The 71,494-nt window shown below is 47.1% G+C and overlaps 3 protein-coding genes across 3 annotated transcripts in view; 1 reads left to right on the forward strand and 2 right to left on the reverse strand.

The window, feature by feature from the left end:
* IL22RA1 (interleukin 22 receptor subunit alpha 1) overlaps positions 1–3,245 on the reverse strand; it is an 18,961-nt gene extending 15,716 nt beyond the window's left edge. The window contains exon 1 of the mRNA XM_056122938.1: positions 3,203–3,245. Coding sequence (XP_055978913.1) covers positions 3,203–3,245 — 43 coding nt within the window. The remainder of the gene's footprint in view (positions 1–3,202) is intronic.
* A 20,848-nt stretch (positions 3,246–24,093) lies between these two features.
* Positions 24,094–45,903, reverse strand: IFNLR1 (interferon lambda receptor 1). Its single transcript, XM_056123162.1, has 7 exons — positions 45,818–45,903; positions 42,233–42,356; positions 33,331–33,512; positions 29,578–29,717; positions 27,769–27,916; positions 26,709–26,833; positions 24,094–24,927 (listed from the first exon to the last, which is right to left on the reverse strand). The coding sequence occupies exons 1-7, from the start codon at positions 45,873–45,875 to the stop codon at positions 24,193–24,195; spliced, it is 1,512 nt and encodes a 503-aa protein (XP_055979137.1). The 5' UTR covers positions 45,876–45,903; the 3' UTR covers positions 24,094–24,192.
* LOC130031708 (iduronate 2-sulfatase-like) lies at positions 38,372–39,946 on the forward strand. Its single transcript, XM_056123163.1, is given in 2 exon segments — positions 38,372–39,270; positions 39,272–39,946. Coding segments are annotated over 2 exon segments (1,005 nt in total). The 3' UTR covers positions 39,378–39,946.
* Positions 45,904–71,494: the final 25,591 nt, after the last annotated feature.

Below are 71,494 nucleotides of genomic sequence, written 5' to 3' on the forward strand. Positions count from 1 at the left end.
TAACATAAAGGCCCGTTTCTGTATTAAAAAAAAACTCACAAAATGATCTATACTTACAGTTGTATACTAAGGTCCTCCCCTGCTGGGAAGTTTCTTTCTACTTTCCAATAAACTATTTTTATTTTCTAACTCTGAGTCTGAGCATCTTTATTACTCAATGTTTTCTTTTGAGTAATAAACACTGGGAGCCACACCCAGAAGTACTCAGGTCTGACTCCTGGTTCTGAGCTCAGGGATCACTCTTGGTGGGCTTGGGGAACCATGTGGGGTGCTGGGGATCGAATCTGGGTTGAATGCATGCAAGCAAATGCCCTACCTGCTGACCATCACTCCAACCCCAATTTTACTCAATATTTTCAGTTTTGGAAACATTTTGAGAACTGGGAACTGTGGACAAACACAGAGACTCAGCCACGGCTCCTTCTCCACGCAAAGCCTGAAGAGTTCTTCACAGGTCCCGATGGACTGTGGGGCAGAACCAAGGGGACAATGTTTGGGACAGCGTTTGGTGCCATGCCAGTTTCTGTATAGGTGTGTACTGTTGGAGGGATACAAACCCCTGGGGAAGCAAGAGACTCACTGTATAGATGAGGTGTGTGTGTGTGTGTGTGTGTGTGTGTGTGTGTGTGTGTGTGTTGGAAGAGGAGCTGTCCAATTTAACCTTTCTTTTCCTGAGGACTCCCAAGTAGTGCTTGGGGGATCCAGAGGCCACTCCCAGTATACACAGCCCCAGGGCAATGTCCCAAGAAGGCCGGGCTGGTTGACTTTGTGGTGCCAGGGGTCAATAGGGCTAACCTGGCAATGCAAAGTGACCTCCAGGGCTGCCCCTGGTGATGCTCAGGGGTCCATCAATATGGGGGGTGGTCAAACAGGGACTGGACACATGATAACCCTGTGCCCTTTCCTGGGACTTCTGTTGGCAGATGGAGACACTTTGCCCAGTCCTGGCCTTTGCTTGGGCTACTGTTGAGAAATCCAAGGAAAGGCAACAAGAAGGGCTGCTGCCCTTGAAGGGGCTCCCCACGAGAGCCTGTACTTTATGGAACCCTTCTCATGGTCCCCCAAGCTTGGTTTGTGAAAGGAAATGGGGGCAGGGAGGTAGAGACCAAAGTTTCTCAGAAGGGCCTGCTGGGAAGGCAGCAGGTGCGGCTCTGGCAGAGGGAGGCCTTGAAGCCTGGAGTGACTGAACATGACCGTGACCGCCAGAAAGGCCAAGGATCATGGAGTGGAGGGTTCTTCCACTCTGGATCTACACTGTACTTCTGCAGTCTGGAGGTGTGGACACAATCCACGGACTTGGGGGCGGAAAGCAGGGATCTGGGGGGATGGAGACTCTTGGGGCAGTTTGGTCTTGCTTGCATCAGGTTCTTTGAACCTGGGCTGGTCAGTCGCAAAGCTGAAGCAATCTTTGTCTTCCAGGCTTCCTGACGGCCTCAGAATAGACCTGAGGGTCCCAGGTTCTTTGTCCCTGCCAGCTAGTGTGTCAGGTGAGCTGTGGACCCCACGGTGGGGCTGACACCTTGTCTGGATCTGAGTCTGGGCTGGATTGGGGTCTGTCCTGGAGGAAGGAGGAAGGGGAATGCTGGGCTTGAGGCTGAGGCTGAGTGGAAGGAGGGAGTTCACTGCACTCAGAACAGAAGCGGGACCGCTGGTGGGGTAGTGAGGTCCAGGGAAGAAAAAAAAGAGGGAGCATTTGAGAGGTAATCTGGGGTGGGCTCAGTTTCTTCTGGAGAGGGGGTTGGTGGAACTCATATCAGGTTGGTGGAAACCTGTGGCCGAGGCAGAGATCACAGGGTGGGGGTGGAAAGTAGATGAAGGGCCAGGCTGGGTGGAGGTTGACTGTCACTGGGGTTAGCTTCCCAAAGGGAAGCTTGGCCTCTTATTTGAGGGGGTATGAAAGGCTCACAAGTCTCCCCTCTTCCCTTCCCTTCTCAAACCCACTGTCTGTTCCTCAGTCTTTGTCACTCCCACACTTCCTGTATAGCAATACTTCCTGTGTTGATCTGGAATGCTTCAGACTGTTCTATAGGGAGAGATTCTCCACACTGGGAAGACCCATTCCACACCCACCATTTGGGACGTGAAGGAAAACAATTACCTCTGCTCTTGAATCAGCCTGAGAATGCCGGGTGAGAGGCTGGGGTCTCCTTAGTGAAATTCCTGCTTTTTAACAATCGCTTCAGCCCCCTTCCAATCTGAAAAGGCTAGGAGCCTCCAACATTCCCCCCGGCATGGATGGGAATCCAAATGGGCATTTCTTGGAGTCTCTTGGGGCTTCATTAAGTCCTAACTCATCACAGATCCTATCTGTTGGCAAAGCCAACCTTGGGACCTGGAAGAGGTTATACTGCAAGAAATGGGGGACAGCTGGAAGCCTGGCCAGGGACAGCACAGCGGGCTGGGCAGTCCCAGTTTGTCATAACCCTCGCTTGCACTAGGGCTGGGAAGGGCTTACAGAAACCACCCCACCCTTGTCCCCCCACTTCTGTCAGATCAAGGCTTTCACTCCCTAGAAAGTTCCCTGACAGTGATCAACATTTCAGGGAACAGAGCCACAACCTGGGCTCATACACGGGGACTCAAAGTTCTCCATAATGCTGAGCCACAGACCCAACTCACCACAGCGGGAAACTAGGCCCTTCAGTTCTGTTTCACAAGTGCAGGTGTTTTCAGACCCAATAAGGCAAAAAAAAAAAAAAAAAAAAAAAAAAGCAGCAGCAGAGGTCACCGGAGAGAAAAGGCTCTTGCACTTTCGGCCTTGGCCAGTCCACTGGGGTGCCCTGGGTGCAGGGAGCGAGGCTGCAACTGGACTCAAGCTGCTCCCTCCCTCCATCATCTGTCCTTGTCAAGCCAGAGGCAGAAGCATAGAGGGGACAGCACCTTCCAGGAGGATTCGAGGGGTCAGAGGATGTCTGTCTGCCTCCTGCGATTCCTCAGCTGATGGTGGGGGTGGAGGAGGACCTCTGGCCCCTCCAGTTCAGAGAATTTGTTGAACTGCATTTTTAAGACACCTTCTCAACCTCCAGTGATCCGAGTGTCCATCACACCCCCTGCCCCCCACCCTGGTAACTCTCGGCAGCCAGTTCAGTCCTAGCACAGATGAAACTGAAAGCGGCCTTTCCGAGGTAGGGAAGATGTGAAGGTGCCCACCTTGCCCCTGGCTGCTGGCGGGGGTTGGGGGCTGCCCACCAGGGGTACTCACCGACCAGGGACCCTGCAGTGAGAATGGCCAGGAGCGTCCTCATCAGCCCTGCACGGAGCTCTCTTCTGTCCTTCACTCTGTACCGTACTTGCGTTCTCCGAAGCTTTGGCGCCTGGGCAGGTGGCTCCACAGGCTGCTGGGCGGGGAGTGGGGAGGTGGGACCTGAGCCGTGAGGAGCGGGGTGCAAAGGTGCCTGGCCAGCGGCTTGCTTTGGTATTCCAGGATCTGGGAGGGATCCAAGGGAGTTTCCCTTTCTAGTTGCAGAGAACAGCAACAGGACTGGCTGGCTTGTTTATCTGGTCTGGTGACTGATTTATCCCCAGACACTTCAATGCAGTTATCAGGGAGCAGAGAGGCAGCGAAGGCAGGGAGAATCTTGCACACGCTCTCTTTTCGAGATCGGTGGGCACTGAGTAATGAAAACCTAGCAACCCCGGCTTACCTTTTGCCTTAGTAATTCCATTTGGTATTACTGAGGAATGGCACAGCCAACAGGGAGCAGCATAGAGGTTTGCGAATATTTCTTGTGGTGGAGGGAAAGCAGGCAGCCCTGGCTTGGTCCTGACAGGAGGAGACTTAGTGCCTGTAGCCTCCCCGGCTTCCCCTGCTGCAGTTGGACCCCCAGGCCAGACCATGAGCTTGGGGTCACTGAGAGACCATCAGGGTGAGAAGCTCTGGTATTTTGACCTGGAGATTTGGGGCTCTGAGGTCTGTAAATTGCCAGTGACTGTTATGCTAAAGAGAAACAGAAATATTCATCAGCAGGGGGCCGGGGTCCCTGAATCTTGGTGACCCTCAGCACCATGTCCTTAGGCTTGAGCGTGGAGCCATACGAAGCTGCATAGCTCAGTTGGCCTCCACAGCCACAGCCCCTGCCCTGTTAAAACCCTAAAGCTAAACCAATCAATAACTGAGAAGTGATCTTTGCAAACCCAAGGCCAATAAAGATTTAAATTTCTTAAAAAATTTTTTTTTATTGAGGTTGGAGCGATAGTACAGAGGGCAGGGCTTTTGCCTTGCACACGGCCGACCTGGGTTCAATTCCTAGTATCCCATATGGTCCCTGGTGAAGTAATTTCTGAGTGCAAGCCAGGAGTAACCCCTGTGCACCACCAGGTGTGATCCAAAAAGCAAAAAATCATTTTTTTAAATTAAATCACCGTGAGATACAGTTACAAAGTTGTCCATGATTGAGTTTCAGTCATATAATGTTCTGACAGCAGTCCCTTCACAGTGTACATTTCCCACCATCAATTTCCCTTTCTTTATCCCTCACCCCCAGTCTGCCTCTATGGACACTTCTCTCTCTCTCTCTCTCTCTCTCTCTCTCTCTCTCTCTCTCTTTCTCATTATAGTTTGCAATACAGGTACTATAAGGTCATCATGTGTATCCCTTTACTTACTTTCAGCACTCAGTTCTTGTCCAGAGAGATAATTTCCAAATATCATGGACAATGAAGATTTAAGCTATAATTTAGTCAGGCAATATTGAATGCCAAAGAGATTAATGTCAAGTTCACTGCACGGGGTGAGAAGACCAAGGTTTTCTCCTTGTTATGCCTCCTGAGGGGGCCTGGACTTTGTCTGGGAAGATGATCAAAGTCCCTGTCCCTGGAGAGAGATTGGTGGCCCTGCCACGTGCCACCAGCCCCAGAAAACAGATGAAGAGCAGGCTCCTGAAGAAGTAGAGTGGCTTTTGGACTTGGTTGTAGGAAGTTTGGGCCCAGAAGCAATTTTTGCAAAGGTGTTTTTTTGTTAAGAGAAAATAAACTCATTTCCCCCTTTTAAATGCCCCAAAGCAGGCCCCCACTTCAGTCATCTGCATGCCAGTCCCTGACTGGAGCACCTTGACTGAGTCCCCTTCTCACTGAGACCCAGTCCTGCGTCCAGCTAAAGAAACGCTCTCCCTATCTCTTAACTTGTATCTCCTCACACTGAGAATGTCCTCTACTTTAGGAAATGATGTCAAAAGTCAAATGCATTACTTTTTCTTGTTCAAGAAGGCTTAGGGGACCTGCCATAGACAAATGTGTCCTGCCATAGACAAATGTGTGTGGGGACCAGTGAGGCAATAGAGGGGTTAAGATACACGCAGCACCAGATCCTCAGTCCTTGCACTGAACGCCTGGTCAGGCTGAGAATCACAGGGAAGGCCCCCAGGCCCCTGAGAACCATTTGTTTAAACCCCTCATCCCCCCGCCCCCACCCCCCACCCCCCGCCGCACTCTCCATCTCCAAGAAAAAGACAAATGCGTGGTCTCCTTCTAGCTCACTACAAAACAAATGGCCTGCCCATGAACATAGTATATAATCTGGGTTTGTATGAGAGGGAGAAAGAAGCAGTTCAACAAATTCATTTTTGTTGCTGTTTTTTTTTCTTTCTTTCTGGGTCACACCGGGTGATGCACAGGGGTTGCTCTTGGCTCTGCACTCAGGAGTTACTCCTCGCCCTGCTTGGGGGACCATATAGGATGCTGGGAATCGAACCTGGGTTGGCCGCGTGCAAGGCAAATGCCCTACCTGCTGTGCTGTAGCTCCAGCCCCATGTTGCTGTTATTTTTATAGTCACACCAGCAAATACTGGGGACTCGACAGGAAGAGCACCCTGGCTCAGTGGTTCAGAGGAGCCATGAGGTGCTGGGGATGAATCTCAGGGTCTCACTCATGCTAGACATGTGCTCTCTTCCCCACGTTTTTTTTTATGGGGTTGGTGGTAGTGACTGATTTTGGTTTGTTTTGGTATGGGGCCCACACCTGGAGGTGCTCAGGACTTACTTCTTACTCTGTGCTCAGTGATCACTCCTTGCAGGCTTGCAGGACCATGTGCGGTGCCCGGGATAGAACCCAGGTCTGCCATGTACTAGGTAGCACCTTACCCACTGTCCAAACTTTCTGGCAGGGGCTGGTTGTTTTTTCTTTGGATAAAGTTTTACCAGTGCTTTATATATCATGGATAATAATTCCTTTTCAGGTGAGTGGTGGGAAAATATTATCTTCCAATCTGTGGTGTCTTTACTCTGGTCTTCATTTCTTTTGCTGTGCAGAAGCTACTAAGTTTGATGTAGTCCTATTCGTCTGTCTTTGCTTTTGTTTGCTTGGTGTTGGATAGCTAAAGATGCTTCAATGTCAATGTTGTGGAGTGTTCTACCAATGTTCTCCTCAATATAATTTATGGACTCAGGTCTGATATCGAAGTCTTTATTCCATTTTGATTTGACTTTTGTGCCTAATAGTAGAAAGAGGTTTGATTCATTTTTTTAATGCACGTTATTTACTAGTTACCTCAACACCAATTGTTGAAGACAATTGTTTCTGACAGTCTGTCCTTATTCCAGTATTACGCTATTTTGATTGCTACCACTTCACAGTGCAGTTTAAAGTTGGAGAAACAGAAACCTCCCATCTTATTTTTTCCTAAGGTTGCTTTAGTTTTTCATAGTGCGAGGAGTTATTACTCCGTCTGAATTTCAAGAATATTTAATCTATATCTTTAAATATGTCATAGGGTTTTTTAATTGGGACTGTATTGAATATATATAATGCTTTAATTATATAGATTATGATTATGTCTTGTCATTTTGACAATGTTGTCGTTGTCTTGCCTAATTTTGTTGTTTTGGTATGTTAATCCTTTCAATCCATGAACAAAGGATATATTTCCATTTCCTTGTGTCCTCTTTTATTTCTTTCAGTTGTGATTTATAATTTTCTTTGTATAAGTCTTTCATCTCTTTTATTAAGCTGATTCCTAGGTACTTGATTTTTTGAAACACAATTGTGAATGAGATTGTTCTAAGATTTTTGTTCTCTCTTTCATTTAATTATTTGCACATAGAAAAGCCATGGATTTTGGTATGTTGAATTTTGTAACCTGCCACTTTACTGTACAAGTGAAGTCTATGAAACTTCTTTGCAGAGTTCTTAGAATTTTCTAAGTATAGCAACATGTCATCTAAGAATAGTGAGAGGGACTGGAATGATAGCATAGTGGGTAGGGCGTTTGCCTTGCATGAGGCTGATCCAGGTTCAATTCCCAGCATCCCATATGGTCCCCTGAGCACCACCAGGAGTAATTCCTGAGTGCATGAGCCAGGAGTAATCCTTGTGCATCACCGGGTGTGACCCAAAAAGCAAAATAAATAAATAAATAATAAATAAATAAAAATGTGTGCGTTTGACTTGTTTTCTGTTCTAGATGCCCACAAAATCTCTTTCTTACCTAATTGCTATGGGAAGAACTTCCAATACTATATTGAATAGTAGAGGCGAGAGTGGACAACCTTGTCTTATAGCTGATCTTAGAAAGAAGGTTTTCAATTTTTCACCACTGAGTACAATGTATGCTGTTTGTGTATATTAAATGGCTTAACTATGTTGAGGAAGGTTCTTTGATTGAGAGTTTTATCATAAATGGACATTGACTCTTGTCAAATTCCTTCCCAGAATTTATTGATATGTCATATAATGTTTATTTTTTTCTTATCTTGATATGATATATTTTATTAATTGACTCATTTATATTAAACCATATTTGTGTTCCTGGATGGATTCTACTAGGTCATGATGTATGACATTTTTGATATATTGTTGCTTTTGATTTGCGAATACTTTGTTGAGGATCTTTGCATCTATTTATTTCACTAGGGATATAGGCATATACGTTTCCTTTTCTGAGGTGCCTTTGTCTGCATTTGGTATCAGGGTAATGTCTGTCTCATAAAAACTATTTGGGAGTATTCTTGTTTTCTCAGCTTTCTGAAGGAGTCTGAAGAGGATTGGGAGTAGGTCTTTTTAAAAGGTTTGGAGGAGGGGTTTGAGCAATAGTACAACAGGTAGGGCGTTTGCTTTCCTTGTGTGCAGCTGACCTGGGCTTGATCTCTGGCATCCCAAATGGTCCCCTGAGTGATTCCTGAGTGCAGGGCCAGGAGTAATCCCTGAACATTTCTGGGTGTGGCCCCAAGAGCAAAAATAAATGAATAAATAAAATCTTAAAAAAAATTAGTTTGAAAGAACTCACTAGTAAACCTATAAGGGCCTTTGTTTTGGGGGAAGATTTTTTTATTGCTATCTTGATTTCCTTGATAGTAATTGGCTTGTTTAGGTTCTCTGCTTCTTCTTGGTTCAACCTGGCGAGATTACTGTCATCCCGTTGTTCTTCGATTTACTTGAGCAGGCATCAATAATGTCTCCATTCGTCCCAGCCCTGAGGGTTTTTTTTTGTTTTTTTTTTCTTTTTGGGTCACACCCAGCAATGATCAGGGGTTACTCCTGGCTCTGCACTCAGGAATCATTCCTGGCGGTGCTCAGGGGACCATATGGGATGCTGGGAATTGAACCCAGGTCGGCTGTGTGCAAGGCAAACACCCTACCCATTGTGCTATCGCTCTAGCCCCAGCCCTGAGATTTTAGCAGCCTCTCCTTACTCATCTTTCTCAATGTATTGGAGGCTCTTTCAGGGTCAGGGAAAGAGACCCATTATTATTACTGGTTTTGGCATATTGAATATGCCACGGGGAGCTTGCCAGGCTCTGCTGTGCAGATGGGATACTCTCTGTGGCTTGCTGGGCTCTCCAAACAGTGTATCAGTATATATATATATATATATATATATATATATATATATATATCAGGCGCGTTCAGGGGCTGGAGCGATAGCACAGCGGTAGGGCGTTTGCCTTGCACACAGCCAACATGGCCAACCCAAGTTCGATTCCTCCGGCCCTCTCGGAGAGCCCGGCAAGCTACCGAGAGTATCTCGCTCGCTCGGCAGAGCCTGGCAAGCTCCCCGTGACGTATTCGATATGCCAAACACAGTAACAACAAAGTCTCCAATGGAGACGTTACTGGGCCTGCTTGAGCAAATCGATGATCAACGGGAGGGCCTGTTATATATATATATATATATATATATATATATATATATATATATACTTCCCTATCAAATATGGTGTGGTAATTATGGAAGATGGGTAAGGAGTGTCTCATGATGTGTCCAGGAACATGTTCACTCATATGTGAGGCTCGGCCCAAGCGAACTGGAGCGTGACGGTGGTTGGGTAGTGGAGGTCAGCTGCCGGGGATGGGTCCACTGGGGAGGGGAGGGATCTCACCAGCCCCCCTCTGGGGTGCCCCAAGTGAAAACAGCCTGGCGCAGAGTTCGGTGGCATGGTTATGGGGGCCTCATTTTATACTCCCGTTTGGGAGGAGCAGCTGTGAGTTGTGGACGGTGGCCCATCAGAAGATTATCTGGTGCCGGCAGGGTGTGGCTTATGGGTGTGACCCCTGGGTCACGGGAGACTGGGGGAAGCAGGCAGAGGATCTCTGATTCCAGGTCCTATTGAGTCCAGAGTCCAAGGTCACAAAGTTCCTCTTTACCTGGATTCTGTGGGACTTCACTCATGCGTGAGGCTCGGTCCAAGCGTGTGGAAAGCGGCCTAGAGCATGACTTTGGTTGGGTAGTGGAGGTTGGCTGCCGGGGTTGGGTCCCTTGGCGGGGGGAAAGTTCTCACCTGCCCCCCTCTGGGTCGTCCCGAGTGAAAACAGCCTGGCGTGGAGAGATTATAGGAGTCCAAAAATGTATCCATGTTTTTTGACATGCTGCCATTTAATGGCAAAGATTTTCCAAGTAATCTCTGATGACCTTTGAATTTCTGTGGTATCTGTGGTGATGTCTTCCCTATTCATTTGTAATTTGGTTTACTAGGCATTTCTTGGGAGTCTTGTTGATGGTTTGCTAATCCTGTTTATTTTTCTCAAGAACCATCTCTTGGTTTCATTGATCCTTTGTATTGCTTTTTCAGTTTCTATTTTATATCTGTCCTAAGTTTTATTACTTCCTTTCTGCTGCTTGCTTTAGGTACCCCTTTCCCACCTTTTGGGGGCACACACTTGGCAGTGATCAGGACTTACTGCTGTCTCTGAGCTCAGGGATCAGTCCTGGTGGGCTTGGGGGACTATGTGGGGTGCTGAACTTCGAACATGGGTTGACCTCACGCAAAGCAAATGCTCTACCTGCTATATTATCTCACCAGCCTCTGTTTTGAATCCCCTGTCTTTTCTAGCTACTTAAGTTGCATAGTTATTCTGTGGGTCCTTTCTTCCTTCCTAACTAATGCTTGCATTGCTGTGAACTTTCCTCTTGACACTCTTTCAGTATCTCACATGCTCTGATATCTTATATCTACATTCTCATTTGTTTCCAGAATTTCCTCTTTTTTTCCCTCTGCTTTCCTCTTTGTCCACTAGTTGTTCAGTAACGAGTTGTTTAATTTTCAAATGTTTGAGTTTCTCCATATATTTGTGTGTGATTAACTTTCATTTTCAACACATCATGGTTTTAGAGGATAGTTGATACAATTTTTATTCTCTTGATTTTATGTAGGTATGTTTGAGACCCAGCATATGGTCTATCTTGGAGAATGTCCCATGTCCACTGGAGAAGAATGTAGCACTGTCCTCACATTGTTCATCGATTTGCTTGAGGGGAACCAGTAATGTCTCCATTGTGAGACTTGTTGTTACTGTTTTTGGCATATTGATTACACCACGGGGAGCTTTCCAGGCTCTGCCAAGTGGGCAGGATACTCTCAGTAGCTTGCCTGGCTCTCCGAGAGGCACAGTGGAATCAAACCTGGTTCGTCCATGTGCAAGGCAAACACCCTACCCACTGTGCTATCGGCTCTGGAGAAGAATATACATATATATGTATATATATACACATATATATGTACACATATGCACATATACGTGTATATATATTAAGTTCATATCTTCTTTTAAAGTTAGTGTTTCCTTATTGAGTTTTAGTCTAGCTTCTATCTGATCTATCTAGAGGAGATAAAGCAGTGTTGGAATCTCCAAATACTATTGTGTTGCTGTGAAAACAACTTTCTGATGACAGGGACATCGTTAAGTACAGAATGGTATGTCCATCCAATGAAAAAGTAATGCACATAGCACCTGAATAATGATGAAGAAAAATGTTTGTTAGCCTCATCATCTCCCACCAAGTTAAAAGAAACTTTTTACGGAACACACCTGATTAAAACACATAATATGCAGGGTCAGAGAGATAGTACAGAGTTAAGGCTCTGTACTCTATGTAGTTGACCCGAGTTTGATTCCCAGCACCTAATGGTCCCTGAGCATCACCAGGAGGGATCCCTGAGAAAAAAGCCAAGAGTAAGTCCTGAGTACTGCCAGATGTAGTCCCCCAAAAAATAAGCAAAAAAACCTCAAGCCACCAAAAAACCCCAAAGCAACAACAACAATAAAAGACCAATAACTAAACAAATAAGAGAAACTAAAACATAAAATAAAAAATACATAATTTGCATGTAGAAGAAAAAAATCTTGAGAAATATATTTTAAATATTAGTGGATTTATCTCTGGGTGGTCATAGAATTGAAGGTTGTGTTTCTTCCCTTTGCTCAAAAGCACAATCTGAGATGTTTATTGGAAGCATCATTTTACAGTAAGGAAGTAAGAGGCAAAGCCAATGGGCATTGATTTGGGCTGTCGCCCCTCACTGAATGTTATTTCCTCTGTCAGCTGATTGACCAAACACTCTCTTCATCAATATGGATTCAGATACTTCTCAAACAGAAGACTCATGCCTGCTACATTGTCACTTTGAAAATCTTTCTGGAACTTTGGTTTACTGTATATTTGGCATTGTCCATTATTCTTCAGTTGTATACATGTTTAAGAGTAGTTTGAGAGACTTGGGTGAGAGTGGGTCGAGATATCAGCTTTTCTTCAAATACTGTGTTGTTGTTGAATGGAGAAGCCTAACTACCTCTAAATAGGAAAACCAGGGGTGGGTAGTGAGGAGTCATAAGACTGCAGACTGCATTTGATGTAAGGGATTCTCTCCCTAAGAGGTGTTGCTGATGAGAGGCTGGGTTGCCTGGATACTGAGCTATTCATGAGCAGCTATGAGCCTGGTATGCATTCCCCGGGAACAACCTGCTCCCTAAAATCCGATGACTCTTGTCTCCCCAGCGAGGAAGAAAACATTCAGGGTACAGAGAGCACTCCTTGTATTTCTCTGAACCCTCCGGAGGGCTGAATATAGAACAGTTGTTCAACATTGATTTAGGGAACTGACCTTTATAGCAGCAGATTCACTCTGCTGGTTCTGGCCCTGACTTCCAGGAAAATGCACTTGTTATCTGCCTGATCAATTTCTCCATTGCCCTTATTTCTCCACTGCAAACTTGCACTGTTTCCCCTAAGAGCCTATACAAGCTGTACCTGTTCCCTGAACACCCTTCCCTTTTCCTGTCTGATTCTGTTAATTCATTCTTCAGCTCTCTTCTCATATTAATTTCCTCCAGGAAGCGGTCCCAGGGTGAGCATATCCTAATTAGGTTAGAGCACCAGCTCTGTGCTCCCCATTTTCCGAACCCCCCCTTTCTAGTGTGTATCACACCATTTTATTTCCACCACTGATGTCAGGGAGCTTGCTATGCATGGGCTCTCCTTGAAATTTCTGCATTCAGGTGAGAACTTTCAGATTCTGCCAGCTGAGAGCAAATGCCAGTATGACTTGCTGAATAAAGAATGCGCTGGGCAGAGAGGCTCAGGGTTTCAAAACTAATGATGAGATGTCCCTAGACTGTAGGGGGGAAAATGAAAGTTTTAAAACTACAGCACTCAGGAATGTGACTTGTTTCCTTTCCTTGTCTCATCCCAGAGATGTCAGAATCTATTCTGCAGTAACAAAGATGGAAAGACAGTAGGGTCTGCTTGGGGACAGGACCCAGAGCATGCATGACCCAGGACCCAGAGTGTATGCATGCTGTGCCATCTCTCTTGTGGTTTGGTTATGAGAAAGAATTAAAGGAGTGGATGGGATCATCGGATCACTTGTGGGCACAGGGATAAGGAATAAAGCTCCCAGACCTTTTCTCAGAGACAAGCCTGAGAATTAGGCTTACTCTGAATCCATCTGGTTCCAAGCTGGGGCTGGGTCCATCAAGTTCCGGGGCTTAGGTGTCTCAAGTCAGGAGCTTGTGTCTTGCCCAGCCCTGCACCTGATTCCAAAAGTCTCTGAGTTTACCTTATTTCTTCCCTGGGCCTCGGTTTCTCTATCTGAGAGGGGGGGGGGGTTGGTGCACAGGCTCTTGGGACCCTTGGAATGTGGGCTGAATCTGTGTCTAGGTCACTTTGGGATGGAAAAGCTCCTCTGACACCCTAGAATTTCTTTTGTGGCTGCAGTTGGTGACATTAGCACAGATTAAGCGAAGAATTTATTGATCCTGGTCCCTCAGGATAAAGAGTTCCTGAAGTGAGTGTATGCATGCATGTGAAACCACGTTTTTTCATTAAGGCATGAAGAAGACCCCATGTCTCTTGCTAGGATTGGGGAACAATTTTTCACATGTCCCCTTGGGATCTGGGATGTGAGTGGAATGTGGGTATTAGGTAGACACTGGGGTTCAGATCCTGGCTCTGCCATATCCCTGCAGAATGTGGGTTGCTTAATCTTTCTGTGGTTTTGTCCACAAATGGGAAACTGTAGCTTCTGCTCCTTAAAGATGCTGAGAGGATTAATCAGGCTGATGTCTGGTAAATTTCTGAGAAGGACAATGAATCCCCTCTTCACAAAATGAGAACTCAAGAACCAATTGAAACCCCTTAAGAAAAACCTGTGCAAAACCCCAGACTCATGTAGATAGGTGTGGGAGTGAAATGAGGGGCACCAGTGGGGACAGAGAGAAATGTCACTTTGAAATTTGAGTTGGGGCCTGGAGAGATAATACAGGGGCAAGGCCCCCACCTTGCTTGCAACTGACCCTGATTAGAATCCCTAGCACCTCATATAGTTCCCTGAGCACTGCTAGGTGTGACCACTGAGCACAGAGCTGGGAATAATCCCTGAGTACTGCTGGGTGCAATTCCCCCAAACACAAACAAAAAAAAAAAAATGGAAGTAACCAGTGTGTGGCTTAGTGGTATATATGTCTGACAAGTATCAGGCCCTAGATTTGCAAAAATTCAAACCAAACAGAACATTTGAGTTACTAGTTGTTTCTGAGGCCAAATTTCAGAGTATGGGAGAGCAAGGATGTAAAATCAGGAAGTATTGCATGGTAGCTATTGCATCCTACAGCTGAGCCTTTAAGGCTGGGGTGGAGTCCTTCCTTCCTTCCTTCCTTCCTTCCTTCCTTCCTTCCTTCCTTCCTTCCTCCTTTCCTCCCTTCCTCCCTCCCTCCCTTCTTCCTTCCTTCCTTCCTTCCTTCCTTCCTTCCTTCCTTCCTTCCTTCCTTCCTCCTTTCCTCCCTCCCTCCCTCCCTCCCTCCCTCCCTCCCTCCCTTCCTTCCTTCCTTCCTTCCTTCCTTCCTTCCTCCTTTCCTCCCTCCCTCCCTCCCTACCTCCCTCCCTTCTTCCTTCCTTCCTTCCTTCCTTTCTTTCTTTCTTTCTTTCTTTCTTTCTTTCTTTCTCTCTCTTTTTCTTTCTGTTTTTTGGGCCACATTCAGTGGAACTCAAGACTTACTCCAGGTTCTGTGCTCAGGGATCTCTCCTGGCAGGGCTTGGGGACTATATGGGGTGCCAGAGATCAAGCCTAGGTCAGTCCCTTGCAAGGCAAGAGCTTTACCCACAGTACTATTGCTTTACCCCATGGGGTAGAGCTCTTTAGAGGAAAAAGGGCCTGGGACTCAGCAATAGGAGTGGGGCTGTGGATTCTGGCTTCTATCATCTCCATGTATTATCTAGAGCAGCTGGGACTCTGGTGGGATGGAATGAGCCATAAAGAGTAAAGGGGCCTCACCCTGGCTGGTGGCCCCTGGAGAGGCTCATGGCTTTCCCATTTAGACAGGACATTCCAAGACTTTTCTTTCTTGGAATTCCTACCTTTCCCTCTGAGCCCACTTAAAGGGGCAGGAAAGGGCAAGAAGACTTGGCAGTTTATAAAAAGCAATCATTGCCACCACCCCGCTCCCCCCCCCCAACCATCTTGTATCTTATTTGCTTGGTGGTGGAGCTCCTTGGTCTAGAATGGGTCCTGGAGCCAATATGGGAGTAATTGACTTATGGAATTTACTCACACCTTCGGGCATTATAGATGGAACTCTTGCTCTTCTGTTTTGTTTTTTCTTAAATCATGCTTCAAAACCCAAAACATCATCTTTCTTACCTTACTTTGTGCATGCAGGAATGAACTCAGGCATGCGGTGAGCAAACATCATGAATGGAACGCTGTGTCATAAGGGCATAACAAGTGACATGAGGGATTATGTTACTTTCCTCCTTCCCCTGCCTCACTGTTTCCTTCACAGAGCAAATATGGAGTTGAGGGAGGACCACACACAACAGAAATTTGGTTTCTGGTGCTGAATATAAAATGACTGAACACATTAGAGGTCTCCCCATGATGACAACCCAGCACCTGCACCTATGCATCATTCGTAAACGAACTTACATGTCATGAAGATCAATCACTATTGATTTAGATGGATTTTTTTCCATTGTTCTCAATCTCATAGACAACATGCCACATGGTTTGTGCCAATAGCAAGTGCAACTTGAGTCCCACTGACCTCTAGTAAAAGCAAAAATTCTATGACATGTGGACGTGTAGTTTTTACCCGTGAAGGTGCCTGGTGGTTCCACTTGCCCACTCAGGATGTGCTCTCCAAGTGTACACTGTAAAACAGAGGCTGAACGCTGGGTTTCCCCCCAACTTCTTTTGTCTGAAAAGAAAATTGCTTCTTAGGATTTCTTTTTCTTCTTCAGTTTTTGGAACCCATGTGGCAGGATTTAGAGATCACTCCTGGCTCCCTATGGGTTGCCGGGGATGGAATATGGATTATCTACGTGCCAGGTTAGTGCCTTATCTGCTGTACTATTGCTACTGCACCTCTTCTTAGGATTTCTTTTGCTCAGAGAAAGCCTGTATCTTCATAAAAGTGAAGTGGCATAATGTGAACTTTCAAAATGCAGAGGATACCTGTATGTGCAAATTAGCTACAGCCAGACTCCCCACCTTTTTTTTCTTTTTGGGTCACACCCGGTGATGCACAGGGGTTACTCCTGGCTCCTGCACTCAGGAATTACTCCTGGCGGTGCTCAGAGGACCATATGGGATGTTAGGAATCGAACCCCAGTCGGCCGCGTGCAAGACAAACGCCGTACCTGCTGTGCTATCACTCCAGCCCCCAGCCCCCTCTTAACGCTAAGGCATGCACTAATTCACTCACTCATTTTTTCAATACTAAGATTCCAAGTGCTGCTGGTAAGAGGAACAAACACTCCCTTCCCTAGAGGAATTCTCTGAATAACACCCCCCCTTTCCCTCTCAGAGCTGCCTGAATAATGAGTGCTGGCCACTAGCGTGACATCCCTCCATAGTCCACAAGGTGGCGAAAGCAGGTGAAGAAAAGTTAATCTGATCTAACCATGCAGGGCGGGAGGCTAGCTAGCAATCAACCAGACAGGAAGTTCTGAACTGTTCTGGAAAGTACCCACTGTCCCATTCAGGGAAGCAGATCCACAACCTGACCGTTGAATAATATTCGGTGTGAATAATCAGTGTGAACTGACAAGACAAAGACATTTGATTACAAGTAACACTAGGCCCTGAGAAGCAGCTTTAAATTTTACCTTAAAACTGGTGTCCTGTACCTACGGGGCGAGTGCATCAGCAGCCTGATGTTGCCTTCAAGCTTATACCCCCAAATTGCCACCGGTGAGACCCCAACAACTTGGACCAAGCATCCTGAGAAATTAAACGGCCAAAAGTTAGGTATGTGGGAGTCATGCCCACAAATCACCTCGGCTATACAAGCTCATTTATCGGCCTTGCTTCAGAGACCCATAAATAAATCTCAAAAGAGATCAAAATCAGGCCATTAATGGCTATGATTTAGAGACTCACCAATGAATCTTGGAAGAGAGCAGCACACTGCAGAGATTATCTCCCCACCCAGCACCAGGCTGCTTTCACCGGGGCATCTCTGAGGGGGACAGGTGTGTCCCCTCCACCCACCCCAAATGAACCCCGGCAGCCACAAACCTCCGGAACCCAATCGCTGCCACGCTCACAGCCAACCTTCACTTGCTCATCCTGAGGTCCCTACACATGAGAATGAACCCGCTGAAAAACCCAGGTATGCAGGACTACGGACTGAAAACTCCAGGCTTTGTGGAGTCAGGAATGGACGACCTCTTCCCATTTCCCCGCCCTTCCTCTTTCCTGGCAGTCACACCACCCATGAACTACCTCTTGGCATCATTTAAGCCCATTAATGACTGTGATTCAGAGACTCACAAATGAATCTAGGAAGAGAGCAGCATGCCACAGAGATGCCTCTGGATCCCAAATATTTAAAAATTTTAGAATTCCAGGAGAAAGCGGCCACACAACATCACATACTATTCATAACAAGCAATACAAAATAAATTATTTACCCCTGCCTACGGGGCAGGCTTGGGTGGTGGTGGGAAAATTTGAAATAATGGTGGTAGGAAGGTATAATAGTGGTGGGATTGGTGTTAAAATGTTAAGTGTAAACAATTATTGTGAATAAATTTATGAAAATAAAATTTAAAAATTAAAAAAAACAACAACAGGGACTGAAGCGATAGCACAGCGGGTAGCGTGTTTGCCTTGCACGCAGCCAACATCGCCGACACGGGTTCGATTCCCAGCATCCCATATGGTCACCCGAGCACCACAGGAGTAATTCCTGAGTGCATGAGCCAGAAGTAACCCTGGAGCACTGAGCATCGCTGGGTGTGACCCAAAAAGTAAAAAAAAAACCAAAAAACAAAAACAAAAAACCAAAACAACAACATTGCATGGTTCATTCCTTTGTTTCGGCACCAAAGCAAACCAAACCAAACCAAACCAAAAACTGTGTTTGGGGAAAGAGAGATGAGTACTGCAGTTGAACTTCAGGAATAAAATAGAACCTGAGTTTCTCCTTTTCAATATGAGCAGCCTATTTTTTTTAAACTTTTCTTATCAAAGTTTACTTCCTGAGAATTTTTTTGTTTTGGTTTTTGGGCCATATCTAGCCATGCTCAGGGTCCACTCCTGGCAGTCTCGGGGGACCATATGGGGTCCCCGGGTTAGAACCTGTGGCAGCCATATTCAAGCAAGCACCCTACCCACTTCTCTAACGCTTTGGCCCCTCCCAACACAGAATTTCTAGGAATTAAAAGTGAGCAAACAACGTATTTCTAAGCTCCTGACCATGCATAACGTTTCCCAGAGAAATATTTATCTAGCCAGGCCTATTAAATTACCTCAAAATAACAACCAAAAAAACCCACAGATTTTTGACTTAAAAATTAAATCTCCAACCAGGCAAAATGGGAAAATCCTGCACTGTGTGCACTGTGATTGTAAATAGGGGGGTGGGTGGTATGTCTTATACTATGTCTGTAAATAGGAACCAGGTCTTTGAGAAATTAAATTAGATCTTTCTTACCTAAAATGCTCCTATGCCCGCTGAAATTACTGACATTAATAGCCCAGTGTTTTCACCATTAAAAGAATGCTTTAAGGTGCATATTCACTAATTCTCATTTGACACACGCTCAGCAGTTCAAATTTGAGCCCCCCCTCCCCATTCCCTTAATTCCTTCTTGCTAAGAATGTTCATCTTCCAACTCTATCTTTACTCACAATTAGTCCAGCCTCCTTTTGAAGAAAGGTCATCATTTGAAATTCCTTATAGAAACTTGTTTACTATTTTAAAAAGCCTATACATATGTAAAATCTGAAGAATGAATCACTTTATATTGAGAAGTTAAAATGTATCAAAATACACTACAGTGGCTAATCTCTGCCCACTAGCAGTTGCATCACCATCTCCCAAACAGAGGACACGTGCTAGTATACACCTTGTGATAATCCCAACTAAACATCAAATTCTGTTTCAAAACACTTCTAAGCAGCCTATTTTTGTCCCCTTTGCACTATGGGCTTCCTATTCCTTGGACTGGGAAATGGAAAATATGGCCATAGCAGGTTTTGTCTCTGAGTTCCAGAGAAAAGAAGTTGTTGGATCAGTTCAGTTTAGGTCTTGAACCTGCCCTGTTGCCGCAGAGGTTGACAATGAGCACATACAATGCCAGGTACTGAGCAGGGAGCCCTTGGAGAGTGTTGGAAGTGGGAAGACTGTTCCCAGTAGAGAGCTAGCAGAGCCAGTTTGAGTTTGCAAGCTGTTGCAGAAAGGACTAGTATTTGCCCCTTTATGCTCACACTGTGACACTCATGCACTCTGATCCCAGATGTGTGGGTCCCCCAGCCCCGCCCTACACCCACCATGAAATTCTGTAGGCCCAAATGCATATCCTACACGTTTACTCAATTTTGACACTACCAGAAGAGAGCTATGGATTCCCTGGGAAAGTCAGACTCAGATGCCTGTGCCAAGCCCAGGGTCTCACTTGAGCTTTGGAGAGATCTGAAGTTCCCACTATCTCCTCTTTGGGCCTCATTGATTTGTTAGAGCAGCTCATAGACCTTAGAGAAACACACTTACCGGTTTCCTAGGGGTTCCGATGATGGGAAGAGATGAAAAGCTAGATGCAGCCGTATACAGGGTGAGGCCAGGGAGGGTCCTGGGACAGGAATTTCTATTCCCTTGGAGTTGGGTGTGCCCCATTCCATACCGTCATATACTGACCATATGATCACATTCTTGCACTGCTGGACCTGGAAGGTCTCCCAACTTCATACTGTTGGGGTTTTATGGAGGCAACCTCACCTAGGTGACATCAATCATTAACTCCATTATCAGTGGGGAGGGCTAAAAAAACTCCAAGCTTCTCAGCAGGGCTTGGCTTTTCCAATGATAATCCATCCCCAACCAGGAGCCTTCCAAAGGCTCCCTCAGAATCTCCTCCCAAGTACAAGAGATGCTCCTGTCACCCTGGAAATAACCTGGACTTCACAATCTCTGGGGCAGGGACCAAAATGTCCAGGTAATTTTTTCTTTGGCTTTTGGGCCATATCCGGTCATGGTGATGGCTGTCTACACAGTGTTGATAGAAGTTAATGGGTCAATCCCCTTAGCTCTTGCCATTGTCAGGGGAATAAATCAGAGGCTCTAACACAGAAACCCAAAGACTAACCTCTCCACACCAGGTTGATATCTGATAGCTCACAGTATGCTATCCAAGTGCTCACTGCAAGAGAGGCTGAATGCTATATATATTTTTTTCCTCTCTCACAGGGGAACTGAGCCCCAGTGGCCCAGGCTAGTGGCTGTAAGATCACATTCCCAGAGAGCCTACTTCCCCTCTCACTTCCTTTTTTCTCTGACTTATTTCCCATTTCCCTGTCTGTGCTTTCTGGCACTTTCTGAAATCAACCACTGCCTCAAAACCTCAGAGTCTCCTTCACCTTTGAAGTAAATATTCTTAAATCATATCATTAAATTATCCCCCATTAAAATTTTAAAATCAAAGTCACTGTCCTCCCGTTGTTCATCGATTTGCTCGAGCAGGCCCAGTAACGTCTCCATTGTGAGACTTGTTACTGTGTTTGGCGTATCGAATACGTCACAGGGAGCTTGCCAGGCTTTGCCAAAATCAAAGTAATGTTACTAAATGCTACATAATTTTCAAGTGTGCATTATTATAAATCAACATCTAGGAGTCGGAGTGATAGTATAGCAGGCACAACATTTGCCTTGCACATGGCTGACCCTGATTTGTCCCCAACACCCCAGATGGTCCCCTGAGCAAGCAAGGAGTAATCTCTGAGCACAGAGCCAGAAGCTATATCCTATGCTGGATATAGTGCCCCCCTTTCCCAAACAAAAATTAACATTATACCATGTTGAATTCCCCAGTAAAAGTCCACTTCTTTCATCAAACAATTGACCCTTTTTATCCTATTGACCCAGCCCTACTAACATTAGTCTGATAGTCTCTATTTGTTTTATTAATTTTTTAAATTTCCTTCTCATCATATGTGAGTGAAATCACATGGGGTTTATCATCCTTGTCTGGTTTACCTCCCTGAGTATAATACCCTCTAAGTCCATCCCTGTTACTGAAAAAGGAAGGATTCCATTACAAAAAAAAAAAAAAAAAAAAGAAAAGAAAAGAAACTGAGCAGTATATCTTTTTTTGGTTTTGTTTGTGCCACGCCTGGTAGTGCTCAGGGGTTACGCCTGGCTCTGCCCTCAGGAATACTCTTGGCCATGCTTGGGGAACCATTTGGGTGCCAGGGATTGAACCTGGGTTGGCAGGTGCAAGGCAAAGGCCCTACCTGCTGTACTATTGCTCTGACCCCTGAGCATACATACCACAACTTCTTGATCCACTCATGTCTAGCACTTAAGTTGTTTCCAAATATTTGTTACTGAAATAATGCTGTGATTTTGGGGGGTAATTACTCAGAAGTTGAAGGGCTGTATTATATGGAATTTCTTTAATTACTGTTCCCTGTTCAGGCTGCACTAGTTTACATTCCCACCAACAAAGACCTTATTGTCTCAAAGGCTAGAATTACACAGATGAGAGGTGAGGAGTCTTTGAAAAAGAGGAACACACACTTCTCATTCACTTTTACCTTTCCCTCTAAAAAAGAGCTCTTTATTAAAAAAAAATGTTTAGGCTAGCACAAACAAACAAGCATTAGGAAATCATTTAAATATTACACAAACAGAACAAAATTATAAATAAATATGAATACCTAGAATGGTATATAATGTCAATTCTCTAAAGAATAAAATTGTTCCAATATGAAGCATATCCCTTCTTTACCTCAAGTCCTTTAAGCAGGATTGTAGGACTTAGGCCACTGGAGGCGAAAGGCCTTTGTAAAAGTTGAGCCTTGGTCTGGGAAATTTCCTGGGAACTGGCCCAGAATTTGCTTTGTTCTTTCTTCACACTTAGGAATGGGGACAAGCCATTTTGTAGGGCAATGATTGCAGACATGCATGCATGCATATATGACACAGAGAGAGAGAGAGAGAGAGAGACAGAGACAGAGACAGAGATAGAGAGAACATGTATATGTCTGTATATGTATGTATGCACGTGTGGGTATTTGTGTGTATGTGTACACATGTGTATATCTGTTCGTGTGTGTGTGTGTGTGTGTGTGTGTGTGTGTGTGAGAATTACAACCAAGGTTTTGCCGACACAGCCAAAGTACTTGGACCAGCTAAGGAAAAACAAAACTCTCACCCTTAAGGATAAAACAGCAAGTCAACATTTCAGATTCTTCATTGGAAATAAGAGAGATGTCTGGAGGCTAACTAACCTTCTCTTTAGCAGAGGAATCCCTCAAACCCAAATCCTGGGGCAGGCGCCTGCAGCCAGGAATCTGGGCACTGGGAGGTTGTGCTGGCTGGCAGGAACGGGGAGTCTAGAGATCAGGTTCCTCCCTCTCACTATGGGCTCCTCCCAGGGAAACACAGGCTTCTGAAAATAGGGCGTGAGTACTCCTGGGCCAGGTATCCTTGAGGAGCTTTTCCAGATTTTTCTTTTCATTCTAGTCTCTCAGGTTGGCTTTAGAACAACACTTTGCCACTGGTAAATAGCTCTGAACCCTTTAGGCATAATAGAGAAAGGCAGGTTCTGGCGGTTCCATGGCAGGGCCCAGGAAGAGCCAGACACACAACAGACCAAAATGCTGGACCCTCTGGGTGAAAGTTCAACCATGTTCATCTGGGGTTGTGTGCTCACAGACAACTGGGTGGGAGGCTGTTAGCAAAGCACCTGTTTGAGAAGCTGAGTCACTGGCCCCAGTACAGGGCAGTGACATATATTTCCAGAGATACCAGGACAGAGAGTGAAAACCTAGCATCAACCAAAGGTCTGAAATGGCTAAAACAGGACTTGAGGCCCAGGAATCCCAGTTTCCTACTGCCTGCGAGCTCACCTCTCATGAACACACCCTCTGGAAGGTTGACATTTGTTTTTTTTGCAGGGAAAAGGGAGAGGGACTTTGGCTCCCTTAGCTGGGCCCTGGTTTCCGGATGCGCTGGTTTCTGAGGCAGGACAGTGAGCACAGAAGGGAGACATACAGCAAGGCAGCTGCATCCCCTCACTCTGAGCTCAGGGGGCTCCAATGCAAAAGACCCTGTGGCCATGTCCCAGACTGGGCAGAGGCCACCACACAGATGCCCATAATATGCAGTTTACAAGCATCCCGGTCTTTGTCTTTCTCTTCTGTTCTCTCTTGAGTCTCACGACACCCCGGGTGGCAGTGAAGAAACCTTGGTGAAGAGACCAAGGCACAGGGGCTGGTGCCACAGGGCAGCAGATGTTTGTCTTGCAAACGGCTCACCTGGGTTTGATCCCCAGAACCCATAGGGTCCTGGCAAAGTGACCCCTGGACACAGAGCCAGGAACGAGCCCTGAGAACCACTAAGTGTAGTCCTAAAACAATACAAAACAAACAAAAAACCCCAACATAAAAAAAAAAAAAGAAAGAGGGTTACAGGGGGTCCTGGCAGAGCTAGGACTGGGATCCAGTGTGTGATGTAAACACTGTGATTCCATGACTCAGACACGTGGCTGAAGGTCAAAGTTCTCCCCTTCCGCTTTCAGCACCTTCTACTTGCCTCTTGGGGCTCACCTAAGGAATGCATGGATCAGGATGCTGAGATTTGGAAGTGTGAGATGTGCCTCAAATTTCCTGCTCCCTCAATTTTAGACGGCTCTGGGAGGTGCCTGATGTCCACTGTGACCTGACCTCAGCTGCTTCACATTGTCAAAGGAGCACTCATTCACCTGACCTTTCAACCCAGAAAAGTGCTTTCACCTGTTGCCCAGCCACCTCTGACCTCAGCCCAGCCTTCTCTTGACCCCTCTTAGAGCCCAGCCCTAAGCAGGGGGCCTAGAGGACAGGGTGATTTCTTACCATCACCCTACTGACAAGCAGCCTCTGGGGGTTCTCCAAAGAGCAGTGAGAACCTTCGGCCATCCCAGAGATGCTATTCCCAAGACTTGTGGTCCTTGGAAAGCTCAGTATCCCTGGTGGCCACAGAACAGGAGGGAAGCACGGCACAGCTCACCTGGCCATGTAATGCCCCAGAGTGTGGCCCCTGGTTTCAGCCTCCTGGGGGCTCTTGGCCTCCCAGCTGCTGGCTCCACAGTCCTCACTATCAGAGTCCACCCCGCTCTCCTCCTCCTCCTCCTCTTCCTCCTCCTCTCCAGTGCTGCTGAGGATGCTCAGTGTGTGGAGACAAACCTGGGGCTCTCCAGGGTCCAGAGTCCATCCTGGCAATAAGGAACCCCAGCTCACCCAAGAGCTAGGATCATCTTCCAGGGGCTCTTCCAGGGAATCTGAGTCCTTGGAGTCTTTGGGGAGCAGGAGAGGCCCCGGAGACCCTTCCCTCTCCAGTCTCTGGCCCGACCCCTCCTTGGAGAGATAGCCAGAGGACTCAGTCCTGGCCCAAGAGGAGGATGAAGAATCCCAGGCAGGGGGCTTGTCTTCTAGGACTCCTGGAGTCCCCCAACCCGCGAGCTCTGAGTGCTCTGGGAGTTGGGGTGGCAAAATGTAGGGCCGGAAGTAGATGCTGTCACTGTCGTCATCTTCATCGGTGACTTCCTCCTCCTCCTCCTCGTTGACCCCCTTGGCGCTACCCTTCTCTGTCCATGCCTGAGTGCCCACTGGGATCCTGCGTTGAGCACTCAGCTTGGCCCTGATGCTCAGTTCCTTCTGGGGACAGACATTCAAATTATCCAGGGACTCAAGGATGCGAGGTGGCAAAGTGACAATGGTGGGTCTGTGTCCAGAGAAGTCCTGATTTGGGGAGAGGAAAGAACGGAAATCAGCAAGCAGTAAGGACCCTTTAATCTGATCCTCCCTAAACAGACTTGAACCAGAATCAGAATCGGACCAGAATCAGATGAGATCCCAGGAAACACCAGTACGGGGTAGGCAGATGAGAAGGGCTGGGGGAAGAGCCTCTAAAGGGCTGCTCTCAGGTGAGCGCACCCAAGGGCTGCTGGAGGGGCACCCTGCAGGGCACCAGGGGCCACTGCATTGCATGGACCGAGGGCACTTGAGGTGTCCGTCTGCCAGCTGGCATGGAGGGACTGAGGGGAGAGGGTGGTTCTGTAGGTTCCTTGCCATATATACCCTGTCCCTGGGGCTGGGAGAGTGGACCCCAGGGGCCAGTGAGTGCCCCTAGATGCGGGTACCTGATGCTGGAGGCAAAGTGGTGTTTTCCCAGTGGTGGGAAGCTGGAGGAGCAAGGGCACGGGCAGGGGTCGTGGACACCAGGTGATCTCACATTTGTGGGATTTTCCTCAGCTCTCAGAGCCAGGATTTGAAAAGGCTCCTGTGGGCAGAAGGAGCTCAGGGCATGGTTGTCACATGTGAGGCCCTGGCTTGAATTCTTGGCACCAAAAATAAAAAAAAAATATTTTTAAAACAAAAATGCTGTGGCCATCTACAACTATATAAAAACAATTTCAAAAATTAAAAAATATATATTTCGGGGCCAGAAATAGTACAAGATGTAGGGAGCTTGCTTCACATATGGCCTATCCAGGCTCAATTCCTGACACTGCATATGGTCTTCTGAGGCCTGCCAGGAATGATCCCTGAGCAAAGACCCAGGAGTGAGCCCTGAGCACAGTCAGGTGTGACCCAAAAACCAAAAACAAAACAGTTTTAATATGATTGTAAACTTACGACACTTCATTTGAGAGACAAAATACACCCTTTAAGATATTTAAAAATTAAAAAGATGAGCAAAACCTGGAACTTTCACACATAGAGAAGTATCAAGCTAATGGGGAAAAAATGACAAACGGAAACCTACTCCTGTAGGTCAGAATTCTCAGAACCCACCCACAAAGGCTGACTCACCCGCACTCTGCCCCTTTGGCCCTGGCTTTGAAAGCAGTGACGAATGAGAGAATTTCAGTGTCACTCTGAGAAAGACACACTGCAGTGACACTAAACGAAGGACGGACATGCTTCTGAGTCTCCCCTTCAGAGCCACACTTTCCCGGCCCTTCCGGGCATCTCTTCTGAGTCCCATCCTGGGCGCTCTACTCACTGTCACTGTCACTGTCCTCCTGTTGTTCATCGATTTGCTCGAGCAGTCCCAGTAACGTCTCCATTGGAGACTTTGTTGTTACTGTGTTTGGCATATCGAGTACGTCATGGGTTGCTTGCCAGGCTCTGCTGTGCGGGCGAGATACTCTCGGTAGCTTGCTGGGCTCTCCGAGAGGGGCAGAGGAATCGAACTTGGGTCGGCCATGTTGGTTGCATGCAAGGCAAATGCCCTACCGCTGTGCTATTGCTCTAGCTCTACTCACAGCACCGGAAAAATTCTTAGTAGATGAAGTTATTGAGCTAAAAAGGTACTTTTCATGCTTATGCATATTTTCTTTAAATTGATGCCAAAGGAATGAATTCCTAATGGTGGGAATTTAGACACAATGGTGGGACATGCTTTACCATCTGGACCATCTTGGTATTTGATCTGCATTCCCTCTAGGCCTCTCTCATTTCCTTAGTTCTCATCACGGCCCCCCTCTCTCCCCCAGCCCCTCCCAGATTTGCCATACCAGGGTTTGGGGCATCTTTGCCTTCTCAGACCAGCAGCTCCCTGTGAATTTCTTCCAGACCACGCCCCCTGCGGTGATGACCAGCAGTACGGGCAGCAGTAGCAGCAGAAATGCCCAGCTGGCTCCTGATGGAGAAAACACCAGTAAATACAGAAGCAACTCACGGTGACTTCAGCCTGTCAATACGTGTAAGTCAGAGGCTTCACTGGATCCTTGCACAAATAAACCATTCCTGGGGCCAGGAGATAGTTCAGAGGGCTTCGAGTATGGACCTTACATGTACTAAGCCCCTATTTCTACACCTGACATTGCATGCCCACCCCTCCCAGCACTTTTGGTTATAGTCCTAGTGTTCCAGACCATAGCGCCGGAGCACTGAAACATCACATCCATATAGCCCGGCAGAGTATTAGAGCTAGGGAGTGGCCCTGGGGCCACTGAGCACTGAATGGGAACCCCCCCCCCCCCAATCTTCCCTGCCCGTGGAAATCCTCTGTCAGTCGATAAATCATTCTTTGTTTTTGAGCCACACCTGGCAGAGCTCAGGATTTACTCCTGGCTCTGTGCTCAGGGATCATTTCTGGTGATGCTCAGGGGATCGATCACATGGGGCGCTAGGGAAAGAACTGGGCTGGCCATGTGCAAGGCAAGTGTCTTATCAGCTGTACTACCATTTTGGCCCCAAACCATCCTTTTTTTTTTCTCTTTTTTAAGGTGTTTGGGCCACACCTGGCAATGTTCCGGAGTTACTCCTGGCTCTGTGCTTAGGAACTACTCCTAGTGATTGTTTGGGATACTGGGGATTAAACCCAGGTCAGCTGCATGCAGGACAAGTGCCCTACCTGCCATACTATATCTCCAGTCTTTAACAAACCATTCTTATCCTGTATTTTTTAAAAATTTATTTATTTAGAATAGATTGTAAAACCAAAGTAGCTAAGAGGTAGCTATGCTGCCCAAGGATACACAATAAGAGTGCTAGATCCAGGAGCTGAACAGCCCAGGGCAAGATGTGGAGGCCCCAGGAGAAAGCCCTCCCTTCCTAGCACATGGCACCCACCTGGGTCCTTCAGAAAGATGCAGGTGGGTGTGGAGAAGCTGCTGTATTTGATGTCACTGTAGGCATAGATGGTTCTGGCACTCAGGCAGTAGTTTCCATAGGCAAGTGGTGGGAGAGGAATTTGAACTGGGTTATCTGGAAAGAGGGTCTGCGTGGGAAGAGGAGCAGAGCAGAAGTATTGTGAGGGCTGGCTCCAGACAACAAGAATGGGGTGGGGTTGGCAGTGATCCCTGATCTTTTCTTTTCCTGGGTTAAAGTTCAAGATTAAGAAACCCAAAGCTTCCACAAAGTGCCCAGTTGGGGACAGTCTGGATTCAAGGGCAGCCCTGCCACTAAGGCCTGCAGGTCCTTGATAAAGGGGAGGGTTCCTTAGCCCTTCTGCCCCCAGGCCCTCCTAATTGAATGCAGCAGAGGGCTATCATTCAGCTATGACAGACACAGAAAACTTTAGGGCTGCCCGGTCCAATACAGTAGCCACTGGCCTCAAGACACCATGGAATCCCTGAAATGTGGTAGGTTCAGACAGAGGTGTGTGCTCTAAGTATGAAACATACCATGCCTCCTTTTAAGAATGAAGTGCAAAGAGTGCAGACAAACTCACCAAGTTGTACATTAATTACATATTAAAGTGATAACATGTTGGGGCTGGAGAGGTAGAATAGGAAGTAAAGTACTTGCCCCCCATGGAGCTGACTGTAGTTCAGCCACTGCATACTGTCTTCCAAGTACCACAGGGGTCATTTCCCGAGCCAGGAATAGCCTCCGGTCACCGCAGGGTGTGGCCCAGCTCCATTCTCCCCTCACTCCCCCACAATGCTTTTTTGTTGAAATAAAATCTACAACTAAAATAGAATTTACGGATTTCTTTTTACTTAACGTGGGTCATTAGCACATTACAGAAGATCCTTGCACTGTATTTCTGTGGGGCAGTTTTGATCAGGAATACTTGTGAGGTTCTCGAAGACAGGGACCACTTGGGATGGAAAGCGATATCCTGAGGATCCAGAGACGCTCGAGGTGAGGAGTGTGAGTGTGGGTGAACAGAAGGGACAGGAACCAGACTAGACAGTTCAGGGCTGAGTAAATAGTCTTTCTGGAAGCTGGTCCTGCCTGCTCATGTCCATGGGTCTACACCTCCTCTTCTCTGATTGTAGAGTGGCCATGATAGCCCACACAGCCAACAGGTTGGAACCATCTGCACTCTAACCCACAACAAAAAATCTGCCCTGCCCCCTGGCATATGTGTGTGCATGTACGCACATGTGAGCATGTATGCACACACACAGACAAATGCAGACTCAGACACACACACACACACACACACACACACACACATACACACACACACACACACACACACACTGGACCTGAACAGACACCAAAGAGTTGGTTTCCTTCTGAGAGCTCATTTGCCTGCTATTTTTGGTAGTGAATTTGGTGGTTTGGCAAACAGGTCGCCTGGCACCCACTGTATTTCACTAACATTTCATTGGGGGGGAGGGGGGATGTGGGGGAGCCGAAGAGTTTCATCATTTAAATAAATTGGGTAGAAACTCTTATGTTTCTACCCCTGTAACACATCACGTGCAGGGACAGGAGTTGGTATAGTAGATAGAGAAGGGCTAGGGTGGACCACAGGCTGATCTCACTGTGCAGTCAGGGGGAATCTGTGGGGAGTGAGGGGCATAATGGGTAGACTTTCTGGAGCAGAGGTGAAGGGAACAGGCTTAGGGACATGAAGGGCACCGGGGGTTGTGGGGGAAATGAGGATGGAGATCCCAAGACAGAGGCAGAAAACAAACTTCTCACCTTGTTCTCTGTCCCCTCCTTCCAGAAAGCCAACTGATATTTCAGATTCAAGTCCCTGCAAGAGGGCAGCTGGTACGTGGCCTTGATGTTCAGGAAATTTTCTGCCTGAGTGATGAGTAGGACAGGTGGGGCTGGCTCCACTGACAGGAAAAAAATGGGACCCATTAGAACCCTCTGGATTAGTGTGCCACCTTGTGACCTCCAGCCAAGCCTGTTCCTCACACATCCAGAGAGCCAAAGATGCACCATGCACCAAGAGCCTTATGCAATAAAGTCTTTGTATTTAAGCCCTGAAGTGAGCATGGAAGAGAGAGAGAGAGAGAGAGAGAGAGAGAGAGAGAGAGAGAGAGAGAGAGAGTCCTTTACAGATGGGCAGACTTGAGATGAATAGGGAAATGTGGACAGGGTCATGCTCATGCACCTGCCTTGGCCCCCATTGTCCCTGCCATCTGGGTGCCTCAGATATACCACCACCTCTCAGAGCTCTGCCTTTTGGTTTTAGTTTTCTGTAGGTACCACATCACTCACCAATTTAGTGGCTTAATACAGCACAGACTCTTCTCTCATAGATTCTGGTCAGAATCCAGTAGGCTGAATGATCCTTTACTCTAGGGACCACAGGGCAGAAACTAGCTATTCTGAACTCTCATCTGGAACCTCTGGGGGAGAACTTACTACTGTGCTCATTCAGACTATTGGCAGACTTCAGCTTCTTGGGGCTGTAGAGAGATCTGAGTTTCTCTCAGCACCTATAGAGACCTGCATTTCTTATCACAGTACCCCTGCATCTTCGACCTGGAAGCACTCTCTACTGTTCTTCTACTATGATTTTGATTCATATGGTGTTTAGCTTCTAGCTGGAGAAAGGATTTTGCTTCTCAGGGATCATGGGATTAGACAGAGCCCATTTATTTATTTATTTGTTTATTTATTTATTGGATTTTTGGGTCATACTGGCAATGCTCTGGGGTCACTCCTGGCTTTGCACTCAGGAATTACTCCTGGCGGTGCTCATGGGTACCATATGGGATGCTGAGAATCAAACTCCGGTCTGCCGTGTGCAAGGCAAAGTTCCTTGTCACTGGTTCTCACTTGTCACTGATTCTCACTTGTCACTGGTTCTCAACATTGCATCTGGGCTCTTAATTCCTTCTGAATATATATATATATATATATATATATATATATATATTCATGACAGATAGCTGGCAGGGTGGAGCGGTAGCACAGCGGTAGGGCGTTTCCCTTGCACAAGGCTAACCAAGCCGAACCGGATTCGATTACTCCACCCCTCTCAGAGAGCCCAGCAAGCTACCGAGAGTATCTCACCCTCACGGCAAAGCCTGGCAGGCTACCTGTGACATATTGATATGCCAAACACAGTAACAACAAGTCTCACAATGGAGACATTACTGGGCCCACTCAAGCAAACTGATGAACAACGGGAGGACAGTGACAGTGACAGTGACAGATAGCTGGTATTTACAGTAAGTTGTATATTATAAATGTGCTTCACATCATCAGAAGTTGGGTCCTAAATAGCCTTTTATATTCTCCCTGTTCCTTTTAGTCCAGCTGACAATGTTTCTGCTAATAGAGGATTTTCAAGAACTTTACGGATCTCTGTGAATGTCTTGAGGAGTTAATCCATTGGATAGAAGCGAAGTGCACAAACCCTTTTGACTTAAGTCCTTTTCTATTTGGGGGTTTAGTTAAGAAGACTAAATGCTCTTCATTTGTTTGGGGGGAACTAGGAATCAAACTTTTTTTTTTTCACGGTACACAACAATGGTCTTTATTGGCTGCCACGTTCATGGAGGCGGGGATGGGGTGGGGGAAGGACACACGACAGCTCCGACAGACAGCTCCGGCTCCTGGGGCCAAGCAGCGCTCGGGAAAGAGGAATCAAACTCTTAATCTTTTCAGAGGTTTTTTTTTTTTTTTTTTTTTTTTTTTTTTTTTTAATGACCTGAGCACTTTGATCTTTGAATTGTCTGGAGATTTTATTTTTTTTTTGTTTTTTGATTTTTTTGTCACACCCGGTGATGCACAGGGGTTACTCCTGGCTCATGCACTCAGGAATTACTCTTGGCGGTGCTTGGGGGACCATATGGGATGCTGGGAATTGAACCCGGGTCAGCCGCATGAAAGGCAAAGGCCCTACTGACTGTGCTATCACTCCAGCCCCAGAATTGTTTGGCGATTTTAGTAAAAGATCTTAGAACCACATACTTGGCTGTTTATTTATGCCACACTTTTGGAAACCAATTCTAAGATCTCTTGCTATTTGAATAGATTGAGAATTTCCCAAATAATCAAGTTCATGTTGTCTTAGATTTTTTTTTTCCAATTTCTCTTGCAAGAAACCAGGTCATGTACTTAACACTTAAGTTGGTAATTTCCCTGATAAACATCAGAAGTTATCACATGCAACTTTAACTTTCTGCATACCTGCAAGAATTGATTCTACAAGCTTTCTGCCAGTGTCAAAAAAGCAAGCATCACTCTCAAGTTTTCAATTACATCTCTCTCATTTCTATTTCTGAGCACTGCCTTTAACACCTACTAACAATCTATTAACAATCTGCTCATGGCAATTTAGATATTCTTGAAGAGTTAAGTATTTTCTACAGCAGTATTCTTCAACTCTTTTACACTAGTGGATCAGACCCTGTCCTGCATTCCTGTCCACAGCAGACCAGACCAGCAGCTATAACCGAGGTCACAGACTTGTAGGCCAGTGGTTTCCAATTTTTTTTTCACCTGTGAACCAGCATTTGTTGTAGAGTAGAGGTTAAAGACCACTGTTCTATCTGACTTCTCCCTTCTTTCTGAGACTTCACTAGTAGCCTTTCACATCCATATTTTTGTTAATACTCTCGTCAAGGTCATCTAACTTTGCACACTGATCTAAAGACAGAAGGCAACATCACTAGCAGTGTGGTAACAAGAGAAAATGTATATAGCAAGTTTAAGGTTCAGTTTAAATGCTGCTTTCCCCATGAGAGCTTCCCTGATGACCAGCCTGCTGGAACTCTGATCACATTGATTATCTCTGCTCTGTGCTCAGGGAAAATGTAGAGTTTCCTTGTGCTGCTAACATCATGTGTTCTGGAAGCATCTGCTGAACACTGGTTCCATATTAATCCCTGGGCAGAGAAATGAGGGGCAGTGGGAAGTGAAGCCTCATGAATAATGACTTCCAGAAGCTGGGTGGAAAGTAGTTAGAAGTAAAATATGTGAATGACCAGAATTCAAGAAAGAAAGTGAACAGGGCCACAGTTGAGGGTAAAAAGGCAAGAGAGGGCCCAGAAAGCTATAGCTCAGTGGGATGGAGAACACCCTGCATGCAGGAGACCAGGGTTCAACCCCAGCACAACATGGTCCCCTGAGCACAGAAACAGGAGTAACTCAAGAACCACAGTAACTCAAGAACCACACCCCTCCCTCACAAACAAAACAAATAATAAAACCCCCAAATAAAGAAGGAAAACCATTGAGGATTGGCTGCACTGCAGGAGAATCAGGAGGGCTGCAGAGCAAAGGAGGCAGAAAATTAATTAGGAAAAAAGTAATCTTCTCTCTGCATCTTTCTTTCTACAGCTCCAATCCCTTATTCCTATCCTCCCAACCATTGCAGTGATGTATCTTTCACTCTAAAGCTGCCCCTGGGCTTGGGGAAGTGGGAAGCAAATGACAGGCTAGGCAGTAGCACCACTCAGTTAAGTCCCCAGAGAGTCTCCACACACCTACCTTCAAATAGGTATTCCAGAAACCTAGATTCCACCCAGTGTGACTTGGACTTGGCAGAAATGGCTCGCACTTGTGCTTTGACCTTATTAAACTTGTCCAGGGACTCCAGGCATGTCAGATCACAGTTCAGTGCTGTGGTTCTTCTGCAACTCTTCACTTTGTGCCACTTGGTTTCTGAAAGGCTGAGGGAGAAGACAGGAGGCCTGGGGCATGGATTCTGTCTCTGGAGGAGAGGGGTCTAGGGAACAGGTGATGGCTCAGCCCTCTACTCAGCATAATTGTCCATCCATCCATCCATCCATGCATCCATCCATCCATGCATCCATCCATCCATCCATCCATCCATCCATCCATCCATCCATCCATCCATCCAATCAACAGAATGAAAACACGTGGTTAGAATCTCAGGCTCTGGAGGCGGATGGATCCTGTGGGAACCCTAGCTCTTCCTGTCACTGGCTTTGGGACCTTCCCCAGGTAACTGACCCTCAGCCTCAGTCTCCTTTTCTGTCAAGGATCTCAAAGGGCTGTTGTGGTAGTTGCTAGAACTGGTTCTAGAAACCATTTTCTACATGCGTACTCCTTCCTTCACTGTTGACCCATTGACTGTGTGCCAGGCACCATGTAGGGAGTAGAGTGGGGAGCAAGGGAGTTGACAGGTCTATGACTCCTGAGGTTTCTGGGGTTCAAAAAGGGGACCCGCATGCTGGAATAAGACAGACCTGACCCTGCCCTCCGGGTATATGGGCTGGCGGGGGAATGGGGAGGCAAGAGATAACTATCACAGTATAACGGGATGGTAGGCATGAATGATGGGGTTACACAGGGCTGACTGCTTTTCAAAGGCAGTCCAGGAAAGACCAGGAATGTAATAATGAAGCTGAGACCATAATGTTGAGGTTGGAGGCCAGGGAAAATTTGGGGGAAGGAACAGAACTGTGGGTGAAAAACAAGGAGACCAGAAAGACAAAGCCAAGGGCCGGAGAGGTGGGGGGGGGGTGGTGAGGTGAGGTGTGGGGACTGAGGAGAATTGTGGGGGGTTGCAGGGCTTGGTAAGTAATGTAGGATTCATTCTGACTGGAGGCCATTGGAAGGCTCCCAAGAAGTCAACGGAGGAGACATAGTTCATGCTTTTAGGTCCTTCTGATAGAACAACTAGGAGGCAACACTTTCAGAGACAACAGACAAGGCCAGGTAGGATGGGCAGGGTTCTAGAGATAATTGTGAGGTAGATTTGCAGAGTTGCTCCTGACTTGAAAGAGGCAGGGGGAGGGTGGGGAAGGGGGGTATGCTGGGGAGATTGGTGGTGGGGAATGTGCACTGGTAGAGGGATGGGTGTTTGATGATTGTGTGACTGTAACCCAAACATGAAAGCTTGTAACTTTCTCACGGTGATTCAATAAAATTAAAAAAAAAAAAAAGAAAGTGGAATGTGAAGAAAAGGAGAATGTGGGGGTGGGGACAGAGCACGGGAGTGGAGAAAACTGACAGGGATGGGTCAAAAAACAAAACAAAACAAAAACAAATGGGGGGCTGGAGGGGGAGAATTCCTCTGTTTTGTGTTTTATTGAAATTATAGCGATAGCACAGCGGGTAGGGCGTTTGCCTTGCATGCAGCCAACATGGCCGACCCGAGTTCGATTCCTCTGCCCCTCTCGGAGAGCCCGGCAAGCTACCGAGAGTATTCGATATGCCAGACACAGTAACAACAAAGTCTCCAATGGAGACGTTACTGGGCCCGCTCGAGCAAATCGATGATCAACGGGAGGGCCTTTACTTTACTTACTTTACTTATAATACGTAAATATCAGCCATAAAGTAACTGGCATATTTACAATAATATGAATCAAAATATGAACCAGATATAGAGAATAATAAAGATGAAAAGAATGACTACAAAATGATAAATGATTCCATCGACCAGGAAGTACAAACCCCCAAACTTTTAGTACAGGGAGTAAGGCATTTTTGTGTTGCACTTGGCTGAACTGGATTTGATCCCAGAACCTCATATAGTCCCCCCAAGCTCTAACAGGAGTGATTCCTGAATGCAGAGCCAGGAGTAAGCCCTGAACATGTGCAGGTATGGCCTGAATCCTTTTCACAAAAGACAACCAATCCCCCCTTCCTTCCCCCTCCCCCAATCGAAATGGCATATACCTGTGTAACTTCAAACTCCAAAACTGTGCACAGTAAAAATAGACAAAATTGAGCTAGAGTGATAGTGCAATGTGTAAGGCACTTGTTGTGCATGTAGCTGACCTGGGTTGGATCCCTGGTGCTTCATATGGTCTAATCAAGAGTGATCCCTAAGTGCAGAGCCAGGAGTAAACCCTAAGCATTGCCAGATGGCCCAAAATCCAAAGAAAATTAGAAAATTAAAAAAAAAAAAGACAAAGCTGGTCTAATGATTATAATGATTATTCTAAAACTAAATTGGTTGGGCATCCATGAATCATTAACAAAATAATAATAAAAGTATAAACACAGAAGCAAACACAAACACAAAGCAAACAAAGGAAATATATCAAACTAAGAAGTTTCTGCACTAAAAAATTCGCAGAACCCAGCGGCTTTTGGCAGAAATGCGTCCAGTCCCTGCAGTAGGTTACTGGCGCTGGACCACCCCAGGTGGAAATAGGTTTCGTGCCTTGGCCTGTTCCCCCTGGCGGCCTGGTGGCCGCCATCCTCCAGAGGCCACTGGACAGTCAGGTTTGGGCCCGCAGGGACGAGACACACAGTGCCTCACGGGATGGGGGTGGAGCTGGTCCTTTCCTCCCCATCCCAACAAGACCCCAAGTCATCGCCCATGAATGGCCTCTCTGGCTCCTGATCAAGCTGTTTAATGGCCATGATCCCAGAAACTCAAACAAATCTTGAAACCTAGTGACTTTTGGCAGAAATGCATTCAGACTGCGTAGTAGGTTACTGTCACCCGGCCACTCCAGGGGGGAAAGGGTGCTATCCCTCCATCTGCTCCCCCTCGGCGTCTCGGTGGTTGCCATCTGCCAGAGGCCATTGGTCAGTCAGGTTTGGGCTCACAGTGACAAGACACATGGGGCCTCATGGGATGGGGGTGGAGCTGGCCCTTTCCTCCCATCCCGATGAGAACCCAAGTTGCCACCCACTAACGGCTTTTCTGGCTCCTGATCAAGCTGCTTAACGGCCATGATCCAAGAGACTCAGGAACAAATGTCAGAACCTAGTAGGTTTTAGCAGAAATCCCTCCAGATTTAACCGTTAAAATTTCAGAATTTCAAAATCACGTGGCCACTACTGCAGCCACGCGACATCAAATGTTATTCATAACCAGGAATAGAAAACCAGTTGTCTACTGTTGCCTTTTCAGCAGATCTGAGTGTTGGGGTAAAATCTCAAATTATAATGGTGGGCCTGGTGTCAAAATATTGAATGTAATCAAAGTAGAGAGAGAGTAATGTGGAAATCATCTGCCCCACAGGTAGGGGGAGGGGGAGGGATGGGGATGGAGAATGGGCACTGGTGAAAGTACGGGCGTTTCAGTGTATGAGCGAGACTTTGTAACTGCTCTCACAGTGATTCAATAAATAAAATTATAAAAAATGAAAAAAAAAGTAAGGTGGAGTTCATGCCCAATTCAATCAGCTAATCAGTGGCTGAATAAATACTAGTACTCCTACATAAAGAAAAAAACACGAAGTTTCTGCACTGAGAAAGAGACAATGACCAAAATAAAGAGACATCCCACAGACTGAGAGAAAATATTTACTCAACATTCATCTGACAGGGGCTGGAGAGATAGCACAGTGGATAGGATATATGCCTTGAATGTGGCCAACCTGGATTTGATCCGTGACAATCCATATGGTTCCCCAAGTACCACCAGGTGTAACTTCTGAGTGCAGAGTCAGTAGTTAGCAAACAATAAAACAAAATGAAATCAATACTCATCTGACAAAGGGCTAGTATTCAAGGACTATAAAGTGCTCATAAAGACTTTTTTTTTTTAACCAGGCACACCCAGAGATGCTCAGGGCTTACTCCTGACTCTGCACTCAGAATTATATTCCTGGTAGTGGCCAGGGGACCATATGGGATATTGGGGATTAAAATTGAATCAGCTACATGCAAGGCAATTGCCCTACCCACTGTACTATCTCTCCAGCCCCAGTACTCATAAAAATTGAACAACAACAACAAAAAATCAACACTATCAAAAAATTGGGAGAAGAGATGAACAGAAACTCTGTCAAAAAGATATGCCTATAATATGATTAGATAATAATGCAAATCCAAACAACAATGAGATATCACCTCACACCAGTGAAAGTGGCACACATCACAAAGAACAAAACACAAACAGTGTTGGTTTGTATATGGGGACCCTCATCCATTTCTGGTTGGAATGCTGACTGGTTGAAACTTTTTGGAAAATAATGTGGCCACTTCTCACACAACTAAGAAGTGAGATTCCAACCCAAGGTCAGTAGACACAAGGGCCAGGAAGATTGCTCCATGGTTGGAAGCCTGTCTCATAAGCTGGGGAGAAGGCAGCTGAGATAGAGAAGGGATCACTAAGTCAATGACGGTTGGAGGGATCGCTCGGGATGGAGGATGTGTGCTGAAAGTAGATAAAGGACCAAACATGATAGCTCCTCAGTATCTGTATTGAAAATCATAATGCCCAAAAAGTAGAGAGAGAGTAAGAAGGAAACTGTCTGCCATAGAGGCAGAGGTGGGGTCAGGGAGTGGCTGGCGGGAGGGAGACTGAGGACATTGGTGAAAAATGTACACTGGTGGAGGGTGCTCCATTATTTTATGACTGAAAATCACAAAAGCTTTGAAACTGTATCTCATGTTGATTCAAAAAAAAATGAAGTGAGATTCCATACAGTCCAGCAATTTTACTTCTTGGCATCTACTCTCAAAAACTGTATTAAGAAGACCCCCGGGAGGGCCTGAGGGGCGCGCGGTCTTGCGAAGTCCCCGTTGTGGTCCGGCCGGGCGGCGACCACTCGGTCCTCCCGCCACCGCCAGTCTCTGTGGCCCCGCGGGGGCCACCATGCCACCACCGGGCCGGATTCTGCCGTGGCTCACTGTGCTTCTGGGCTTCATCCGTGCCTCGCCTGAGTCCACAATGCCGAACAACTTGACTACAGAGACACAGAATGTTCTCCTGATCATCGTGGATGACCTGCGTTCGTCCCTTGGCTGTTACTGGGACAAGTTGATCCGGTCCCCAAACATTGACCAGCTGGCATCCCACAGCCTCCTTTTCCAGAATGCCTTTGCTCAGCAAGCAGTGTGTGCTCCAAGCCGCTTGTCCTTTCTTACCGGGAGGCGACCTGACACAACCCGCCTCTATGACTTCAGCTCCTACTGGAGGGCGCACGCTGGGAACTTCTCCACGCTCCCCCAGTACTTCAAGGAGAACGGCTATGCGACCATGTCCGTGGGCAAAGTGTTTCATCCCGGAATATCTTCAAACCATAGTGATGACTCTCAGTATAACTGGTCAATCCCACCATATCACCCCTCCTCTGAAAAGTATGAGAACACCAAGACATGCAGGGGACCGGACGGAGGGCTCCATGCCAACCTGCTTTGCCCTGTGGATGTGGCCGACATGCCCGAGGGAACCTTGCCTGACAAACAGAGCACCAAGCAAGCCATCCGCTTGCTGCAGAAGATGAAGACGTCGGCCAGTCCTTTCTTCCTGGCTGTTGGGTACCATAAGCCACACATCCCTTTCAGATACCCCAAGGAATTTCAGAAGCTGTACCCCTTGGACAGCATCACCTTGGCTCCCGACCCTCAGGTCCTGGCCGGCCTCCCACCTGTGGTCTACAACCCCTGGATAGACATCAGGGAGCGAGAGGATGTGCAGGCCTTGAATCTCATTGTGCCCTATGGCCCAATTCCCGAGCACTTTCAGAAGAAAATTCGCCAAAGCTACTTTGCCTGTTTCCTATTTGGACACCCAGGTTGGTCAGTTTCTGAGCACACTGGATCATCTTCAGCTGACCAACCGCACAATCATCGTGTTTACCTCAGATCATGGGTGGTAAACATGGCGAATGGGCCAAATACAGCAATTCTGACGTGACTACTTGAGTTCCTCTGATGTTCTACGTGCCCGGAAGGACAGCTCCACTTCCAGAGTCAGAACAGAAGCTTTTCCCTTATATCAACCCTTTTGATTCTGCCCCAGGATTGATGGAGACAGGTCGGCAAACTGAGGACCTGGTGGAACTTGTCTCTCTCTTCGCCATGCTCGTGGGTCTTGCAGGACTACAGGTTCCCCCTCGCTGCCCCATTCCCTCATTTCATGTCGCACTGTGCAGAGAAGACCAGACTCTGCTGGGTCATTTTCGGTCCCGTGACTTAGAAGAGGATCCCTCCCTGCGTGGGAATCCTCGAGAGTCCATCGCCTATAGCCAGTACCCCCGGCCTGAAGATTTTCCTAAGTGGAATTCTGACAAGCCCAACTTAAAAGATATCAAAGTCATGGGCTATTCCATACGCACAGTAGATTATCGTTATACTGTGTGGGTTAGCTTGATCCCCAGGACTCCCTGGCTAAATTCTCTGACGTCCATGCAGGGGAACTGTATTTTGTAGACTCTGACCCTCTGCAGGATCATAACATGTATAATGCCTCCCAAGGGAGAATACTCTACTGGACCTGGACCCCTTAAACTCTGCTAACCTGTAGGGCATCCCTAATCCCCCACCCCTGCTGTGAGAAGGAGTTATGGCTGATGATTTTGTGATTATAGAATACTGGAACCAGTTTGGGGAGTAGGCAGACATAACATGCATCAACCATCTGTTCTAAAAGTATGTATAGCCAAGCCTCTGACTAAGTCTTTGTCAGTTTCTAGATGGTGGTTGGGCTGAATCATTTCCCCCCCTTCTTTCTACAGTAATGGCTTATTTATTGCACAAAATAAATAAGCACACAAACTCAAATGATCATGGCTTAATATTAATAAAGCACAACAATATAGTAAAAAAATTATATTAAGAAAAGGCATGCATTTTCCTATGTTCATTGTAGCACTATTCATGATAGACAAATGATGGAAGCAATCCAGTGTCCAAGAACAGATAGATGACTGGACAAAGAAATTGTGGTACATATACATAGTCATATACATAATGGAATACTAATCAGTTGTAAGAAAAGAACAAATGCATTTGCTGCTGTGGATGGATTTGGAGAGTATCCTGTTGAGTGAAGTGAGTCAGAAGGAGAGGGACAGGCACAGGTGAGAGAGAGACGGGCTAGGGGAGGGACAGAGAGGTGCCTTAAAGGAGGCCTCATCTCTTTCATAGGTAGCCTTTAATGAAACCCAGAAGGCCAATAACAAATGGTCAAAGACAACAGAGTTCTGAAAACTGGTCTATAGAACTGAGCTTACCATGGTGGAAGATTGGGGATGTGAGGGGTCGGGGACATAGGTTGTAGGTGGGGGATACTCTGGTAGTGGGTGAAATGTTAGAACATTTTATGGATGAAACCCTATCATTATCGGTATTGTAAATCATGGCACCTAAATTGATTTTTTTTAATTAACATTTTAAAAAAAAAGCAACTGAAAAAAATTTGAATAGGTATCACAAAAAACATTTCCTCTGACTGAATAATCCAGTGAAAAGACAATAATGAAAGGGGAAATAAAGTTTGAAAAATTAAATTTTAAGAACGCTTATGAAACTCAGGACTGAGGAAAATTAGTCAATATCTAAAACAGAATAATGTCAAAATTCTTAGAAATAAAAATTTGCAAGGGGCAGCAGGTCTCCTATATGTCAAGTTTGTGCGCCATCACTCAGTTAGATTCCTTGTCCAAGATACATCACTTTTAACTTCAACTTTTCACAAAACACAGGAGCACAGTTCAGTCACAATTTTGCCACCTCAAACAAGGACTACTTTCTCTCTAGTTCCCACTAAAATGGTTTTCCTTTCCATCAAAGACTACCCTTTAAGGTCCATATTCTTAGCAACATTTTCCTTAAAGCAATTTAGGGTTTTGTTCGTATGCACCACAAAACTCCTCAAGGCTCTACCTATTACCCATGTACAGTCACTTTCGCACCCCCACTGACGGTTCCAGAATCTGTATCGGTGTGGCAAGGGCACCATAATGAAATACCATAGACTGGGAATGCTGAAACCACAGCAATTTATTTCATACAGTTCTGAAGGCTGAAGTCCAAGATCAAGGTGACAACAAGTTTGGTTCCTTCTGAAGTTTCTCCTAGACTGGCAGGGGCCCACTTCTTTTTATGGTGTCCTCACATGACCTTTTCTCTGTTTGATCATTCTTACTGTCCCTTTTTCTTCTTATACTACTAAATGGAGAAATGGCTGATCCTGCATTGGGAAGTACACAAATTAGCCTGGGACATCTTACCACCACAGAACAAATGTTTTAAATTTTTTACTATGTTTTGTGTTGGCTTTGGGCCATACCCAATAGTGCTCAGGGGCTTGTCTTGGCTCTGTGCTCAGCAGTGACCCCTGGTGGTGCTCAGAGGACAAAATGTAACCCTAGGGATTGGAACTAGGAACAAGGTCATTGCAGCTGCACGCAGGCAAGCGTCTTTCCTTCTGCACTATCTTTCCAGCCTAAAATAATTAAAAACAAAACAAAACAAACAACCCCCCCACTAATTTCTAGTTACAATAACTCGGAAACCCCTAGGAGAGAAAGATGTTCTCTAGGCAGGATTATTCCTAGCTGTCAGCCTTCAGCACGTGCGCGCGCACACACACACACACACACACACGCTCCATATATTGCCCACTGCTGCTTCTCTCAGGGCGCAGACCCTGACCACAGTGGCGACCCTGGAGGCAACTGGCCCAGAGAACCCAGGGCCCCTTCCCAGCAGCCTGGAGGCACATTCCTACCTCTGGTACTGCACAGAATAGGTCACATTCTCTGGGTTGCCAGGGCCCGGGAGCCAAGTCAGGTACATGTAGAAGTCTCTGGTGAGCAGCGTCACATTCTGAGGAGGGGCCAGAGAGGGCTTCCCTGTGGGGGAGAAAGGGGCCATGAAGTCTGGAGCTTTGATGTATAGATGTGGTCATTCAGGGCAGAAGAGCAATGGGGTGGACAGTCAGGTTTGGGCTGAGTGTGGGGACCAACTGGAGTAGCCTGGGCTAGGGGCAGGGTGACGGCAGGGAACGGATGTCAGGATTCTAGCCACAACAGTGCCACAGGCCCCTCCACTCCTTTGGCCTCCATGGGCCATCTGTGCCCTTGGCACCCTGGCACCTGGAGGCCTGGCAGAATACCATAGAATATATCTGGGAGTCCTGTAGCAGGGAATCGCCTCAAGGGTGTTGGGACCAGGGACTCTCTCTGGTTCTGAGACATGTTCCACCCTGCCTGCAAGCTCTTCCCCGCTGAGTAGCACTGTAGCACTGTCCTCCCATTGTTCATCGATTTGCTCGAGCAGGCACCAGTAACATCTTCATTGTGAGTAGGCAAATGAATTTTGTGGTAACTGCAAATACTCCAAAGGCTCCCTAACTGGTCCCCTGGCTTCCAACCTTGTCTCCTCCACCCATTCTTCACAAAGCAGCCAGTGAAAGTGAAAGCCAATGACCAGTGACTTTCCTGCTTGAAACCCTCTAAAGGTTTCCCTTTCATTCATCCAGTATCTTCACCTCTACCCATAGATTCCTGCCCCATCTGACTCTCCCCTCAGGCCTTTTCCTGGGGTCTTTTTGATGTTCCTAGAGCCCCCCAGGCATGCTCCCCTCTCAAGGCCTTTCTACAAGTTGTTCTCATTGCCTAGGCTGATCTCTGTGTGTCCACCTGGCACTCCTTTTGGTCCCTCACATCTCTGCTCAGATGCCACTGACTCAGTGACATGCTCCCCGATCGCCTTCATGCAGGCTTGATATCTCTTCCCTCCTCACTGCTAACCCGTAGGACCTGGAATTTCTATCTGACTACTCCTGTTTCATGTTTTTCCCTTGCCTTCAGAATACAGTCCACATACCTTATGGAAGTCTGTGAGGTCATGGCCTGGCCACCCACCTCGTTCCCCGCGGCCCCCCCCCCAGCTTTCTGCAGGTATGTGGGGCTACAGATGCTGTCCTTTTCTGCTCTTCTCAACTTTTGCATCCTTTTGTGTGTCTGTGAACCCAGATGTTCTGACTGCCTGGTGCTCACTGTCTAATCCTATCAAGCCTTAATTCAAGCATCACTACCTCCAGGATATCTTCCTTTACTTCTCTAAGAAGCAGTGTTGATGTGGGGCCAGAGAGACAGTGCAGGGGTTTAAGCCTCTTGCCTTGCATGTGGTGATCCCTGACACTGCATATGATTCTCTAAACACCTCCAGGAATGATCCCTGAGCACAGAGCCAGGACTAATCCATGGACACAGATGAGTATACCCCCCACCTCTGGCCAAAAAATTAAGTAGTGGTGGTAATGGTGATGATGATGATGGTAACAGCAACAGCAGCCAAGTGTGTTTTGTGTCCTAACTCTATAGACAGTGCTAAGCACTTTGCCTGTATTTTGTCTTTAAACCCTTTCTACTCTCTTAGAAGCAGGTAATTATAATGATCACATGACAAGTGTGGGCTGGAGTGATAGCACAGAGGGTAGGGCGTTTGCCTTGCATGTGGCTGACCCGAGTTCGATTCCTCCACCCCTCTCTGAGAGCCTGGCAAGCTACCGAGAGTATCTCGCCCACATGGCAAGCCTGGCAAGCTCCCCATGGTGTATTCGATATGCCAAAAATAGTAACAACAAGTCTCACAATGGAGATGTTACTAGTGCCCGCTCGAGCAAATCGATGAACAATGGGATGACAGTGACAGTGACAGTAACATGACAAGTGAGAAAAGTGAGGTCCTCCTAGCTGATGACATGTAGACTCTGAATACAAATCCGAGTCCAGCCAGCTCTGAACTTGAAGATATTTATTTGGGGGAGAGTTTGAGGTGGGGTGGAGGGAGGTTCCCCAAACAGTGCTCAGGAGGCCAAGGGCCTGTCCCACCAATTCGCAGCCCATAAACCTGAAGATTCAGTGTGAGGGCCTGAGGATATGGTGCTGCTTGGGGATTACCAGGAACCATGTGGTGTTGGGTCATTGCACACAGGCAAGCACCTTAACCTCTCTGCTGTCTGCTGTCTCTGCTCACCCCCACCAAAGTGGAGCTTTTCACTGCATATCTTCTTTGAGGTTCTTATGGGTCCTGTTCAGCTTTATTCTACCATCTATGGGGCACTACAGGCCAGAGGTTTTAAAGAGTCCAACTGGAATCCAACTCTATACTGTCCTTTGGAGCTCCTAGCGTCACAGAGATTTCAGTGTTAGGCAGGTCACATGCCGTGATGAAAATCCAAAGTACAGATGGTCTGGCCTGAGGGATGGAGAGGCCAGTTCTGCAGATGCTTCTTGGTTTGGGTCCCCACCATTGGTCTTTTAGACCCAAATATGGGTGTCTGCTCCCCACTATCCCCTGTCCTCCAGTTGGAATTGTACTGCCAGGACATGGGTGCTGTCATGATTTTCAGCTTCTCAGTTTACTGGTAAGTAACCATCGAGAGGTCAAAGTCCTCCTCTAGTATCATGTAAGATTTCCTGGGGCGATAATGAGCCCCAGGGCTCTCTGGATTGCAGAGGAGGAGTCACTGAGGCAGTCACCCTCCTTGGTACAAGATCTCATTCAGTCACCAGGCCAGCCCGCTTTGGGGATAGGGTCCCTCCACTCTGTTTCCCTTCCGTGGCTCCAAGCTCAGAGATTGTGGGATGGCCAATCATTTCGCCCGTGGCTTCTTTAACCCATCTTTCTATGTTTATAAGTGAAATACCCCTTGGCTGAATGTGCCCAAGTGCAGACAGAAAAACTATTAAGCTTGACAGTGAAACAGGGGGAGGGAGGACACTCTCCCCACCTCCCTCCCACAGTCACATTGTTCCTGTCACACATAAATGCATGCACTGCCCTGGATGTGACACAATGTCAAGGGCTTCCTTCAGCTGAGGTGGATGACGGGATGGCTAGGGCCAGTTCCCACTGCCCAGCTCTGAAGTCAAAGCAGATTTTTTTTTCTTTGGGGGGGGGGAATGGGGGGAGAGAGTTGGGGGACGGGGTGCTCAGAGGTAAGGGGAGAGGAGTGTTTGGCCACACTAGGAGGCGCTCAACCAGCAGCAAGGAAGCGTCTAATGCCTGCACTATTTCTCTGGCCTCTTTGTCAACTCCCACTGTCTTTTCCAGTTCGCTGGGAGCTTCTGAAACGGGATAGGAATCTGAATTCACTCCCGGTAGCGAACTCCAAAACTCGGCTCTGTTCAGTCCTCGGGAAAAGTTGACTGGTGGGGGGTGACAGGGCCCAGGGGGCCCCAGTCTGGTGGTGGCCCTGGGCCTCCCGCTTCCTCCGCACGCGCACACCGACCCGGGGCCGAGAGTGGACGTTCCCGGCCCGCCCGCCCCGCCGCGCTCGCGCTCCGCCGTCCCGCGGCCTTACCTGAAGCGAATTGCAGCAGCCACAGCAGCAGGGAGGCCCAGGGCCAGGCCCGGGCCATGTCAGCCCTCCGCCGCCTGCCCGGCAGCCCGGCCCGGCAACGCCGGGTCCCAACTCCAGCCTCTGCACTCACCGGCCCGCAGGTGTCGCAACCCGCAGCCAATGGGAGGCCGAGTCAGCTGCGGACCCGCCCCTGGTAGGTCGGGACTCCGCTGGGGCATCCCCCGGGGAAGACCTGGTGGGCGGGACCGAGACGTAGCTAACTGCGCCAACTGTACCCCCACCCCCGATCCCGCCAGGCTCAGAAACCACCCCGTGGCTCCCCCGTATCCCGGGGAGCAGGATCTGTAAACCCGTGCCTGGGGGCAGGGGAGAGGGACAGCTTTATTATAAACAACCACAGAAAGTTAGAAAGTCCAGGGTCCGGAAAAGCGATAGTACGACGGAGAGGGCATTTGCCTTGCACGCTGCTGACCCGGGTTCGATCTCGGTGTCCCATATACTGCCCGGAGTAACTCATGAGCTTCGCAGGGTGTGATCCAAAAAAGAAAAAAAAAGAAAGTTAGAAAGTCCGAAATGGGACTTTTTCTTTCTTTCCATTTTTTTAAAAAAAAAATTATTAGTGAGACACCATGAGTACAGTTGTAGACTTACAAATTTTGTGCTTGGGTTTCAATTATACAATGATCAAATATCCATCCCTCCACCAGTGCCCATTTCCCAGCACCACGGATCCCAGTATCCCTCCCACCCCCCATCCCCCCTACATCCCACCTGTTCTCTCTCTCCTTTTGGGTGTTGTGGTTTGCAAAAGAAACATTGAATGGCAATCATGTTTGGTCTGTAGTCTACTTTCAGCATGCTTATCCCATCTTGGGAGGATCCTCCCAACACCCTTTATTTGGTGCTCCCTTCTCTCGAAATAGGACTTTTTTAACGGAACCGAGTGCTCTGTTGAAAAGCCAACTTAACAACCGTCTCAAGATTGGCCTTACCTGAGCGTGTCCTATGTACCAGGTACTGAGAAAAGCACGTTTCATCCCTTATCTACCTTAATCCCCTCTGAGAAGCCCAAGTGCATCCCTATGTATGTGGAGGCAGGGCGGGGAGAGAATTTTATTTCCGGTTTTCATGCACCGAGTAGCAGTTTCCAGAGCTTTGTGGCTTGTGGCAATGAAAACTGGGCCTTCCTAGGTCAAAGTCTAGGGTGTGTTATCTGTCACCTGAGCGAAGTTGCTTCCAAATAAACCTCCCTGCAGAGTTCTCTACAATAATTACAAGAGAACATGGTCTAAGCCTTTGAAATCACTCGAGATAGTTACAATAAACTCAGCAGCAGCAAAGCAAGTAACCAATTGTGGGTCTATTAGAAAAATGTAGTCTCCATGCATGAATTACAGATTTGGGAGAAAATTCAACAATCTGTTAATGGTAGTTATCTCTGGGTGTTGTGGATATAGTTTGTCCATTTATGTTTAGTTTCTAGGTTTTTCAATAATCTCTATCCATTACTTTCCAACAAGAGAAGACTCTTACTCACAACACAGTCCTAGTTCTTGGTTCTTAAATGGTATTTGCTGTCTTTTCACCATCCTTGAAGGAGATATTACTTCCTCTTTACAGACGAAGAAACTCCTGTTTGGAGAACTTTCGTGTGTGCTGATTTCTGGACACCTGTCTGCTTTCACCTTTCCTCTAGTCACTGCTCTATTCTCTCTCTAGGTCTCAGTGACAAACTGTGACCTTTGGTCAGTTGGGACCAAGTCCATGAACACAGCCAGACATATCAGAGAGAACGCTAGGATCTGGCTGGAGACATTCAGTGCTTTCGGGATGGTTCTGGCATTTGCATCATTTCAATCAATCAGCACTTTGGTTCCATCAGGTCCTCTTTAAAAGGGATCTTAGAGGTCATGTTCACACCTGCAAGGTGAGGTGGCCCTAGACAGCATTCCAGTTTACATATATTATAAAAATGTTTAATCCTTGAAACAACCCCATAAAGTGGGTGAGATATTACAGGGTTTAAGGCACTTGCCTTGCTTATTGTTGCCCTTGGTTATTCTCTGGCACTGCATATAATTCCTACTCCTCAAGCACTACCAGGGGTGACCCATGAGTACAGAGCCAGAACTAACCCTTGAGCATCACTGAGTATAACCCCAATTCCCCACCTCAAAAAAAAATTAAACACAGGGTCTGACTCTGGCAGGGGGGATTCATTGCTTATCTAATGTCCATGATGAGGGGCTGGAATTTGTTTCTCAGTTTGGCTCAAAGGCTGTGGGTTTAAAACTTCTGCTTTTCAGTCTCCAAAAGGCTAAGTGTAGACCCGGGGGAGGGGGGGAGGGAAAAAACCGCCCAGTCTCGGTCTCGATTTGCAAAAATCACAAGACTCTCAAGTGCTGGAGGGGGTGCCACTTCCTTGGCCCAGCATTCGAGGGGCAGCAGTGGTGTTATAAGTATTGGTCTTATGGGGACAGAGTGAAGCCTTGCCTGGTAGCCAGTTTTGGTGGCTTGAATGCCTCCAGCTCAGGCCATGATGGTGCATAGACCCAGAATGGTGAGATGGGAGTAAAGCCTGCCTTCCACTGTGCTCTGCCCAGCCAAGCTGGGACCTGCAGGTCCTGCTCCCTCTAGGACAGACAACCTGCAACTGAACATTGGGGTTTTATTTACTTGTGTATATCTGTGTTTATTTGTTTTAGTAGGGCTGAGCTTAGGAGGGGTGGTCCAGGTACAGCAATACTCAGCCCAGTGGGTGGGTGCTTAGAACAAACCTGACCCCAAGCCTGTGTGACCTGTGGGATTCAAGCTGAAAGCCTATGATCTCTAATATGAGACTCAAGATCTCTTCCACAGCTGTCCAAGGCCAGCACAACACAGCCTCCCCCAGCACGCCCTGAAGCTCTCCCCTTCTCTGGTTCTCCAGGTCCAGCCACATGGAGCCCTTTCTTTTGTCTCCCCTATTTCTCTACCTAACCCTCCCACCACACACAAATACACCTCAACCTTCCAGATACTACTCATGATGTCAGTGTCTCCTTCCCAGACAACTCTTGCTCTTGCTTCCTGTCACAGCTCAAAGGTCAGTCCTCAGACTTCACCTTAGCCCCTGATAGCTTTGTTTTCATCCCCCATATTTGGCTCCTTGGCCGGACTTATCTATATTCCGTAGAAATCAGTGTGTGTGTGTGTGTGTGTGTGTGTGTGCGCGCGCGCGCGCGAGCCTTTACCACTTATTTCTGACTACCTATTTATGCCCTGATACTTGGTAGATATTCCAAGAGTGAATATCAGGAGGCCAGAGAGTAGTACAGCAAGGAGGGCATTTGCCTTGCACATGGTCAATCCGGGTTTCACTCCTGACATCCCATATGGTCCCCTGAGCCCCACCTGGAATGATCCTTGAGCACAGAGCCAGAAGTAATTCTTGAGCAAAGCAGGGTGGTGCAGGAAAAAAAAAAGTATCAGTGCTTCAACATCTGGGCTCAGCAGGACAATTTCATGTATCCAAGGAAACTCAGTCTTGCTCCGGGCTATAGCTGGCATTCTGTTTACTAAACGCCTAGAAATAATTTACCAAGTGGAACCTAGTATATGACTCATATATCAGAATTCTCGGTATCTCTTCTGAAAGTATGATCTCATTTCCTGCCTCCCATCATAGCCGACTTTTGTACCAGGCTTCTCCCATAGACACGGGCATATTAGCAAATGGTCCCAGGAATTAGCCCATATCCCCATGCCTTGCCTTCTTTTACCTGGACTGGCCTAGGGTCAACAAGGTGGGGTAGAGGACAATGAAAGAGGCAGTGAAAAGACCAGCATAAATCCCAGCGAAGGGTTGGGCATCTGGAGAAGAAAGTATCAGTTTAGAAATTGGCAGCTGGGAAATAAGATACAGAAAGAAAGAAAAGTGGAGAAAATACATTTTAAAACTTTTTTGTTCTTCAGGAGGAGTGATAGTCCAGCAGGTAGGGCATTTGTCTTGCACGTGGCTGACCTGAGTTAAATCTCCAGCATCCCATATGGTCCCCTGAGCCTTGCCAAAAGTGACCTTGAGCACAGAGATAGGAGTAAGCCCTGAGCATAGTTGCGTGTAGCCCAAAACCAAAACCCCAAACAAAAAAGCCTTTTTTGTTTCTTAGGACAAGGATTTACTTTAACATTTTTTTCCTCCCAGGAGTCTAGAGTTTAAATTAATTGGAATGATTATTTTGACTTTTTTTTTCTTGCTCTTGTTTTAGTTCAATGCTGTGGTAGGGGTGGTGGCAGACCTTAGTGTAAGAGCAAGGAGTCACTTTTATTTGTTGTTCTTTTTTGGGGGGGGCATACCTGGCTATACTCAGGGCTTACTCCTGGCTTTGTCTTTAAGGATTACTTCTGGTGGATCTGGGGAACCATACTTCATGCCAGGGATTGAACCTGCATCAGCCACATGCTAAACAAGTACCTTACCCTCTATACAGTCTCTCCAGCCCTAGGAAGAGACACTTAAAAAAACTGAATCACTGTGAGATAAATCATCACAAAACTATTAATGATTGGGTTTCAGTCATACAATATTCCAACACCCATCCTTCCACCAGTGTACATTTCCCACCACCAACGTCCCCATTTTCTCCCCCCCCCTCCCCACCTGCCTCCATGGAAGGCACCTTTCTTCTTTCTCTCTCTCTCTCTTTGTGCATTATGATTTGCAATACAGGTACTAAGAGGTCATGGTGTTTATTCAGGGTATTCAGTATTTTTACTGAAGATCAGGGAAGATACAGGTGAAGTAGCCTTGTTTAACTGATAGCTTAGGGTTGTGGACATGACTGGCAGGGCTTCAGGAAATACAGGGAGGTGGGGGAAGGTAGCCCGTCCTGATCCTGAGAAAGCCTAGAGATTTCAGTCACAAAATCTGCATATCCGAATTTTCAGCAAATTAATATTTCACTGAGGTCTATCTGAGATGGTGAAGTCTCGCTGGGGACTTGTTAATGATTTTGGATTGTGGGAGCAAGTGGCTGCTGAGGGCTCTGTTTGGGCAGGCATTGTGATAATCTGGGCCCCTTCCATGTATCTGGTCTGTTCAGCCTTGCCAGGGTATGAGATTAACTGTGGCATTTAAACTCTTTTGAGATGTATTTATGGGTCTCTGAAGCAAGGCCAATAAATGAGCCGGAGGTGGTTTGTGGGTGTGGCTCCCACATACTGAACTGTCAGTGATTTAATTTTTCAGGAAATGTGGGCCTGAGTTTTGGAGTCTGGCCAGAGGCACAGCAGCAGTTTGGGGGTATCAGGAAACCTGATGGCACCATTAGGCTGCTGATGGACTCGCCCCACGGGTCCAGGTTGACCAGCTGGCAGCACAGTGCCCCTGGGACCCGGTGATGATGGCAGCAGCAGCCCCATCAGGGACCAGGACTGGGGTCAGGGATGCTACTGTTCATGGGTAGACTGCAGTCGCCAATCCAGCAGAGCCTGATCAAGAGCCATACACCTCCATCCTGGGTCTCCAGACAGTTGGCACTCAGGGAGGTTTTTCTCCATAACATGCTGCGGGCAGTGCAGATTGGTATGGGAAATAAATGGTGGCAGGGCCTACCTGTGGGCACTGAATTGTCAGAGCCCCATGGTGGGAACTCGGGGCACCACCTCAACTCTGAGACCCATATTCCACAATGGTGCCAAGTTGGACTTGAAGAGCCCTATTCAGACACATTAAAATTCTGCCACTGCCATAGCACCTAGAGCTGTGGTAGGTCCCGCTGGTGGCCCCCATCCTCACAAGTCCCACTCCTGGTCAGTGCTCCAAGGTGGGTGGCAGGCTGGTTTCACTTAATGGTGCTCTCCCTGAGACAGAATATCCAAGGGACACCCATATTTGCTCACACAGAAATTTTATAACCCCATCTGTTCTTCAGAGAGCTGAGAGCTGCTCTCCCTCCACCAGCTCTGGCATGTGCCGTGTGCAACTGCCATCTTGACAGGAGAGCCACTTTTATTTTAATTAATTAATTAATTTTGTTGTTACTGTGTTTGGCATATCGGGCTGGAGCGATAGCACAGTGGTAGGGCGTTTGCCTTGCACACAGCCAACATGGCCGACCCGAGTTCGATTCATCCACCCCTCTCGGAGAGCCCGGCAAGCTACCGAGAGTTTCTCACCCGCAAGGCAGAGCCTGGCAAGCTCCCAGTGACGTATTCGATATGCCAAACACAGTAACAAGTGTCACAATGGAGATGTTACTGGGCCTGCTCGAGCAAATCGAGCAATTAATTAATTAATTCTGTTTCTTTTCTTCAAAAAATTTTGTTTTAATTGAATCGCCATGAGATAGAGCATTACAAAATTGTTTATGATTGTGTTTCAGTCACACATAGTTCTAACACCCATCCCTCCACCAGTGTAATTTCTCAGCACCAGTGTCCCCAATTTCCCTCCCATCCCTTCAAACTACCCTCCTCCCAGCCTGCCTCTATGGCAGGCACCTCAGAAGAGCCACTTGTATATAGTAGTGTCACTTGAGACTTTATCAGTGACCATAACAGATACCCCAGTTGGGTTAAAGGCACAAAAGAATTCTGCAGACTTCCAGAATGAAAAATTCAAGGCTGGAGTGGCTATGGGATGGCTCTCACAGAAAAAAAAGATGTTAATTGGCCTGACTTAATCATCAAAGCCCCTGAAAGTATTCCTAAGGAACTGAATTTACTAGGAGGGGTCCAGAGACCTTGGTGGTGAGATGTTAGCACAATAGAGGTGGGTGTGGTCCAGCAAATTATATACCTTATAAATATCAATACAATTGGTTTGGAGTGATAGTACAGCAGGTAGGGTGTTTGCCTTGCATGTGGCTGACTCAGGCTTGACCCCTGGCACCCCATATGGTCTCCAGAGCTCAGTATGAGCACAGAGTCAGGGATAAGCCCTGAGCACCAGAAGGTGTGACCCAAACCAAGAATTACATATATCTGAACACAATTGTAAGTCATGGTGTCTAAATTTTTAAAAATACCAATAAAATGTAATTTTTGCAAAAGATAAAGAAAAAAAAAGATTGGACTGATTTGGGTCAATACTTTAATCAGGGAGAATGGGCTTCCATGGTTGGCTGATCTGGGTGCAATGTCTTTCCTGGGGTGAGAGCAGTGAATGGGGCACGTTGATTAATAACTCAACCATGCATGTCGAGGGGAGCAGGGGAATTTCTCAAAGATTGAATGCTGCAGAGACAAACAGTGCATTTACAATCCAGAGAGTAACACATAAGGGTGCCTGAGACCAGCCACACAAGCTTCCTGCCCTTAAAAGACGGGCATTCATTTGTCTTTGGATTAGACTCCATTAGAGAGAATGGGGAGGGAGAACATTGGGAGTGAGATTGAGATTGATTTTGCTCCATAATAAAGTTAATTTAATTTTTGAGGGAAATTCAAGACATAGATAAACAAGTAGAGAGAATGAAGAGCGGATATTCAGTAATTTGAAGAAAACAAAAGGAGCAGGATTAAAGTCTTGTAGGTTGTCTAAGTATAATAATTCTAGGATTTGAGCACCATTACTTGCTAAGTTCATCCCCTACATTTTTTTCATCATCCCCTACATTTTACCAAAGTATCAATACTGAAGTATTGCCATATCGAAACATAAGGTTCAGGGAGGTTAAGAAGTTAACTAATAGGAATATAAGATGGTGTGATTGTGGTAAAAATAGTTGGGCGGGTCTTCAAAATGTCAGACATAGAGTTATCATATGACTCAATAGTTTCACTCCTGAGAACAGAGAACTCGTGCTCTCCAAAATTGCCCTCAAAGTTCACAAAGACATTTTCCATAACATAAAAGTGAATGCAACCTAACTTTCCATCACCAGATGAAAGAAGAAACCATGTGAGGTCCACTAAAAGGAATGAAGTGGGGACAGGAAACAACACTGGTGGACCTTAACTACATGGTGCTGAGGGAAACCAGCCAGACACAAAGGTCACATGTTGAATTTTTATTTATTTATATGAAACATCCAGAATAGGTGAATCTACAGAGTCTTTAGGTATGCAAGTGGTTGAAAGGACTTGCAGAGGGAAGAGTCTTGGTGGGCATCTGACAGTGGGTATGAGAGTACTTTTCTCAGGTGATGAAGACATTCTGGATTTTTAGTGGTAATGATTAGGTGACTTTGTGAATGTGTGAGACACTATATACTTTATTTTATTTGAGACACCATATACTTTACTTTGACAGTGGGGGGCTCCCAAGTGGTCCCCAGGAGGCTGACGGGACCCAATGGCAATTCTCAGTCAACCTGGGTTGTTCAATGCAAGAGCCTGAGGATTTGATGATGCTTGGTCTGTAGGTGTCAGGGATATCTGGACTCTCTTTGTCAGTGCTGGGAGACATCCAGGACCACACCCAGAGATGCACAGGGCATCATATAGGTCCAGGAATCAAACCCAGGTTGGGTACACTATATACCTTAAAAGTGGATTTCATTCCATGTCACCAATATTTTCATTAAAATTTTGGGGGTGGGGCACATTTCCTAAGGACACAAAGTTAGAGAGAGGTGGGCTGGCTGGAATTTGATCCCAGGCACATAAGGCAGATATAACAGGATCCCAAGTTTTCTGATCTCAGCTCAGCTCTTAATCTCAGGTAGGTTTCCTCATATTCCTATTGGGCTGAAGCCTATTCTGATTCACAGTCAGAGGCCTGAGAAGTAGGGGATTCCAAGTGAGATGCTGCCCATGGGGCAGAGAGGGAGTGGGAGAGGAGAAGCTGCTCCTATCCTGAGAACCCCCTTCTTGCATCCTGTAAGAGGAGCTGGGATCTTTCCAAGCCTGCCTTTATCAGCTCCTTCCAGCCTGGGAAGGCCCCCAGGCTTTTGTCAGCCGTTCCCAGGCTTGTTGGCCACTGGGCATGTAGGGACTGCAGTGCGCGTGCAGAGACCTAGCCCAGAGCCCAGATGCCAGCCTGTGCCTCCTGGGAACGCAGAGGCACCTGCATGAGCCTGCTCCCTGCCCCCCTGCCCCCAGGGAGCTGCCTGTTAGCAATGGAGCCTCTGTTTCCTCCTGGAATCATCCAGCCCATGATATCTCTATCCGGAATGCCCAAGCTGGCATGTGGTGAGCTATCCAGTCAGAGGGAAAGCTCCCTCCTCCTCTTTCTGTCATTTATATTTTTTTTACCATTTTTTTGGGGGGCGGGGTATTTGTTTTGGGACCATACCCAGAAATGTTTGGGGAACCATATGGGATGCCAGGGATTGAACCTGCACTCGCTGACTGTGTGCAAGGCAAGTGCCCTACCTGCTGTATTATTGCTCTGGGCCTTCATTTCAAGTTTGTAAAGAATGAATTTTTATTTATTTATTGGGGGGGGTCCCATCTGACAATGCTCAGGACTTACTCCTAGCTCTGAACTCAGAGGTCACTCCTGGTGGTGCTCAGGGGACCACGTGGGATGCCAGGTATCAAACCTGGGTTCAAAGTAAATGCTCCACCCGTGGTTCTATTTCTCTGGCTCCAAGAATGAGTTTTTTAATCTACCAAGAGTATCTCGCCCGCACGGCAAAGCCTGGCAAGCTACCCATGGTGTATTCGATGTGCCAAACACAGTAACAACAAGTCCCACAACGGAAATGTTACTGGGCCCGCTCAAGCAAATCGATGAACAACGGGAGGACAGTGCTACACGACAAGGCATACATGAATACATTCTCCCTTTAACACAGAGCACAGCTGCACCCCCCCCCCCCCGCCCCATTCCATTATGCCTTATTTCTCTTAAAGTAACTGCAATGACCAGTTTCAGGAATGACTTCTCTAAGTCTTTTTTTAATCAACTAATAAAAATGATATGATATTGTGTATCTCTGTGTGTGGTATTTAATAAGAGGGTCATGCTTTCTGCAACCTGCTTCTGGCAGTTTTCACTCAGTAAAACTTGGCAGAGAACTTTCTGCACCAAGATTTGGAGATTTCCCTCTTCGTGCCCAACCTTTCAGATTATTCCACAGTTCTGATGTGTGGCACTTGATCGAACCATTGTATAAGCAATGACTACGTTGAGTGTGTTTGCTTTTCAGGGTGACAAAGTGCTGCAAAGTTCCCTTTTTCATCCCACAATGGAGCTAGAGTTCACTGCCGTTGGTCTCCATGGTAGCCAGCCCAGTCTTATTTTTACAGTCATGCACCTGAGACTATTGTTTGCTCAGGATCTTTGCCAGCCTCTGATCTCATCAGACTTACTTCTTTGGGCCAATATTGTTTTCTCATTGCTGTGATAATTTGCATATCCACCTAAGTGGAGAACTTTTTGGAAGTTCCAGGTAGCTGATGAGTGGGGGAAAGCTCAGGGGTTAGTTGTTCTGGATCTAGACTCACTCTATCTTTGGGAGTATCCAGTTATCTCTCTAGCCACATTTATGTTATACTAGCCACATTTATGTATATAATCTCTCTGCAGTCTATAATTCCTGCTCAGGCTGAGAATATTTCTCCAGAGGTTTTCATTTATTTATTTATTTATTTATTTGATGGGAGATGGGAGGATGGTTCCCTGTTTCCTTGTCACTGTTTCCATCTCCAGGGGGTCTTCTCCTCCCCCTCCTTCTCTAGGGTATAAGATGCTTGGGTTGGCACAATGTCCTTGGAGGAGTAGAATGCAAAAAAAATTCCTTCCAAGGGACAAATTCACTTGATTATAACTCACTGTGTGCTTCTAGGAGACCTTCTACCAGCCAGTTTGGAGAATGGGCCAGACCCTGCATCAAAAGAGCTTTACTATTATTCATTTTTGTTGTTAAAACGTGACTGAAAAAGTATACGTACAGTGTGACTGAGAGGTCTAAGGAGCTAGATTTAAAAAGTAAATGTGTGTGGGGACAGGAGTGATAGCACAGTGGGTAGGGTGCTAATCTTGCACACCACCGACCCAGTTTGATCCCTGACATCTCATATGGTCCCCTGAGCACTGCCAGGAGTGTTACTTAAGCACAGAGCCATTGCAGGTGTCACTCAAATACCACCTATGCCCAAAAGTAAATGTGCTCAGGATAGAGAATTTCGAAAATATAGCAAATCAGAAAGAAAGCAACCAAAGAATTTATGCCCCTTCTCCAGAATCGTTACGGCTCTCTTTGTGTGCATATTCAATGGGAATTGACATAGATGTCATTTCATTTATGTTAAAACTAAGTTTTTATTTATCTTTATATCATGATAGGTCATGCAAGCCCTTTTTTAAAAAAATCTATGTGTGTGTGTGTGTGTGTGTGTGTGTGTGTGTGTGTATGTGTGTGTGTTTAAATGACACTTTTCAGGAAAGCTGCACCAATGTGGGTTTACATGAAAAGGGTAAGCTTTGCTTTACCTACTGAACCACTTTGGCTTCTAAAAAGAGAAGAGCCTTGCTGAGAGGGAGCTCCTCTGAGGCGGGGAATGGCAGAGAATTCAAAGAATTGCTTCCACCCTGAAGGTTCATCCACTCAGGCTTTTAGATAATCAACTGCACTTTACCATAGTGAGCACCAGGGGGCACCACACACCAAAAAATAATTCCGACTGAAGCTGCAAAATTCCGTTACACCAAGAAGACATTTCAGGGGGGGGGGGGGTACTCTAAGATGAAATACCGTCTTTTTGGATTTCTTTGTCATTCTCCTTAGCAGATCTTTCCAACCTGGGACTCTTAGGTGGACCACAGAGGCTCTTGGGGGTGGGGAAGAGCATGTGGTGTGTGTGTGTGTGCGTGCGCGCGCACACAAGCATGCATGTGTGTAGGGGTGTGTCTTATGTAAAAGAACTTTGAAAACAAGAAGGCCAATGCCTACCTGAGGTGTTGAGACTAGTGTGTGGAGGGGTCCAAGAGCAGGACTTGTGAGGTGTGACATTAGCTCTTTCTCTTAGTTCAGGGCTGATGATAGTGGTGGCGGGTGTGGAAGTGATGAGCAGTGGCTGATTCTGGACATATTTTGAAGCAAGAACCAATGAGATTTATTGATATATTGGATGTGAGGTGTAAGAGGAAGAGAGGGATAGTAACAAATGGGTAAATGGCTGTGATGAAACAGGTAGAGGGAGTGGACCAGTGATGGAACAGGTAGAGGGAGTGGAACTTTGGAGGTGCAAGCAAGGGTTTCTACTTAGACTTAGTACATTTGAAATGCCTTTTAGGCCACTGAGTTGATCGAGCTTGATCCCTTTCTTGGGGTCACTGTAAACATCACTGTAAACAGTGTGTTGGATTATGTTAGAGAGGAAGTTACATCTGACTTCTACACTGCTGTATCCCTTCCAACGTCCCTGGCAGACAACATTAATTCATCATAATTCTCAGATGAGTCAAGTAATTCAACAAAAAGATTTAGCACAGTAACTAAGACACAGTAAGCTTTCAACCAAGAAAAGCAGCAGTACTGGTAGCTATCAAATGCTCTATCTTATTTCTGATCTCTGGGAAGCAGAAGATGCAATGGAGCAGTGCTGAGACCATCCAGCAGGAGGCACTGTTGACATTTACTTCTATCTGACCCACAGAGATTGAAGCAATGGAGGCAATTTTTCCTCATGTAGTGTCAACCTAGACCTGGTTTTCCTGGCATAGTAAAGCTCCAAACCAGTACAAGCTTTCCTTGCTGGGTCTGGTACTGTCTTCTCAGATTCTCTTGCTGGCTTCCTCCTGCTTAGAGGCTCAAGCAAAGTCTCTGAACTTTGCTTCCCAGACTCCAAACCACCTTCTCTTACCATCCGACTTTGTAGCGTTTGCTGATTTCCCTGAAGCAGCCCAACATGCACAGTGACCTTCTCTTGGCAGGCTGTATGCTGCCTGCAACATGCTGGGCTCCCCTCCCACTTCTGCTCTGCATAAACCGTTCCCTAACTCATCTTCTCTAGAGCAGGAAATGAGGTGGGGGTCAACCAGCTGCTCTCTGCAGGCAGAGCAGAAGGAGGGATGGGTACCAGAAGGTGCCTGGCCCTTCAATCATTGGTCAAAGGGGAAAGGAGCCTGGGTCACCCTGCCTTGGACAGGGGTCTGTCATGCCCCCCAAACCCCGATGGTCTTCATGCTCAGTCCTTCCCTGGACATTTGTGAGCATCTGCTATTAGCAGTCACCATGTCCATCTTGGGGTTAGACCAAGTGGGAGGAGGGTTCCTGGGGTCCCGGGAAGGAGGGTAAGATGGTGTAGAGAAAATGTGCTGTGCTGAAGGGACAGGTATCTGAGCTACTGGGGACAGTTTTCACTTCTGAATGCCTGTGGTAATTGGCAAAACTGCAGCCTCCTGGAAGGTGGGGAGGCTTTTTAAAGAGTCCACCTGGATCTATATTTCCCTATGCCCGATACCCAATATACACTGCTCAGCTGCTGTATCCCTTTCTTGGTCAAATGCCAGCTCTTCCTTCACCCCCACGCCCAACACACATGCATATACACGTACACACGTAGGCACACACAGGCAGAGTATACACCCACATAAGTATACACAGGAACATGAAGACAGGGGCACACATGCACACACATGTACACATATGCATGCACATATGCATATTTGTACACGTGCACATAATTTTGCTGAAACACAGGTGTGCTCGCACGTATGCACTAGCACACGCACAGGCACACTCACATACACACACACACTTATGTTGAATAAGGGAAGGCTTAGGAAAGGGCAATTCGGCTGCAAAGCAGTTTCTGAAGTTCTTCCTTTACCTCCCCACTCCTGCTGTTTACCTTGCCCACCTGAACCCAATCTTGGTTTGGCACCCAAGGCTTAGAGAATATCTGTCCCCAACTTTGATCTCTTCCTGGCTTCGGTTTTGTACACAGGAGATGCAGGAGTCGCCGTCTGATAAAGCCTGGGACCCCTCCTGGCCTCCCGCATGCTGTACGTGAGATGCACTATCTGTGTGCATTTGCTACCCAGAAAGCCACCAGTAGCAAACAAGAAAAAGAAAGAGAGAAGCAGGCTGCCTCTTGGGGCTCTGGTGCCCCAAACCAGAAGGACACGCCTGGCGGCTCTCAGAGGAACGTGGCCTGGGCTCAACCCACGTGCGGGTCCGGGTAGGTGGCATGAGTCAGTTGAGGTGGGTGGGAGTTTTTATTTTGGTTGATAAAAATAATCTTTTTGTCCTTCATAGAAAAACAATACACGTTTCCTGAAGAAAAAGTGGCAGCTGGAGATGTTGGTACAGCCACATGCAGCAGAGACTACCTGGTGCCCACTGTAGCTCACGGTCACGGGGCCCAACTGCCGGGCACACGTGATCACATTCCTGCCTGCTCGGGGTGAGGGAAAGCTCGGCCTGCCATGGGGATTCACAGCAGCCTTTTGTGTTAATAGATACACTACAGGTTAAAACAGCTGGTGCTGAGGGGTCTTTTCAATGTCCAGGGAAGGCCTTAGAGCAAAGGCCAGTGTGGTCCTGGGGACCATGAGGCACCCTCGCCCGAGGCCAGGGACCTTACTTCTGCTTGTCCTAGCCAAGTGCCTCTGGAGCCTGTGCCCCCTGTAGTGTTGCCCCCGCAGTGCGTTGGTGGCCATCTCTGTTTCTTTCCCACTCTGAGGGCAGGATGTAGTCCAGCAGGGTGCTGAGTGCTAAGAGCGTCAGGCCTTAGCTAAATCCACTGCAGGAGCGGGCTAGTTACTGGCCTGCCTCAGAAGAAGTGGGAGAGGCCTCCTGAGAGAAGGCAGACAGGCTCCAGATCCTCTTCTTCCTGCTTTAGGGGCTGACTAGCTCCCTAGCCCTGCTTCAGAGATGCTTTCCCTGAACCCTACCTCTGCCAGTGTCGGGGTCGACTGACTGCTGGCACTCCCTGCCAGACTGTGGTAGGCGCTCTGAGGCAGCCCCTAGCGGACTTCATAAGACAGGAGTACTTCTACCTCCGTTTACAGAGAAAGATACCCAGGGAACTAAAGTAACTTGCCCAACATCGACCATCAGCAAGGGGTTGAGTTGAGATTCAAACCCAGGTTTCTAGAACCCAGGAACCACCTGGATTCTAGGCTTCTGTCGGTTTCAGGCCCTCATTAAGAAATGCATTTAATAGGGGGTTGAGAGGTAGTCTAGGATATAATGGCCCTTGCCTTGCATATGGCCCACCCAATTCAAACCTCTGTGTATAGTCCCTTGAGTACCACCAGGGGTCACTCCTGAGTAGAGAACCAGAAGAGCCCCTGAGCACTGCAGGGTGTGGGCCAAAATTTTTAGAAAAGACAAGAAACACATTTTACATTCTGATACAGTAAACACACCTATTCCAACATTTAACTAGAACAAAAAAAATTATTCAGGAAAAGTACCTCATGCAACCTGAAGTGGTCTCCAATGTTATTTCTCTGTGCCTATTTAAAATTCTGGTTTTTAACTTAGCTTCTACATGGCTTTCAAAATTCATAATAGGTCATGGCCTGCATTTTGAAAACCATTGCTTCTATAGACCCTTTTTAGCCTGTGCAAACTTTTTAATGGGTTCAGAGTTGTGCTCATTGAATCCGAGGAAGTGTCCAAGAGCTGGATCCAGTTTCAGAGCAGAGGTAACTGAGGGCAGGGTCTATTGAGGTCAGCCAGGAGATGCTGGGGTTATGCTGCTGCAGAGAGAGCCAAGGGCTAACCTGAATGTAGTGAGACTTGCTGAAGAGTCAACACATCCCAGCCCTTTCCTGAGCACATTTGCTTTGCAGGGTTCCACACCCAGAAGCTTAGGCCAGTGGGTCTTCACATCTACCCAGGTAGAGGGGAATTCAGAGCCCGGGATTAGAATTGAGGCTCAGAGGGCTGGGGTATGTGACAAGGTCACACAGCCTGTAAGAGGCAGGTCCAGTTTGTGTCCCACCATGTTCTGGAACCAAGCTTGGGGCCTGAGGCATAACAGGTGCTCACTTATATAAAAAACATAGTGTGAGACTATTACCCAAGGACACTAGAAATGAGGGCCAGGAGGACTGGCCCATGGTTGGACACTTGCCACAAGAGTGGGGGAAAGGCAGTTAGGATATAGAATGGGCCGCTATGACAATAATAGTTGGAAATGATCACTCTGAACAAGAATTGAGTGCTCAAAGCAGATAAAAGGGTATGCATGATAACCTTCCAGTACCTATACTGCAAACCATAATGACCAAAAGGAAAGAGAGAGAGAGAGAGAGAGAGAGAGAGAGAGAGAGAGAGAGAGAGAGTGCTGGAAGGAGAGAAGCTAGACATTGGTGGTGGGAAATGTGCACTGATGAAGGGACAGGTGTTACAGGTGTTGGAGCATTGTTTAATTGAAATGAACAGCTTTGTTACTGTGTATCTCACAGTGGTTTAACTAAAAAAAAAAAAGAAAGAAAGAAAAAGAAAAGAAAAGAAAAGAAAAGCATAACAGGTGCTCAGCAAACATCCCCTGACTGATGGCAAAGCCTTGTCTCAGTCATTGGTCTGTGATTCCATCCCAGCCCCCTGTCAGGGCGGCACAGTCTTGGGGTGGGGCAGCTCCAGGGGACTTTGGGGCTTGCTGGGGTTCCGCCTGGGCGAGGGTCCTCAGGGTGAGTCCTCTTTTTGAGTTTCGGTTCCAGGTCCCTGCACGCTCTGAGCCCCGCCCTGTCAGCTGAGAGGGAGGGAGGGATCCAGACCGCTCCCCTGGGCTGGGGTGGAGAGACAGCCGGCCGGCGCCTGCTCTGTACCTCTCCCACCTCAGCCGCTCCCAGCAAAGCTCAGTCCAAGGCCTCTAGTGGGCCCTGGGGACCCCCATGCTCCCTCCAGCCTGAGGGGGTGTTCCTACTCAGCTCCTTCCTCAGCGCTGTCCACCTGACTCCTGCCTTCCCCATAGGGCAAGGGAGAGGTTGGGCTGAGAGGCTGCCTGAGCTCTAAACCAGGGCTGATCTGGAGCAAACACCACCTTTCAGGCTCTGCCCCCCTCAGGCAGGAAAGTCAGGGGAGGAAAGGAGACACCCTGCTGTCTTAAGGCAGTGGTCGCTTCCCTGGGTAGGCAGGGGTCGGAGCCCTCAGCCGGAAGCCCAAAGCTGACTCAGGAGGTTGTTCTGGACCTCAGAGAGAAGGAGGGGACGGAAGGAGGGCGAGAAGCCAGGGCGCGGAGCCAACAGCTGACTTTGACAGGGTGCCGCATGGTTTGGAAGGTGCCGGGTTCCAGGGGTGTGGTGTTTTCACCTCCACCCTCAGCCCAGCCCTTCTGTGCCCCACCCCTCCTAAATGGCTGGTTCAACACTCCCTTCCTCAAGGAAGCCTTCCCCTCCACCCCACCCCATCACCTGCCAGCACCATCTCAGCGGAAGGGAGACCCGGCAGGGTGCATGCTTACTTTGCATGAGCTTCCACAGTGCAGAATGTGAGCTCATCATGGAAAAGAGACTACGCATGTGTGAACTCACACATGGTGGAAAAGAGTCCTTACACATGTGAATTCACTCAGCATGGAAAAGAGTCTACATACATGTGAGCTCATCATGGAAAAGAGTCTACCCTCTACACCTGTGAGCTCCTGTGCCACAGAAGTGAGTCTACACACCTGTGTGTTCACACTCCACGGACGTTCACATGTTGTAAGAGCTACACCGACCTCTTGCATCCATGCTCAAATGTTGGGTCCTTTCAGGGAAATGACTCTCATGATCAGCTTGCAGGTGAAACACACACACACACACACACACACACACACACATGCACACACAAGCACACATTCATGCATGCACATGCACGCACAGATACGCCTACCACTGCTTGATCGTCTTAACTTGGTTTTGGGCTGGAAACAGTAGATGTTTCCGATGTGAATTCTGGAGGTGGCACATGGGTGTTTACCCACCCACCTGACTCTCCCTACAGAGAAAGAGTCTCTGGTTGATTAGTCCAAATAGGGTTGGAAGCAAACAATGCCAACCCAGTTTCTGGACCGCAACTCTTCTCACGTTGTTCACTGTGTCATGCACATTGTGAAGCCAAGCAGCTTCAGCTCCCTGAATTTACTTAACCTCACTTTTCGCTTTTGTTTTTAACTCTGTAGCATCTCTTGGTCCTAGGGCTGGAGCAATAGATAGCACAGTGGATAGGGTGTTTGCCTTGCATGCAGCTGACCTGGGTTCGATTCCTCCGACCCTCTCAGAGAGCCTGGCAAGCTACCAAGAGTATCCTGCCCGCACGGCAGAGCCTGGCAAGCTCCCCGTGATGTATTCGATATGCCAAACACAGTAACAACAAGTCTCAGAATAGAGACGTTACTGGTGCCCGCTCGAGCAAATCAATGAATAACAGGAGGAAACTTCCACAATGCTCTTAGTCCTGGAGTGCTGCTGAGCACCTTTCAGGAAATGCAGTGGTTCAGAGGAGTCAGGAAAGGACAGACCCAGCTTACCAATGGCATAGCGAGAGTTCAAGATACAGCTATGGGCTGAGGGCTTGTACTATGTCAGGCTCTGTGTCTAGCCTTTCTAGAGTTCAGAAAATTATCACACAATTGGCCAGATAAATATTCTTCTGAAAGGGAGGAAGGATATGAGATCATTTGGTAAGTTAACTGATGGATGACAAACTTCCAAGCCACAAATCTTGCATTACCCAAAATTATACTAAAAATACTCATCAACCCTTGTGGCACAGGTCCTGACAAATATATTGGAGGTCAGGATGTATTCAAATTCTGGGGAGGGGGCTGGGCACTAGCCCTTTACTCATTGGCTAGTGGGAAGCCTGGCATACTTGAGGGCAGGAGTTTGGGGCACCTGGAGAGCAGCTAGTTGGCCAGACTGGGGGTGTTCAGAGATTTTGCCACTTTGTGGATGCATTCAACGTGAGTGTGGGCTCTAACTGGGTCGTGGTGATTTTCTTTCTTGCCCACTACGGGAGAGTGGAGTGGCGGGGAGAGGGGGCATGCTGGTCTGCTAGTCTGAACCCTGGTTGCTGCTCAGGACCACATTATGGCTTCACTGAAACCGATGTCCAGTCACATCAGTTGTGACAAGTGATCTAAGCATAAATCCCGATGAAGACCCTAATGACATGTCTTTAGGTAAGCTTCTTGCTCTCTCTGACCCTCAGTTTTCTCATTTGTAAGTGGGGACAATCATGTTGTTTACTGCATAGAGTGTTGGAGGATATCATGCTTGTTAGGCATAGCCGCTGGCCTGTGGAAGGCGCCACATTCATGAGAGCCTTTCTCAACAGGCAGTGATTTATTGGACACAAAACTATGGCCATTTTCAGTTTTGGGGGAAATTTTAATTAATTAATTCATTTATCTTTAGAGCTAATAAGGTATTTGTTAAAAAGCTCTTCCATGTAGAGGCTATTACAATTTATAATTTAAAAAATCCAGCCCATTGGGCCAGAACTATATTATAGTGGGTAAAGCTATGTTATATTATAGCAGGTGTAATACAGGGCTAGAGCGATAGCACAGTGGTAGGGCGTCTGCCTTGCGCGCAGCCAACCTGGCCAAGCCAGGTTTGATTCCTCAAATCGATGAACAACGGAAGGACAGCTCCAGACAGCTCCGGATATTATATATCTGCCTTGCATGCAGCCAACCTGGGGTCCACCCCTGGTGTCCCATAGGGTCCCCTGAGCACCACCAGGAGTAATTTCTGAGTGCAGAGTCAGGAGTAATCCCTGAACTCTGTCAGTTGTGGTCAAAAATAGAAAAATAAATAAATAAAATCCAGTCTGCTTCAAAAAGGGGGAGGGGGTGTGGTTAAAAAATGAATGATATTGGTAAGAGGAGAGGACAGACGAGGCCCAGGGTCTCTCCTTCCTTCTCGAGGCCAGGCATAGCAGCCAGACTTCAATTTGGCACTTTTTAATGTGCAAGTCACTTTTTTCTAGATATTATTGAACATTAACTGGAACTGTGAGGCTATAGGATATGGTGAGAAATGTAAAGGTGAACAACCTACCGTTACTGTCAGATGGCGACTGTAACACCCCACTCAGATATGAACCCAGGCAGGAGGTTCTAAGCTACTGTGCCATCAAATTGGGGAGCCCCCAGCCACCTGTGTCTACCGAGCCTGGAGAAAAAAGACTAGCCAGTGCTCTGCTTTCCTGTGAACAAACAATGCAGAGAAGGTTTTGAAAAATTTTGGTATAACAAAAAGCGAAAATAAAAAATTGTGCTAATCATTTTTGCATTGATTTTACAGTGAAATGATATTTCATTCTTTTTAAGGTTTCATTTTAAATCTGGGCTTTATTTTAAATAAAGCCCAGATTTATTTTAAAAATTTATTTTAAAAATTTATTTAAAAATAAATTTAATTTATTTTAAAATTTTAAAATTTATTTTAAAAATGGGCTGGAGTGATAGCACAGCGGTAGGGCGTTTGCCTTGCACGCAGCCAACATGGCCGGCCTGAGTTCAATTCCTCCGCCCCTCTCGGAGAGCCCGGCAAGCTACCGAGAGTATCTCGCCCGCACGACAGAGCCTGGCAAGCTCCCCGTGACGTATTCGATATGCCAAACACAGTAACAACAAAGTCTCCAATGGAGATGTTACTGGACCCGCTAGAGCAAATCGATGATCAACGGAAGGGCCTTTACCTTTTTTAAGATTTTATTTTACTTTGGGGCTGGAGCAATAGCACAGCGGTAGGGCGTTTGCCTTGTGCGCAGCCAGCCCGGCCGAGCTGGGTTTGATTCCTCCGCCCCTCTCGGAGAGCCTGGCAAGCTACTGAGAGTATCTCACCCACATGGCAAAGCCTGGCGAGCTACCTGTGACATACTCAATATGCCAAACACAGTAACAAGTCTCACGATGGAGATGTTACTAGGCCCGCTCGAGCAAATCGATGAATAACAGGAGGACCGTGACCGTGATTTTATTTTGGTTTTTGGGCCCCATCCAGCTATGTTCAGAGCTTACTCCTGACTCTGTGCTCAGAGATCACACGTGGTGGGCTTAGGGAACCACTGGGTGCTGGGGATTGAACCAGTGTTGGCTGTGCGCCAGTGCATTACCCACTGTACTATCTCTACAGCCCTGGAAGGACATTTTAAATTCACTGAGTTAACGGAAATAGATTATAAAATTAAGTTCAATTTTAAGGCTTTTTCTTAAGTACCTTAAGTGGAATTCAACCTGGGGCCTCACACATTGAAGACAAGTCAGACATGTCTCCAGTCGAACCCCCCTTTTCACTCCTTGACGTAGGTACTAAAAACTTTTACTCTCATGTGTGGCTCATATGTTTCTACTGGACAGTTTCTACTGGACAGCAAAGATTGTTAAAATCTTTGCTTAACAGTAGAGATGACATCTGCACCTGTATGTTCATTGCAACACTGTTCACAATAGCCAGAATCTAGAAACAACCCGAGAATAGACAACTGGTTAAAGAAACCTTGGTGCATCTACACAATGGAATACTATGCAGTTGCTAGGAAAGAAGAAGTCATGAAATTTGCTTAAAAGTGGGTGGTCATGGAGAGTATCATGCTAAGTGAAATGAGTCAGAAAAAGAGGGAAAGACATAGAATGGCTGCACTTATTTGTGGAATATAAGATATCATAATATGAGGCTAACACCCAAGGACAGTAGAGGTAAGGGCCAGGAAGATTGCTCCATGGTTGTAAGCCTGCCTTCTGAGCTGGGAGAGAGGGCAGCTGGGATAGAGAAGGGATCACTAAGTCAATGATGGTTGGAGGGATCGCTCGGGATGGGAAATGTGTGCTGAAAATAGATAAAGGACCAAACATGATGGCCTCTCATTATCTGTATTACAAACTATAATACCTATAACTAGAGAGAGTAAGAGGGAAATTGTCTGCCATAGAGGGGAAAGGGTGGTAAAGGGAGGGAGGGATACTGGGGACATTGGTGGTGGAAAATCTACACTACTGGAGGGATGGGTCTTCGATCGTTATATGACTGAAACTCAAACATGAAAGTTTTGCAACGATCTCACAGTGATTGAATAAAAATAAAAGCTTTGCTTATAAGAACTGGGCTGAACAGCTATCTTTCGAGGGAAGGACATGGTGGCAGTGATGGTGGTGCCAGTCATGGTGGTGTTGTTTTGGTTGTTGTTGTTTGGTTGGTTGGTTTTGGAGCTACACCAGGTGGTATTCAGAGCTTACTCCTGAAGTGTTGCTCAGGGACCACTCCTGGCAGGCTCAGGGAACCCTATGGGGTATTGGGGATTGAACCAAGGTTGTCTGCATGCAAGGCAAACACACAACCTGTTGCCAACCCTAATGGTGATGGTGGTGAAGATGTTGGGAACGCTGGTAGGAATAATGGTGGTGCAGGTGATGGCAGTGATGGTATTGTTGGTGGAGAAGGCAATAATGGTTGGATGACTGAAGTGTTGATGGAGGAAGGGATCCCACTTACGGTGCCCACCATTTCAAAAGAAACACGTGCTTTCTGAAAAGTAACATTGCCCATTGTTTAAAAAATTAATGCAGCGGTGAAAGAAAGTGAAAATCTCCCCAGATTCTTGTACTTTGGAAGTTCACACTGATTTGATGTGCGTTAGCTTCAGCCCTGATGTAAACAGAAACTTGAGGCGAATGCATACTAGGATATCAACAGTGTGCCTGCCACCATATGATAACTTATCTCTTCCCACTTACCAATATATTGTGTCTATTTAATTATTTTTGCAAATTCCATGACACTCTGCTGCATCATTGTCAAAGATATTTAATAAAAGCCATTCTAGTGCCCATGTGGGCTATTTCTTATCTTCGTGGTTTTAAGCAGTGTCAACATGAACTTGCATGTTCGTCTTTGAGTGTTTGTATCAGCGTTTCTGTAGGACTGCTGTGGGAAGAAGAACTGATTTGATTGAGCTTTCTTATCATTTCTCTTCCCCAGAAACACCCCTCAGGAATGGAGTGATAGCACAGCTGGTAAGGCACTTGCCTTGCAAGCATCTGACCCAGGTTCAATTCCTGGCATCCCCGAGCCCTGCCAGGAGTGACCCCTGAGCTCAAGACTAAGCCCTGAATACCACCAAGTATTCCCAAAAACCAGAAAAAGAAAGGAAAGAAATTACTCCCTTGCACACAACCCTCAAGACACCTCCTCAAGGCTTCCTGGCTCTTCTGAGGACACGGACTGTGGGAAGTAGGGCTGCCACCCCTTACCCCCCTCCCATACCACCCTGCTACCATCTAGCCCTTTCCCTGAAAGTTGTCAGAGTCACTTTTTCAAAATAAAAATCAGATTATGTCTGTGTTTCCTAAGTCCTCCAACCCCACTTTTGGGGTCACACTCCCCTGGGACCAAGAGCAAATTCTTTCCAGACCATGGGTGGCCTTGGGGGCTTTGGCTCTCTCTGCTGCCCTCCCCTCCCCTGTAGCTAGGCCAGTTCTCTCAAGCACCTGCTTTCTCTGTGTTCTTTCCCACCTTGGATGGTTCCAGAGCTGAGCCCTGTGCTAAGATCCCTCTTTCCAGTCTCAAGCTGCTCCTTCACCTGATCAACTGTGGGTCATCCCTCATCTCTCAGTCAAGTGACACTTCCTCAGGGAAGTCTTCCTGGACCCACCCCTGGGACTAGGTTCTCGGAGAACACTCTCCCCATCACATCACACAACACACTCCTCACTGTTTATAAGGAAGCACCACCACACCTGCCTCTGTGCTCAGGGATGACCCATGGTGGTGCTGAGGAGGCGTATGTGGTACAGGGGTCAGATATATTGAAAGGCCTTAGCTCCTGTGCTTTTCTTTCTGGCCCCTCACTCTTGGTCAGCACACATTGGTCTGTGTGATTGTCCTCTGGAAAGCAAAGGCCACTCCCCACTCTGCCCCTTCCTGCTACATTGAAGATTTGTTACCTTTGTGTGTGTGTGTGTGTGTGTGTGTGTGTGTGTGTGTGTGTGTACTATGTACTTGTCAATAAATTCCTTATCTGTACAATGCGTTTTTGTTTGATTCTCTCTGACCTTGCAGAGTACACAGGGCTTGGGGGATGTGAGCCCCCAAGGTATAGAAGAGGAAATTGTGGTTTTGAGAAGCAAACTTCTTGTTTTTCTTTTGTTTGTTTTTTTTTGGGGGGGGTGGGGTACACCCAGTGGTGCTCAGGGCTAATTGCAGGTTCTGCACTTAGGGATCACTCCTGGTGGTGCTCAGGGTATCATATGGGGTGCCAGGGATTGAACCCAGGTCTTCTGTGTGCAAGGCAAATGCCCTAACAGCTGTACTATTGCTTCAACCTGAGAAGCAAACTTCTTGGTCAAAGATCACTTATAAGGCAAGTGACCAAGGTTAGAACTCAATCTTCCTCTCCCAATTCCAGTCCCTTGTCTGCTGCCCCACTTCTCACCCCACCCCTGCCCTCATTTAAGCCTTCTGTGCTCTCCTAGGACTCCCCATCATCCTTTCTATTCCCAGGAAAATTCTACCCATCATTACTTCTCTTGCGCCTTTTGCTGAATCTACCACCTGGCTTCTTATGGTCCTGAGCATAAGTGAGTCAGGGACAGCATTAGAGGAGGAGCAGTCTCATATGAAGCTCAGATGCCACATAGTAAGAGACCACCAGAAACCACTGACCTACTTCCTGGGAGTCACCAAACAGGTGTCTTTACCCCAGGAGCAAAGATGTGCAGCCACAGTGGACCAGCCACAGTTCCCAGCACTGAGGACACAGCAGGGACCAAGAGCCCCTCGCTCCTTGCCCTCAAGGAGCTGACATTATATATAGAAATCCCAGTAACTCCTGATTTTAGAGTCCAATGTGTACTATGAAGAACATTTCAGAAAGGAGACAGGGAACCACATAGCAGAGTGGTCAGAGGGACCGGTTCTGAAGAGATGGCACTGAGTGTTTGCTATGAGTCTCAGGAAGGAGCGAGCCATCACAAGTTGTGGAGAACATTCCACATTGAAGATTTATTCAACAGAGAGCACAGATACTAGGTCCTGATGCCAAGTATATGGTGAACAAGGGGCGACGGGGACCCAATTTTGGAGCCAAAGAACATAGTCACCTTAGCTCCGAGTGTAATGGGAAGCCACTGGGAGGAGCGGAACAGAGCAAATTATCTGGTTTCCAGCCCAGCCCATCAAACAGGTGCACTGTGGGGGCCAATGCTCAGGATGAAAGCACCATCCACAAGCGATTGGGGTTCAGGCCAGTGGTGGCAGTGGGAAGTGATTGGAAGTGGGGTACAGTTTTTATTTTGGTTTGGGGGGTCACACCTGCCTGTGCTCAGAGCTTACTCCTGGCAGAGCTCAGGGGACCATGTGAAGTGCTGGGAATTGAACTTGAGTCGGCGCATGTGAGGCAAATGCTCTCCCTGCTGTCTTTTGCCTCACTGTCCCTGCAGAGTGCAGTTTGGTAGCAGAGACACAGGAGGTGCTGAAACAGGATGTGTGGCAGCGGGCATCAAGGGGAAGCCTGGATTATCCTGTCTTTTCTAGATGCGCATCTTTTACTGGTCTGGAAAGCTGGGAATGAGTAGGTATGGGGGTGATTGGAGAGTTTGGTTTCGAGTTGCATGAAATTTGAGATATTGATAGTGCACCCAAGGAAGTGGGCAAGTGGAAGGATGCATCTGGTCCAGGATAGGGACCAGGGACACACTTGGGAGTCACTGGGATAGAAGTGGGTCTGAATGGTGTCTTTCTCTTGACTCCCATCCCAGTGCTCTCTCTACTGGTTCTTTCTCTGCCCACTCTCTTGCTCTCTGTTCTCCAGGTAGACAGTTCCAGGAGTGGGCAGCTTCAGTGGGCTCCCAGGACCG

The sequence above is a fragment of the Sorex fumeus genome, unplaced genomic scaffold, assembly GCF_029834395.1.
Source record: "Sorex fumeus unplaced genomic scaffold, SorFum_2.1 ptg000047l, whole genome shotgun sequence".
NCBI classification, from domain to species: Eukaryota; Metazoa; Chordata; class Mammalia; order Eulipotyphla; family Soricidae; genus Sorex; species Sorex fumeus.

What these genes read in the sequence shown, in the direction of transcription:
- IFNLR1 (XM_056123162.1), bottom strand. Translation starts at nt 45,875, where the DNA reads ATGGCCCGGGCCTGGCCCTGGGCCTCCCTGCTGCTGTGGCTGCTGCAA. An exon ending in TCTGGAATACCTATTTGAAG is followed by an intron (nt 29,718 to 33,330) that starts GTAGGTGTGTGG and finishes TTTTCCTGTCAG; the next exon opens with TGGAGCCAGCCCCACCTGTC. An exon ending in CATCTTTCTGAAGGACCCAG is followed by an intron (nt 26,834 to 27,768) that starts GTGGGTGCCATG and finishes TTTCTCCATCAG; the next exon opens with GAGCCAGCTGGGCATTTCTG.